Genomic DNA, 72,089 nt, shown 5'->3' with positions numbered 1-72,089 from the left:
CAGCGTCACAAGTGTGTCAGCAGTGTACAAACCTACTGTATTGCCTTGCCCATCGAGCTAATCCCGATGGGCGTGCCCCTAACACTGGGCTGGCCAGGTTGTAAATCGCTGCAGGATTCTAAAATCTAAATTTCTAATCTAATTCCTACTAACTAGTTCTAAATCTACGTCATCTCCAGTGTATTGTCGATTTCGGGTTAGTCATATTCCCCACCCCCCCCCCCCCCTAATCCCGCGCGTGGCGGATTCCAGACTAAAGGTCGGCCTATCCCCGCGCAGGCGGAATGGGAGTAGGGAGCATTGGTCATAATCGGTGCTATTTAGTCTTGTTCCCTCATGTATTCCCTTAACACCTTCTGTGATACCTCGTTGGCAAGTTTATTTATTATATGGAAGGTGTCTTCTTGTCTTATTAGGTTATAGGTGTTATGGTTAGGTAGTTGGTCCCGTAATGTAGAGGCAACATCATTGAAGAGGGGGCACTCGTAAATCACATGATCGGGAGTGCCCTCCGGTTCACCACATTCACACGCAGGTGTGGCCCTTTTCTCAAACCGGCATAGGTATGCCGGGTAGGGTCCATGTCCAGTGAGAAAATGGATTAGCCCCCTGGTGGGTTCAAAGTGCTTCATTTTTAGCCGTTCCCTAATACTTGGTATCAACTCATGTGTCCTTCGCCCTGTTTCATCCGCATCCCAAAGTTCTTGCCATAATTGTACTCCTCTTTGCCGAATTTCTCCCTTGTCCCTTGCCCCAATACCTAAGATCTCCTCTATTTTTGTTATATTTCCCTTTTTAATCCAGAACCATGCAGCTTGCTCCCTAATTTTAATGTCCAGGGGGCAAAGCCCCATTATGACTAGTAGTGCTCCCCCTGGTGTTGTTCTATAAGCACCTACCGATCTCAGAATCATGCTCCTTTGAACCCTTCTCACTGTCATGGCGGGCACCACCCTCGTGAGCCTGTGTGCCCAGATCCCCGAGCCGTAACCCACTATCGATGTTAATATACTGTTATGATAGAGTTTTATCAGATGTGATGGAAGGTGAAATCTTCTGTGTCCTATTGATATGAGGTTATTCAGTGTTTGTAGTGCTTTCTGGGTTACGGTTTCAATGTGCTTTCCAAAGTTCCACTTCTCATCAATGATGATGCCCAAATATCGTGCGTCACGTCTCCGAAGAACCGGCGAGCGGTTGATTCGTACAGTTGGGTTGCGGATTAGTTGTCCCTTCAATAGTAAGTAGGTGGACTTACTTGGTGACACCGTCATTTTGGTGTTTTGGCACCATAGTTGTAGCTTGTTTAAAGCACTCTCTATTTTAGGTTCGATGTCTTCGCGGCTACGGCCGCCGACCAGCAGGAGGAGGTCATCCGCATAGGCTATCACCTCTAGCACTTCTTCACTTTGTTGTAGTGTGTCTAATAAAGGCTCCATATGGATGTCCCAAAATAGGGGCCCTAGCACGGAACCCTGAGGACAACCCTTTGTTATAACTTTTCCAATTCTCTTGCTAGAGGATGATAGCCAGACCTCCCGTTCCTCACAATAGCTCCTCAGACAACCATATAGCGGCCCTGGACACTCCTTCTCCCGCAAGCAGGAGAAGAGCGAAGGCCACCACAAGTTGTCGAAGGCGCCACTGATGTCAACCATAATGCCCACCACGTACTTGTGTGGGGTAGAGCCACAAACCTCAGCAGCCAGGGCGATCGCATCAGATGTCGATCGCCCAGGCCTGAAGCCGAATTGCCTGTCGCTCACCCCACGCAGCATTCTATGTGCAGCCAGTCTGTCAGCAAGTAGCTTTTCTAATATTTTCCCTAGCATGTTGATTAGACAGATTGGTCTATAGGATTTTACGTTTGTAGGATCTTTATCTGGTCCTTTCCGAATGATGACTACGTTTGCGGACTTCCACACCCTTGGAATTTTTTGCTGCATCAGACACTCATTATATAAGTGAGTGAGTGGTGCAGTTAGCTGGGGAGCTAGGAACTGCACCACCTCAGCTACAATGCCGTCTGGCCCGGGAGCTTTGCCTCTTTTAAGTGATTTTATGTGGGCAGCCACCTCTTCCTCCGAGAAAGGGTAGACTGCCGTGTTGTTAATGTATTCATTTAGATTGTCTCGTCTTAGTTGTTGTTGCTGTACAGATTCTCCATCCGCGCTATCGTCAGGCAGCAGGGACCGGAGGAGGACCTCAGCAGTTTCCTGCCAGGATTCCGTCATCCTGTCCCCATGCCCGACTGTTGTTAATTCCAGTGGAGAGCGGATCTTTTCTCGTACTAATTTATACGGTGTACCCCAGGGGTCCAATGCCAATTGGCTCTGGACGAAATTTTCACAGCTTTGTATCCTAACAGCCTGGAGTTCTTTCTGAAAACGAAGTTTAGCTTCCCGATACTGCATCAGCCATCTCTGCCGTTCTGGCCAGACGACACTGCGCTGGTAATACCTTCCCAGCCTTCTAACAGACCGGCGCATATTCTCTAATTCGGGCGACCATGGTGATGGAGAGGCTGCAATGGCCTTCCTCCTGGTTGGTACGGCAGCTTTCACCGCGCTGGTTATAGCATTAGTCAGTTCTTCTGCTCGGTCGTTTACGTCAATGTCAAAGTCTGCTTCACCCTCTAGCAAGGCAGGAATGACGCACTCCCTGGCTAGTCGTTCCCAATCAGCCCTTCTGTAATGAAACTGCGTCTCCCACCCCGTGGCCCAGCAAGACCCCCTTCCACCTACAATGAACGTAATTAAATTATGATCGCTTGTAGTGGCGTTTTCTTCCACTTTCCACTCTTGTATTGTATTAATTGCATTGGGGGTGGCTAAGGTTATATCAATATTCGTACCCGGTCCTCCTCCCGCCGCATAGGTTGGAGGATTACCAGGTTTATTGGCTATCACTAGCTGTGATGCCATAATAAAGTCCTCTACTTTCTCTCCATTGGTGTCCCTTGTGCCGCTGTGCCACAGGGGGGATTTTGCATTTATGTCAGCCGTAATTATCATCCTTCGTCCCCGCAACGCCGTGGTTACTGTTGTCAGATGGTCGAGATGCGTTTCAATGTTGTCTCCGTACTGAAAGTACATGTTGATTAATACGATCGATTCACGGGGAGATAGCAGCTCCACGACGTTGCAGTGACTATTGGTGTACTGTGATAATGTGGTCACTTTCAGGGCTTTGTTTGTAATAACTATTGTCGCTTTCGGATTGTCTCCTTGGCTGATTACCTGCCACGTGGCGGCTGTAAATGTAATCTTTCCGTCCAGGGAGTACGGCTCCTGTAGACAGAGCACATCCAGCCTCCTCTCCTCCACTTCCCTTCGCAGCTCCTGCATTACAAGTCGACTGTTGTGTGTGTTAAGTTGGCCAATGGTGATTTTCGTCATCTACGGAAAGTATGTATGTATGTGATCGTCCGGCCAAGTCTTGTTCCAGTCATACGTGATACGTCCATTAGCCAGAACTGACTGTTCGTAAATGTCGTTTAAGTCAAACTTTTCTCCACGTCTCTCGAACACTTTCTTTAGTAAGTCTCGCAGGGCTCCGAAGTCAGTGGGGAGATTCACTGACTTAAGCTGTATTCTATCTACAGCCTCCATTACCGAGAAGGTGACTCTTCTTCCATATTCGTGCCCTACACGGACCACATGTCGTAAGGCAGTGGTCAAGGTAGCCGGCTGCTCCAATCTCGCCAATTGCATGGTGAACTCTAAGTTAGGATACATCCGAACCGGATCTATTGGTGGTAGTCTAACCACTGGGGTTTCTAGAGAGCTTGTTATTGAGCTCTCTTGCACAGGCTTTTCTATTTTCTGATTACTGTCATTTGCTGAGACCTCAGGCCCAGGATGCCTTTGCCGTTGCAGCCCATATCTTCGGTCCGCTGACATAGTTTTGTTACAGCGCCACATTTTCATAACGCCACTAGACGGGCGCATCCACCGTCGCGGGGGCAGTGGTCATAATGTGTTGGCTTATCGGTGTAAAACACACATTCTCCACCGAAAGGCGAGCTCCACTGTTTCGCTTTTCTCACTCTCCTCAAGTAATAGCGTACAGCGCGTACTATATTTCATGGTTGTTCACAGTTTTGTGTAAGAGATATCGATGGGCATTGTTTCTATTTATTTTACAGGAAGTGATCCACTCCTGTTTCCAACGTGCAACAGGCGCCAGGATTAAATTCCACTTGGCTAAAGCAAAAGGAGGAGAGGAAGGAAGCCAACGATAATAGGATTGTTCTGGCGTCTGAGCGCCTGGGGTTCATGAAATGTTTAGTAGTTGCCGGCCGCACGGAGCAGGGCCTCCGTTTGTCTTCCTGCGGAACGCACTGCGGCGGTTCTCGCTGCTGGCAAACACTCCTCGCTACTGCGAACTACCGCCACGTTCTCCTCGACTGAGAAACACGATTTTGTCACCTTACAGTTTGTGCTCGTCTGTAGCAACGCTTCATTTAGTTGCCAATTTGAAGGGGTACGAACTCCCGCTACGGATAAATTCCAGGTGACTGACGAACCTGTGGTTTAGTCCGTTTACGCACCAAATCAACCAATCCACCAACAAACTGCAGTCAGATACACGGTCTGAATGGAGTCTGTCCGCATTAAATCACCTTCCGACTGTACTTATAAATAGTAACAAGTTTCTCTGAAACACCACAGCATTGATGGTAAACGAAAAACAAGACACGGTATTTCACCAGCGGGGAGGCAAAATTGGCAGAGCTCTTGTGCAGGATGAGGGAAACCGGCGTTTTAAGCTACGGATGGAACGACTGAAGACGTGTATAAACTCAGTTTGCTCACACGTTGAAAGGGAGCATCACCAAGTGATCGTATTTGATACCGGCACAAATTTCATCGTATAAAGTTCGTATTGTGTTTTATAACTCTCAAACTTTATTTTCCAGAGGACTGCAAGAATACGCCTTTCGAAACTTCTCACTTACTGCCGGCTAGTTCATCGATTTTGGTGAAATTGGTCACCGAGTAAGAACGGAAGCCAAGGTAGAAAACAGTCCCACATTAATTTTAACCATATTCTGCAGCTTAAAACGTGACTGTATTCAAAACATTGGAGGTATTAATTAAACAACGCCTTCAGTCACAATTTTTTCGTGTTTTATTAACTACAAGATGCATTTAGGACCCTGTGGGTCCATCGTCAAGTGTACTTTGTATTAATACACGTCTTATTTCTTCTCCTGAATGAAGTGAAATGCATATTCCTGTCACGAAAAGGTTTAATGTTAGATTATGAATTTCGTAAGTCGAACGCGGAAAATATGTGCAAAATAGCGGAAAATGAACGGTGTAAACTCACCACATAATCCAAGGAAAGCATTTTCAACGTTTTTGTACCGGCAAACATTCTTTTCTCCGTCGTTTTATCACATGTCACTTCATTCAGGACGTACATTTGCAGACACATGTTTATAAACACTGCACAGATTTTTTGTACCTGGTGTTATCAAAGATGAATTTATTCGTAGTGCTGAAGATATATCTATAAACAATTGACATATGCCAGGAATAACTTTAGAATAGGTCTTTAAAATTACTAAATTACTAATTTTAAAGACCCATTCTAAAGTTATTCCTTGCATATGTCAATTTTTTATAGTTATATCTTTAGCACTACGAATAAATTCATCTTTGACAACACCAGGTACAGGTGAATGAAATATTTAATGTATACTTCACTGTTTAAGGTATGTAAATAACATCTGAGACGCTTACCTGCTAGTTTGTTATTTGAGGGAGCATTATTTAATGTACGAAAATAATAATAGTTGACAGTGTCAGTAAAGTTGTACGCAGTGGTCCTTTGGACATGCATGGATGCAGTCCACAGGATCATTGCATCGGACTTTACAGACACTGCAGTAATGTACAGGATGACAATTATTGAACAATATGAAATAAAATCGTCTTAACTTCCGAACGGTTTGCGTTAGGGCGTTCAAATTTCACGGTTGGCCACGGGACACGATGGCAATTAGTATGGGGATGTATGGTTTGGTTTAGCGACGAAGCCCACTTTCATTTGGATGGGCTCGTCAATAAGCAAACTTGGGGCATTTTGGAGGCCGAGAACCCGCATTTCGCGATCGAGAAGTACCCTCACCCTTAACGGGTGACTGTGTGGTATGCAATGTCCAGTCACGGAATAATCGTTGCGATATTCCTTGATGGCAAGGTGACGACCGAACGGTACGTGAAGATTTTGGAAGATTATTGCATCCCCATTATACAAAGTGACCCTGATTTCGACAAGATGTGGTTCATGCAACACGGAGCTTGACACCATCGAAGCAGGAGAATGTCTGATGTTCTGAACGAGCAGTTTGGGGACCGTATTCTGACTCTGGGGTACCCAGAGGCCACTGGCATGGGTCTCGATTGTCCGCCATATTCTCCGGAACTGAACACATTCGACTCCTTTTTGTGGGGCTATATTAAAGACTAGCTGTACAGCAATAACCCCAAAACCACTGCTGAACTGAAAACAGCCATTCAGGAAATCTCGACAGCATCGATATTCCGACACTTCAACGGGTCTGAATTTCATATTCGTCTGCACCACATCATCGCCAATGATGGCAGGCATATCGAAACATGCCATAATCTAAATCTGAATTGCTGTAGTGATGTTTACATGTTGAATGAAGTATGTGCACGCCGCAGTTTGTAACTAATTTACGTTTTTTTTCATATAGTTCAATAATTCTCACCCTGTATTTCATGCTAAAGAAAAGACAATCTGACAAGAAAACTAAAGAAGTCTCTCCCTGTGCGAGAATCACATAACTGTATGAGTTCTATGGGAAGCAGACACTGGACATTTGGAAGGATGGTTCTGTCTGTGAAGCGTACTCGTATATCCGAAGCGCATAAGGCGACCGCCAGCATAAAGCGGGGAATCCGGGTTCGAGTCTCGGTCTGGCGCAAATTTTCGCTCGTTTGCAGTAATATCATATAGCTGTGGTGGTACCGTATTCGCAACTCACGAATACATTTCATAATGTATTAAATATTATGTTATGGCTATTCATAGTGCTGATTTAGAAAATTATGTAGCGTTTACTAAATTTTCCATAAAAAAAGCACTCCGTCTTCTGGCCACAAGTGGCCTACCGGTACCATCCGGCCGCCGTGTCATCCTCAGAGGAGGATGCGGATGGGAGGGGCGTGGGGTCAGCACAACGCTCTCCCGGTCGTTATAATGGTGTTCTTGATCGAACTATTCGGTCGAGTAGCTCCTCAATTGGCATCACGAGGCTGAGTGCACTCCGAAAAATGGCAACAGCGCATGGCGGCTGGATGGTCACCCATCCAAGTGCCGGCCACGCCCAACAGCGCTTAACTGCGGTGATCTCGCGGGAACCTCTGCTACAAGGCCGTTGCCTACTAAATTTTCCATAGTTTCTAAAATATGATAAACTTCATAAAATTAATCTATCTTTAGCGTAAGTTTTCTCTGCTATACTGTAACCTAATAAAGTAATAGGAAACGTGATATTAAGGTAATTATCCGTAGGATCCTAAGGTTGTCACAATTTTGCGATGCTCAAAGATGATTACTACTTTTGGAATTTTATCGACCGATTTCGGTGGTATGGTGCCGAAATTTCTTACATATTAAAACGGTAGAATAAGTGTTTCCTTCCGGCCGGTGTGGCAGTGCGGTTCTAGGCGCTTCAGTCTGGAACCGCGTGACCGCTACGGTCGCAGGTTCGAATCCTACCCGGGGCATGGATGTGTGTGATGTCCTTAGGTTAGTTGGGATTAAGTAGTTCTACGTTCTAGGGGACTGATGACCTCAGAAATTAAGTCCCATAGTGCTCAGAGCCATTTGAACCATTTTAAGTGCTTCCTATGCCAGTCTGTCTCAGACAGCCTCACTCAGTGGTGTGTATAGTTGCTACATTAAGTATACTTGTTTCTGACTTCTGGCACAATATAAAAAAGCTTGTAGACTGTCTACGAATATTGCGGATTCTGAGGGGTTGATGTAGTGGTTGTATGACACAATGTAAACCATGCGATGTCAGCAGCTCTGCTATAGACGTTCACTGAATCGGCCCTCACCGTGCGGGATGATGCGATGATCAGAGTATGGACTCGCATCCGGAATGACGACGGTTAAAATCCCCGTCCGGCCATCCATATTTAGGTATTCTGTGATTTCTCTAAATCACTATAGGAAAAAGCCTGGATGGTTCGTTTGATAAAGCCACGGCCGATGTCTTACCCCATCCTCCTCTAATCCGAGAATGTGCTCCGTTTCTAATGACCTCGTCGTCGACGGGACGTGAAATTCTAATCTTCCTTACACTGAGTCCCGTAAATCACAAAACATTTTATATTTCATAATCATTTCAAGATACTGAAATTAGCTTTCCGTTTATTTATACACTACCTGACAAACCCTGCAATGCCCTGGTATTCGTTTTGCCGGATTTCAATTGGAAAGGAAAATTAAAAAAAAAGAACTGCATTTGTAGTGAAACATCGAAAAAATTTCATTGCCCTGTATTCGTGAAAGCTCCTTTGAAATGATGAAATAGTCGTACAAGGAAATATGCATAATGTACTACTGTAAAACTACAGCTGTTTCGCGTCTCTGCGGCAACGCCTCTTCATAACTCTATAGATGGCTATTGTGTCTGCCTACAGCCCCATTCGCTTCACAGTTGGAAGCTGTCAAAAGCGCTGCCAGGTGTCACGGACTTCGTTAAGATGACTCAACTTTAGGGGTGTCTTAGTAGTAAAGAATAAATGCATTAAAACTTCATGCGTGCTGCGGCAGTTTTTCACGCATTTCAGTGTTTATGACATCATATCTCCTGAGATATGGTAGCTAAGTGGTCCCTAGCCCCACAGAGTTTGTTGCTTGGTAGTAAGGGACATTTTTACCAAGATTGGTTGAAAAAAAATGGCTCTGAGCACTATGGGATTTAACTTCTAAGGTCATCAGTCCCCTAGAACTTAGAACTACTTAAAACTAACTAACCTAAGGACATCACACACATCCATGCCCGAGGCAGGATTCGAACCCGCGACCGTAGCGGTCGCGCGGTTCCAGACTGTAGCGCCTAGAACCGCTGGGCCACCGCGGCCGGCAGATTGTTTGAAGAGGAGGAGATTATGGATTAACGTCCCGTCGACAACGAGCTCATTAGAGACGGATCACAAGCTCGGATTAGGGAAGGATGGAGAAGGAAAGCGGCCGTGCCCTTTCGAAGGAACCATCCCGGCATTTGCCTTAAGCCATTTAGAGAAACCACGGAAATTCTAAATCAGGATGGCCGGACGCGGGTTTGAACCGTCTTCCTCCCGAATAAAGTTGGTTGAAATTGGTCCAGTAGTTCAGGAAGAGATGTGGAACATATACACGCACATACACCCATACATATAACCAGTTTCATAATGGTTTGTACGTGTTTATTTTACCTGCAAGTGACAGTACAAAAAAACTGGCTCTGAGGACTATGGGATTTAACTTCTAAGGTCATCAGTCCCCTAGAACTTAGAACTACTTACACCTAACTAACCTAAGGATATCACACACATCCATGCCCGAGGCAGGATTCGAATCAGACTGTAGCACCTAGAACCGTTCGGCCACTCCGGCCGGCAAGTGACCGTACACAAAGCGGTGATTGTTCCGCTAAATGGTCAGTGTCTTGACTTTTTTTTATCCACAGGCATCATCAGTTTGTAACTATATGGAAGGACGACGATGCGGTCCCATACTCCGAAGAGCGTAGGGGACGATGGAGGAGACCCGCACCGCCGTACTAGGCAAGGTCCTAGCGGAGGTGGTTTGCCATTGCCTTTCTCTGTATAATGGATGATGATGATGAAGAGGACACAACAACAGCCAGTCACTTCGAGGCAGGGAAAATACCTGATCCCGCCGGGAATCGGACCCAGGACCCCGTGCGCGGGAAGCGAGAACGCTACCGCAAGACCACGAGCTGCGGACCTATATTGAATAGTTTATGAAAAATACTTTGTTGCAGGAGTAGGTTTAATTATGAATAAAAAAATAGGATTGCGGGTAAGCTACTACAAGCAGCATAGTGAACGCATTGTTGTGGCCAAGATAGACACGAAGCCCAAGCCTACCACAGTAGTACAAGTTTATATGCCAACTAGCTCTGCAGATGACGAAGATATTGAAGAAATGTATGATGAGATAAAAGAAATTATTCAGGTAGTGAAGGGAGACGAAAATTTAATAGTCATGGGTGACTGGAATTCGAGAGTAGGAAAATGGAGAGAAGGAAACATAGTGGGTGAATATGGATTGGGGGAGAGAAATGAAAGAGGAAACCGTCTGGTAGAATTTTGCACAGAGCATAACTTAATCATAGCTAACACTTGGTTCAAGAATCATAAAAGAAGGTGGTATTCATGGAAGAATCCTGGAGATACTAGAAGGTATCAGATAGATTATATAATGGTAAGATAGAGATTTAGGAACCAGGTTTTAAACTGTAAAACATTTCCAGGGGCAGATGTGGACTCAGACCACAATCTATTGGTTATGAAATGTAGATTATAACTGAAGAAACTGCAAAAAGGTGGGAATTTAAGGAGATGGGACTTGGATAAACTGAAAGAACCAGGGGTTGTACAGAGTTTCAGGGAGAGCATAAGGGAACAATTGACAGGAATGGGGGAAAGAAATACAGTAGAAGAAGAATGGGTAGCTCTGAGGGATGAAGTAGTGAAGGCAGCAGAAGATTAAGTAGGTAAAAAGACAAGGGCTAGTAGAAATCCTTGGGTAACAGATGAAATATTGAATTTAATTGATGAAAGGAGAAAATATAAAAACGCAGTAAATGAAGCAGGCAAAAGGAATACAAACGTCTCAAAAATGAGATCGATAGAAAGTGCAAAATGGCTAAGCAGGGATGGCTAGAGGACAAATGTAAGGATGTAGAGGCTTATCTCACTAGGGGTAAGATAGATACTGCCCACAGGAAAATTAAAGAGACGTTTTGGAGAAAGGAGAACCACTTGTATGAATATCAAGAGCTCAGATGGAAACCCAGTTCTAAGCAAAGAAGGGAAAGCAGAAAGGTGGAAGGAGTATATAGAGGGTCTATACAAGGGCGATGTACTTGAGGACAATATTATGGAAATGGAAGAGGATGTAGATGAAGATGAAATGGGAGATATGATACTGCGTGAAGAGTTTGACAGAGCACTGAAAGACCTGAGTCGAAACAAGGCCCCGGGAGTAGACAACATTCCGTTAGAGCTACTGACGGCCTTGGGAGAGCCAGTCCTGACAAAACTCTACCATCTGGTGAGCAAGATGTATGAAACAGGTGAAATACCCTCAGACTTCAAGAAGAATATAATAATTCCAATCCCAAAGAAAGCAGGTGTTGACAGATGTGAAAATTACCGAACTATCAGTTCAATAAGTCAGCGCTGCAAAATACTAACACGAATTCTTTGCAGACGAATGGAAAAACTGGTAGAAGCCGACCTCGGGGAAGATCAGTTTGGATTCCGTAGAAATATTGGAACACGTGAGGCAATACTGACCTTACGACGTATCTTAGAAGGAAGTTTAAGGAAAGGCAAAACTACGTTTGTAGCATTTGTAGACTTAGAGAAAGCTTTTGACAATGTTGACTGGAATACTCTCTTTCAAATTCTAAAGATGGCAGGGATAAAATACAGGGAGCGAAAGGCTATTTACAATTTGTACAGAAACCAGATGGCAGTTATAAGAGTTGAGGGGCATAAAAGGGAAGAAGCGGTTGGGAAGGGAGTGAGACAGGTTTGTAGCCTGTCCCCGATGTTATTCAATCTGTATATTGAGCAAGCAGTAAAGGAAACAAAAGAAAAGTTCGGAATAGGTATTAAAATCCATGGAGAAGAAATAAAAACTTTGAGGTTCGCCGATGACATTGTAATTCTGCCAGAGACAGCAAAGGACTTGGAAGAGCAGTTGAACGGAATGGATAGTGTCTTGAAGGGAGGATGTAAGATGAACATCAACAAAAGCAAAACGAGGATAATGGAATGTAGTCGTATTAAGTCGGGTGATGTTGAGGGTATTAGATTAGGAAATGAGACACTTAAAGTAGTAAAGGAGTTTTGCTATTTGGGGAGCAAAATAACTGATGATGGTCGAAGTAGAGAGGATATAAAATGTAGACTGGCAATGGGAAGGAAAGCGTTTCTGAAGAAGAGAAATTTGTTAACATCGAGTATAGATTTAAGTGTCAGGAAGTCGTTTCTGAAAGTATTTGTGTGGAGTGTAGCCATGTATGGAATTGAAACATGGACGATAAATAGTTTGGACAAGAAGAGAATAGAAGCTTTTGAAATGTGGTGCTACAGAAGAATGCTGAAGATTAGATGGGTAGATCACACAACTAATGAGGAGGTTTTGAATAGAATTGGGGAGAAGAGGAGTTTGTGGCACAACTTGACAAGAAGAAGGGACCGGTTGGTAGGACATGTTCTGAGGCATCAAGGGATCACCAATTTAGCATTGGAGGGCAGCGTGGAGGGTAAAAATCGATGAGGGAGACCTAGAGATGAATACACTAAGCAGATTCAGAAGGATGTAGGTTGCAGTAAGTACTGGGAGATGAAGAAGCTTGCACAGGATAGAGTAGCATGGAGACCTGCATCAAACCAGTCTCAGGACTGAAGACAACAACACAACACTTTGTTGTGACCCGCACATATCAAGGTTCAGACTGAAGTTTTTCTCAGGATTGAAGTGAGCTAGCAGAGTGCAGTATCAGCCCTGGAAGACTATACTTGTGAGCTGGAGTGACCATAATCGTCATTTTCCTGGTGTTAGCAACTAGTGTCTGTGGTTTGTGCAGTGATTGGCTTTGACAAATGAATGAATAGTGAAGCAGTAGCTTTTTACATTATGAAACAATGTGCGTATAGTGTGCGTAGTGGGTGCGATGATTGACATTGGGAAGTACATGGACAGTGTAGCATTAGTTTCTTGCATTATTAAGTAACTTCTGTGCAAGAATATGTAAACAAAACCGATTGAGGTTGTGTTATTTTTACCACCACCTTGTAACCGGAAGAATGGAGACTCCAATCCCCGACTCATGATTTAAGTTTTCAGTGGTTTTTCTAAATTACTTCAGGCAACTGCTGGGAAGATAAGGTAACCGCCGATTACCTGCCCATCCGTATCAAACTATATATTCTATGCCCGTATACATGTTTTTCAGAAACAGTCTAAAATGCTTGTCATTGTGTTGCAGGGTAGGTTGAGTTGATAAGTAATTTTTAAGGTAAAAACTCGAAACGTTGCTCCGTTTCCGAGTTAATTAGCATTGAAGTTAACCAGTCAGGCCGTTGCGAGCGCAAATTCAAGCGGTCCGCCAGAGACGGTGTCGTCAAACGTGTATTTCGTTTGGTTTCCAGAAACCGAACTAGAGAGAGATACAAAAATTGAACATGGAACGGTAGTAAGAATCGAACCCGAGCCAAAGGTTGAGCAGTCTCGTGTGCTACGAGAACAACTGACACAATTGTATCTGGCGGGCTGCTTGAATCTGCTCGTGCAACGGCCTGATTTGCTAACTTCTATGATAGTTAACTCTGAAACGGCGCAACGTATCGAATTTTTTTCTTAAAAATTATATCCCAGCACAACCTACCCTGCAAACGCCCTACAAGCTCTTCAGACTGTTTCTGATCACCCTGTATATGAAGAATGTTTTTTGTTCTTAAAGCGCATAACCAAGACTTGTTCAATATCATTCTAAAAGCGATTCACGGAACGCATAAAAAAAGTACTATACTACTACAAGCACCACCGCTGCTACTACTACTGAAGAATAAAAAGTTCGAGGATATTTTTTCTCAGTGATAAAATTCTTGAATGACGTAGGGAAAAGATAAATAACATATAGTCAGATTAGAGAGTGGAGAATGTAATCGAGATTTTCGAAGGTATGCATATCGCCCTTATTGCTATGTCGTCACAGTTCTACTTCTGACAGGTGCTGATTGCGATCATTTTGGTGTCGCGAAGATGATGTCGACGGCGATGGGTCAGGCAGTGTTGGCGGCTATTTCCCAACTATTGGCAACGAGCCGCCCATCAGCGTAATGGCGTGGCGTTCCCATTACTAAATGCCTGCCTCTGCGAAAACTCATTTCCTTCCTCAATAACTTCGATTATGGGAGTACTATTTTTCAGGAAACAACAGCAGCGGAGATAGATCTACTGTGAGCACTAAAAATTGACAATGAAACCAAAGAGGTATTTTAATTTCCTTTTCCTGTGACAGTGCTATTCAATGTAGTTATGAATGGCAACAGTATTATAGTACGAAGCGTATTTAATCATTAGTTACTGGAACGAAGCGGCGCTGTCGGAGATAGATTTAAAGAAATCCCTTGCTTTCTACAATTACAGTAAAATAACGTTTATTTAAAACAACGTAAATAACAAAAGACAGGGAATGAAAAGAGACGATATTTTGGTACAGTTTAAAACCAACTATATAACTCAAACAGCTACTGTCGGAAATACAGCGATTTTTCATTTTTTCATTACAACATTTTTCTATAAAAATGTGATACTGCCTTGTATTTCAACGTATCATTAAAATCTGATAAATTTAATACTTCTGAATTCAGTAGCAGAAACCTGATTACAGCTTACATGGCCAATTAAGTACAAGACTCATCCTTCGTATTATATTGTCAAGATAAAAATGTCTGTGTTGGCTAATATTTATTTTTAAATGCCGGGATGGCATTTCCTTCCTCATCTTTCCCTAATCTGAGCACTGTTTCCTATTTTACCCTTTTTTGTGGTACAGCAAAATCTAACATCTCGATGCCAAATTAGGCAGTAAATCAATTACATTACATGCGGCACTTAAAATTCAGAATTCATCCATAGTTCATAAGTGGCTGCAATAACTAATATAAACATACTAGCTTCATCGGCATATTTGTTTACAAATATCAGTCCCTTCCAATTAAAAACATAAAAGTAAAGCTACAAGTTTGACTGGAGCACCATATTATTTTAGTAGGCTTAGTAGTATTGCCGTTAGCTTCCTCTGACGTATTAAAGTCCGCAGCTCGTGGTCGTGCGGTAGCGTTCTCGCTTCCCACGCCCGGGTTCCCGCGTTCGATTCCCGGCGGGGTCAGGGATTTTCTCTGCCTCGTGATGACTAGGTGACTGGGTGTTGTGTGATGTCCTTAGGTTAGTTAGGTTTAAGTAGTTCTAAGTTCTAGGGGACTGATGACCATAGATGTTAAGTCCCCTAGTGCTCAGAGCCATTTGAACCATTTTGACGTATTAAATTTTACTTATTATTACATAAATTTTCACTAACAATGATATTTCTTAATTTTTAATTCATACACACAGAACTCTGTATTAGTTTCTTTAATCGTGTGAAAACGACGCTGTTATTGAGGAGAAGACTACAATTTTAAGCTTGTTTCTTAGCCACAGAATTATACTGGGATTCTTCTTTGGCAAGCTCGTAACCTGTCCATCCTTAATTAGATATTTTCCAAATGTATAAAGCTATAAGGAATGTTTTACCTATTACTAAGAGAATCAGAAATTTCGGTCAAGGTACGCCTAAAACATGTTGCCGCATGTTAGGACAATATAAAAACTGCTCAGCGTGGCGGTGAACGTTATAGTTTTCAGGGCTAAGATGCACTTTTTAAATGTGTTTTCATATTCCCCACTTAGGTAAAAGCACATTGAGTCCCGTATCTGCATGTAGTAGAGTTTTTCCCTGAATATGGTTTTGGAAGAGCTGTATAACATCATACCATTGGTGCCCTAACCTCCTCAGTGGACGCGAAACTCTTACCAACAGTAATTTCTTTACGTATGGGAAAAGATCGAATTCAGCGGGTAGCCAATCTGTTGAAGAGGGCGAATGTTGAAAAATTCTTTCAGTTTTGTCATTGTGAAATATCTTTGCGCGTGATTGCATTTTCTTCACGATACATTGTTTTCTTTCTTCCGAATCTAGTTCTCGTTTCACTTTTTTCCTTTTTTGGCATAAGTTGGTTCACTATGCCTGCATAATTTTTGCGAATAATTTTTTGCAAATTGGAGGCTAATCAGAACGGGAATCCCTCTTTTATTCCAGATAACACTTTCCATATGTTTCCCAGCAGATGAAAATGACCTGGTCGTTTGTGGTGAAGAGCCGGAATGGCCACGCGGTTTAATGCGCCATGTCCGGACTGCGCGGACCCTCCCGTCGGAGGTTCGAGTCTTCCCTCGGGCATGGGTGTGTGTGTGTGTGTGTGTGTGTGTGTGTGTGTGTGTGTGTGTGTGTGTGTGTGTGTGTGTGTGTGTTGCTCTTAGCTCAAGTTAGCTTAAGTAGTGTGTAAGTCTAGGGACCGATGACCTTGGCAGTTTGGCCCTTTAGGAATTCACACACATTTGAACATTTGTGGTGACGATTCACAGCCGTGTACCAAAACCTTAGATTACTGTTTCGTTTCTGACCAAAGCAGCTAATTTGTGAAAAAAATTAAATGAACTGTTTTTACAACGGTTAAAATATTGATGAGAACCATGCTTTCGTATATATTCTTGGTCGACATTCAATAAATACAGCAAAAATTGTGCCCGAGTTTTTCCCAGCTAATTTTTCATTCATGAGGTACTGCACCATGATTGCGATATTCCTGACTCCATCAGTTCTATACATATGTTGCCCAAAATGTAAAAATTTAATGAAAACAAAATATCATTTCCATCAAAGCCATCTGTCAGCTTATAGGAGCCTCACATGCCATATGATTCTTGACGTCGACCGGACGTTCATATGTAGTTTTTCTTTCTGGTTTTCGTTGAATTCTTCTCTTCATGCACAGCTTCTTTATCTTCTTTTTTAATTTAACAGTGCCTCTGTATAGTTACAATTTTCATTATTGGGTTTTAATTTTTCTGTAGTTACCACTGTCTGAATGAACAATTAAACAACCTTGTTATCAGTGACTCTTTTTTTTTAGGAGAAATGCATCTTTGGCCAAGTTTTCAGCTTATCTATCAGTGTGTTCGTTTGAGTATTGCAGTGGCTGTGGATCCCACTTCATACGTTTTCCAAACAGACTGCGTCTGCTTCGAGCTGCAGTACCGTACAATAAATTACATGGATTGGGTTAACACGTTGGGGTGAGCACGCTGACTTCTCAATTGAGACTACAAGAATCGAATCAAAGTTAACACAGTTCTGCCCAATGCGCATAGCGTCGGGGCACGCTTTCATTGTAGTCATATCTCCGTGAACTAAGGGTAAGTACAAGAGTAATCTGCAATGGAAGCCACTGGGTCCAATACGAGTTGGACAGAGACCAAGTACAGAAAAGTGCAAACGGGATTTTTCGTTTCACACACGAAAAAGGAACCTTGTCAGAAAATCATATTCGAGGCTAAATATATCATTGATTTAGTTTATAGAATATTACAGAAGAGGATAGTCATTTGAAAGGTTTTCAAATGGTTCAAATGGCTCTGAGCACTATGGGACTCAACTGCTGAGGTCATTAGTCCCCTAGAACTTAGAACTAGTTAAACCTAACTAACCTAAGGACATCACAAACATCCATGCCCGAGGCAGGATTCGAACCTGCGACCGTAGCGGTCTTGCGGTTCCAGACTGCAGCGCCTTTAACCGCACGGCCACTTCGGCCGGCGGGAAAGGTTTTCCTCGTCGTCTTACTGAAGAGGAGAAAATAAGTTGGAGTACCACAGTATAATTGTTTATGCCCCGTTTTACAGTCATGGTGTAAGTTCATCTGCTTCCCCTGAGTGGCATCAATTCATTTTTATTTTTCCATAAAAGTAAACAAACATTTTCGTAGTAACTGATTCACATCCAGCTGACAGATTCAGCATCCGGGACATGCTTTCGAGCACCTGACAAAGAATATCTCGACTCGGGCATGACTCCTTGTGTACTGATGGAATAAACCATGGACAAGCATGGTGACTGCACTGAAAGTGTTAACTGCCACTGTCCTATTCCCTCTTATCTGAGCAACTGCTTATAGAGCGAAGTTTCTCCATGAGAGTCCTTTTCATATTATGTTCTAAACTTTCGAATGCACGCCTTACCCATTAGTGAAGATCTCACATTCCGAGAAGACTAGACTTATCGAAGTAATTCACAGTCGTTGGTTGACAGTTTAGTTGAAACCGGATCAGGAAAAAAGCACCCAGTATACAAAAAATTTGTCCTGGGGGACTGCTAATGAGAACGCATCGCTTGATCAAGTTCCTTTAACTACAAGCAGTATGCATTTCAATCAGTCATCCTGTTTGATGGCAACAGTTTTATAATGGTATGGAGAGACTGATCGTCGTAGAATACAATATAACAGAGGAAAAATTTTACGGCTGCTGATTGATGAACCCTTTTATGTTTTTCGCTGCGCATCACCAGAGACGATCCGTTATTTTGTCATCAGTGGCTATTTACTGCGGACACGCATAGTATCTTTACCCTTTTGTTGTGAATGCAGATGATTATGTGACTGACAAAGGTCACTGTGACAGATTCATGGGACATCTTGACAATAGCGTGAGAAAAATCTGCCAGTAAGCGCTATTGATTTTCTATGTTTAGGCGTATCTCTCATTTCAACAACACATATTCTGATGTACGGCCTCAGTTATTTTCCCTCTTGTGTTGTAATAAATAAAGATTTAGTGCTATCCGTTTTCATACGCATGGAAAGGCCACACACTTCACATGACCATTCCAGTTGGATAGAACAACTGGGCAGAAAGAGATCGAATTGAAGTGAACGTTAACAGAATTAAAAGCTAATGTTGCTATACTACCTATTACCCTCCCTCTCCCCCCCCCATTCCCCTCCCCACCCCTCCCCCAGGTTGCATGGAAGGGAACCAGTGACAGAGGAGGGACAGGGTTCTAGCTTACCCCCGATATTATTCAATATGTACATTGGACCAGCAGTAAAAGAGCCCAAAGAAAAATTTGGAGCAGGAATTAAAGTTTAGGGAGAAAAAATAAAAACTTTGAGGTTTGCCAGTGACATTGCAATTATGTCATATACAATAAAGGACTTGGTAGAGCAGTTGAACGGAATGGGTAATGTGTTGAGAGGAAGATATAAGATGAACATCAAAAAGCTAAACAAGTATTACGGAATGTAGTCGAATTAAATCAGCCGGCCGTTGTGCGGTTCTAGGCGCTTCAGTCTGGAACCGCGTGACCGCTATGGTCGCAGGTTCGAATCCTGCCTCGGGCATGGACGTGTGTGATGTCCTTAGGTTAGTTAGGTTTAAGTAGTTTTAAGTTCTAGGGGACTGATGACCACAGATGTTAAGTCCCATAGTGCTCAGAGCCATTTGAACCATTTTTGAATTAAATAAGGTGATGCCAAGGGAATTAAATTAGGATTAAAGTAGTATATGGGTTTCGCTATTTGGGCAGCAAAATAACTGATAATGGCTGAAGTAGAGAGGATATAAAATACATACTAGCAATGGCAAGAAAAGCATTTCTGAAGAAGAGAAATTTGTTAACATCGAATATAGATTTAAGTGTTAGGAAGTCTTTTCTGAAGGTACTTGTCTGGAGTGTATGGAAATTAAACATGGACGATTAATAGTTTAGCTAAAAAGAGTATAGAAGCTTTCGAAATGTGGTTCTACAGAAGAATGCTGAAGATCACGTAGTAATGAGGAGATACTGAATAGAATTGGGGAGAAAAGGCATTTGTGGCAAAACGTGACCAAAATTGGGGTATCGGTTGATAGGACACATTGTGAGACATCAAAGGACCAATTTAGTAATGGAGGGAAGTACGAGTGGTAACAATTGTATAGGAAGACCAAGAGGTGAATATAGCAAGCAGATTCGGAAAGATGTAGGTTGCAGTAGTTATTCGGAGATGAAGAGGCTCGTACAAGATAAAGTAGCATGGAGAGCTGCATCAAACCAGTCTTCGGACTGGGGACCACAACAACAAGAACCTATTATTCCACACCTAATTGGTGACACAGGCGTTATTTGTAGGATTGATTTTGGGTCAACAACGGTGAACCGTTTGTACATCAGTACGTTCTTTTTCTTAAGCTCTGCTAGCCCAGTTTACGCATCGGGGCACAATGCGACAAAGATCCCCATTGTTCCAGAGATTTGTTTCAGTTCTTTTTGAAAATTATAAACCATTATTCTTACGTCACACGATACGTACGCCTGCTGTCAAATTATCATAATCATAATCGTTATCACCATCATAATCCTTATCATCATCATCATTAACATTTTTATCATCATCATCAATAGTACGAGAGCCTTTTGCGAGCCTTGGCCTTACGCAGAAGATTATTCCACTATCATTTGATTGATTATTAATTCCTACTCGGAGCTTTGTTTGTTTGGGACCCTGTATGGTCGCCTACGCGCATGTTCAAAATGGTTCAAATGGCTCAGAGCACTATAGGACTTAACATCTGAGGTCACCAGTCCTCTAGACTTAGAACTACTTAAACCTAACTAACCTCAGGACATCACACACATCCATGCCCCAGGCAGGATTCGAACCTGCGACCGTAGCAGCAGCGCGGTTCCGGACTGAAGCGCCTAGAACCGCTCGGCCACCTACGCGCATATCTCGCCACGTCAAGGTCCTGGGAATTTTCGTTCTGTTACCGTCTCCCTGTCTTTCTCCATTTTTTGTGGCCACAGCTAACATATTCTATTTCACATGCGCAGTCAACATGGACAGAACAGTCGAACAGAAAGAGACCGAATCGAAGTGATCGTCAACAGCATAACAAACATCACAAATTTCGCTATCCAGCCGATGATCCCATTCCTAACTGGTGACAGGTATTACTTGTAGTGTTGATTTTGAATCAACCACAGTAAACTCTTCGCGTCTCATTTGACTTTTTATGTTTTCCTTAGCAGCCTTCACTAAGACTATCAAATTATTCGGACTGTCTAATTTTTCTCAAAAAATGCCTCTGAGCACTATGGGACTTAACATCTTAGGTCATCAGTCCCCTAGAACTTAGAACTACTTAAACCTAACTAACCTAAGGACATCACACACATCCATGCCCGAAGCAGGATTCGAAACTGCGACCGTAGCAGTCCCATGGTTCCGGACTGCAGCGCCTAGAGTCGCACGGCCACCGCGGCCGGCGGTCTAATTTTTCTGTTTCTATATACAGCTCCCTTCTATAAATACAGTCATAGGCTGATCTGAAGTCAATACAGAGAAGATGTGTATCACTCTCAAATTCTTTTTATTTTTCAAGTGTTTTCTGCATCGTGGAGACCTGGTCAACAGTAGTTTCTCCTTGATAAATCAATTTCCACTATAGTTAGAACATACCATGCTATCACCTTTCTTGTATATTGGGTATGTGATACCTATGTTCCATTCATCAGAGATACTTTCATCTGGCGAGACCTTAATTAGAAGGTTGACGAAATGTCTGACAAACTCCTATTATACATTGTTTCCCAGTTCTGCTACTATTATATTCATTCCCGGGGTTTCATTACTCTTCAACTTCTTGACGGTTGTCTTTACGTCCTCAGCACTTGGTGCTGGTTCCCCCCGTTTCTGCGTTCCTTGTGTTTCCAGCGGGTAAGATTCAGTGGTGCTCTGCTAAACCTTCATTTAGCACTACGTCAAAGTGTTGAGCTTCATCACTATTCAAAATCGAGTCATCTGTATTTCCACATAAATTTCGTCCTTGGGTGAAAATCCTTCTGATTCTTACTCAGCTATTGATAAAAATCTCTCACCTCATTTATCCATTTTATATTCTCTCTTTGTCTTTTTTGGAGCCTCTTTTCTTCTCTTCTTGCTATTTTATAATCTTCCACAGAAGTCACAGTATGGTTTACCTGTTGAATTGTCTGGTAGGCCTAATTTGACTCTCGTCAGCAGCTTTTCTAACGGTGTCTTTTAAGTTCTTCCATATTCTCTCTATCCTCTCACTGTTGGGTTTACCTTGAGTAGGTCAGAAGATCTCTGGACAATTGCGGTCTCTGTGAGCTTATCAACACGGCATTTTCCTGAATGAGATCCAAGAACCTTCCTTGCATTAGCTTTAGGCTTCGGATTGTTGCTATTACAACGCAGCTGTCAGAGTGTTGGGTTGGACAGATGTTTTGCATGCATTAGAAAATGGTCGATTTGGTCAAAAGTATTTGTCTGGAGATTTTCACGTCATTTTATGCATTTTTTGTGGTCTAAAGTTGTACTGCCCATTACCATATTCCTGAAGGAAGCAAAGGGTACAAATCTGATGCCATTGTCAAAAAAATGTTCAAATGTGTGTGAAATCTTATGGGACTTAACTGCTAAGGTCATCAGTCCCTACGCTTACATACTACTTAACCTAAATTATCCTAAGGACAAACACACACACACACCCACGTCCGAGGGAGGACTCGAAACTCCGCCGGGACCAACCGCACAGTCCATGACTGCAGCGCCTGATGCCATTGTCATTTGAATTATCGTGTAAATAATAGTTTCCAATATATGACTCATATTCGGCTCCTTTTTCTATTTTAGCATTTATATCTCCAAATATTGTCTTACCTCTCGGACACTAACTGTGTAATTCATCCAGACCATCATAAAAAGCATCCACCTCTTCATCATCCTTCCAATTTTTGAGGCATGAACACACATGAGTCTATAGTTAAAGAATTTGTCTCTTATTCTGAGCCTGCTCTGTCTGTGTGATTTTACCTGAAAGTCCATAATAACACGCTTCTTGTACTATTATTGACAATGAAACAAGTGCAAAACGTTTGACACTTCTATAGGCAGGTGTGAAATATCTTGTGATCCTTATTCTCTATCACTCCTTCACCTGCTGACCTCATCTCTTGAATAACTGTAATATCCAGTCGGTTTTCTTCCAGCTGATAGAGAGTCCAAACATTCCAAGAGTCCCGTGACAGCTCCTTTAGAAGTCTGCTACTTCGTCTTCAACAAATCTGCTCGGCTACCTCTTCATTAGATTTCGTAACATTTGATTTTTATTGACTAAGTTAACAGCCCAAAGTTAACCACAGCAATACTGTAGTGCCATCGTTCTCTTCAGTGGCTACCTTAGCTGATAGGTCCCTCTTTTAAAGAGTAGAGAACTCGCTTCTTCGCCGTTGCGGTGCTCATAAAGTATACCGTTGGTCAGGGACCATGGCGTGCTCGCGCATGCTTCGCACGTAGCAGGAATACATAATGTTTTATTAGTGTATTTCCACCAGCAGAACATCTGTTCCGAATCCAGAAACAGGTAATGTACGATGTGTCTTGCCGACAGCTGCAACACACACTTGGAATTGCCTCTATGAGATCATATGCTTAAAGCAGTTTGCTAGCTGCCTCCATGGTCGGTCATGTACCTGCTCTACCATTTTACCTGTATTACTTTGCCTAAACTAAGATGTATATATTATACATTAATCACTCGTATTATATTGTAACTGCAAGTTCCTATTCTCTGTTCAGTACCCATTAATCTAAAGAGAAAGCAATGTCTCGGGCGTCTTGTCACGGTTCGCGCGGCTCCCCCCATCGGAGGTTCGAGTCGTCCTTCAGGCATGTGTGTGTGTGTGTGTGTGTGTGTGTGTGTGTGTGTGTGTGTGTGTTGTCCTTAGCGTAAGTTAGTTTGATTGAGTTGTGTGTAAGCCTAGGGACCGATGACCTCAGCAGTTTGATGGCATAGGAACTTACCACAAAAATTTTCCACCAGCAGGAAACGCACCCAAGGGACTATCCCTATACCAAGCATACGCTCCGAGATATGTACGCTAGTATTCAAAAGCTTAAGTATAATCAACAAATGGGAGTGTATGTCCTAAGGAGGTTGTCGGCTTGTATGAATGCTCCTGAGACCTACAACGTACACCAATATCTAAGGAAGTAACAGTAAAAGTGCTCAACCGACAAAAATAAGTTTCACATTAATGTAACAAAACAGGTACATCTATTGCGGATCCTAAAACAGGTAATATACGCTGTGTCTTGCCCACAACTGCAACACACTTGGAATTGTCTCTATGAGATGATATGCTTAAAATAGTCTGCGCGCTACCTCCACGGTCGATCACGTACCTGCCCTGCCATTTTACCTATATTACTTCACCTAAACTAGAATGTATATATTACACATTAATCACCCGTATTATATCGTAATTGCAAGTTCCTATTCTCTGTCCAGTACCCATGAATCTAAAGAAAAAACAAATTAAAAATATAATCACCATTTCATCATAAGCGACAGACACGTAATGTGTCCCAAACCAAACTCAAACGAAGATTGATTTCTTAGCCGGCTAAATTTCAGTATTTGGTATTAGACAACCTTCGAGCCATGTTCTTCTATTTCGAGATATACAACACGCCGGCAATCGTTTCGTGAAACTGTTATCTTTAAGTTAATTAAAAACCGAGTGAATAAAGGAAATCTATAAGGACATTCATCTCTCGGTCTATATCTGTGCTCACTATCTATTCTGGTTAATCGTATTTATTTTTAAATTGTTCCATTCTGGCACTCAAACTGCAAACGAATTTCACCGTTTCGCTATTATCTACAACAGCTCTTCCCGCGAGGACATTCTCTCACTCGTCTATATTTCGCTGCTGGACCATCTATTGCGACACATGACACTTGCTCAGAGTGGCACCTCAACGGTCACCAGACGCAGTCGATAGAGACCGCCTAATAACATTGGCCGATAGGTTGCTCAAAAATGCGTCCGATCTTTTTCGTCAGTTCTTGGCGGGATGGAGGTGTTTACGATAGACTAGGTTAAAATTTATTCTTGTCAGGGAGGTTTGATTTTATCCTCCTTGGGTGGGATGCATTCTACAACGCCTCTGTGCTAGGAGACGGGTGGTGCACTGCAGTTTTTGCCACTATAGGTGTGAATGAGCTATATCCACCTCGAAAAGAACGTGGTGGGTATTGCGCACACTTTCCTCAGTTTTAAGAATTTATGAAATGAAGAGAGAAACGTCCTACTACATACTCGAGAGGATTCATGGTGACATTGAAAAACAAGATTACAAACATTCTGCACAGCTTCAAATAAATTCAGCAAAAACGACATCTGTCAAACTCCAATAACTGTCATTCAGCATATTAGCGCTAAGCTAGCATACAGTTGTGTTAGACAGCATTCCCTTGCTATCCCTTTGATTGCCAAGGTGGAGACTTCGCAACGTACAGATGGAAGTAAGCCGCATTTTCTGTTGGAACCAGCTTCTTGGACTCAATAACATAAATTTGCTACCTGTGTATCATCCCTTAAATGAGAATCATTCAGAATATTTGTTTTAAACTATAAGAAAATTTCTAGTGAATTTGCCAGGAGAATTCTCAAAAACTCAAAGAAGTAAATCGTTCAAATGTGTGTGAATTCCTAATGCACCAAACTGAATAGGTCGTCGGTCCCTAGACTTACACACTACTTAAACTAACTTATGCTAAGAACAACACAGACACCCATGCCCGAGGGAAGACTGGAACCTCCGGCGGGAGGGGCTGAAGTAAATCGACGGTCAGATAGTTACTTAACGTATTCTACAGTGTTGCAGTTTCCCCATTAGACTAGCGATAGTCACAGTATGTTTCCTCAGCTGATATATATCTTGAGTTCAGGAATGACTGATGCGCAATTTCTATTCCAGCTTCTTATAACGTGAAACTAAAAGCGGCTGTTATAAGAACCTGAATCAACGAATAACAAGTACTGACAGTAACATCTCGAATATGTCATTCTTAAGCAAACTTGTCATTCATTCTACAAATTCATCCTATAAAAATCAGACGAAAAGTATTGTTTGCTCATAACGATCAGAGCCAGATGAATGAGTTTTTCAGTTTACAGATAACTCAAGATAGAGGAGAACCGAAGTAACAAGAATATGTTGTCCTCAGTGGTCATGTAATGGAATTTCTATACAGTACCTTGCAGTTCGTGCTTATTTCTCGTAGTTTATTTCCCGGTTGTATCACACTAACGAAGCCCCTAGGCTGTTACAGAATTCATATGAGAGTTATCGAAGTGTAATTGGTAAAATAGTTTGATATGTTAGCTCGATACTTGTGGAAGCATCTGACTCAGTTGACGAGACTAACAGTAATTTCATTGCATATTGGAGACTGTTGGAAATGTTTAATAACGTTTTAAACATAGATGCTGCACACATCACACGAACTTCGTCTCCTGATACAATTGCTCATCAGCACTTGCGAACAAAATGGTTGAGGACCAACAGACATGGGGGCTACACGTCTCACTTTTGGAATCACTATGGAAGAACTTCAAAAACTTTAACATTTGTAAGTGAACGAATATAGATGAAGTGGATGAGGCCGGCCTCTGTGGCCGAGCGGTTCTAGGCGCTTCAGTCCGGAACCGCGCTGCTGCTACGGTCGCAGGTTCGAATCCTGCCTCGGGCATGGATGTGTGTGATATCCTTAAGTTAGTTAGGTTTAAGCAGTTCTAAGTCTAGGGGACTGATGACCTCAGGTGTTAAATCCCATAGTGCTTAGAGCCATTTGAACCATTTGTTGGAGAAATCTGTAGTCGGATCCGGAGCGATGATTTAGATAACCCTGACCAATCAAGTCCTGACCCGTGAGGTGAGGATAAATAAGTCATCAGTTCTATATGACCGTCATTTCTGTAGCTGTTCGATGAGCTTCACATTAGTTCCAAATTTGAACAACTGAATGAAAAAATGCACCTCTTCCAGTCTTCACATTTTGTTGGAAAGCGCGGCTAGCAAGGGGGCCCTGCCATAGGTCGATACACAGTCGAAACTTCGCTTGGTGGAAGAAGGGTGAAAATAAAGGGACACCTGTTTTGTCTCAGATTCTAACACTGGATAACTTCCGCGAAAATGACGGTCAATCCTTTTATGCTACTTTATCAAATCGCGCGTGCAGCATTAAACCAAGTGAGGTGATATCGTAGTGGCTAACAGCGCACTTCCGAATTTTTGCGTTCCGTGTTCAAATCCAAATCTAGGCTTTTTTCTTTTATTTTCACGGAAAAATGTAACATCAGTGACGCCAATATTTTCTGTGATTTTGAGATCCTTTCAAACCTTATTAAAATATTTTTTATCAGAGCAAATCTCATATAAATTTATGTAATTAATAATAACTGAAAGTTAAAAACAGATTTTAGTATTTCATTGTCTGCTTTGGTCTTTTACTTTTATACTTCGAGAGAACTAATGCGTTCCGCTTGGTGGTGTGTATAATAAAAACATCCAAAGCATAAAAACTGAGGGAATTGCAAGCAATTTGATATGCCATAGTCGTATAAGGAGGGATAGCCTTGCTCATCCTATGAGTCAATCATGTACAGATTGCAAAATCTGTGTTTCCTAACTGAAATCCGTTTGTTTGTTCCAAGAGCCGCACATTGACCGAGGGACGGGCGATGACGTCATCAACCTCCCCGTCCACATGAAAACAGACTTTCAGATCCTCATCAAATTCTGGGTCGTGACCAACAGGCAAATGTGGTGGGCAGTGTTAGAGCTATATTGGACAAGCCCATGAGAAACAGAGCCCACCATTGCAGCTGACGAGGCGTGTATTGTCGCTGAAGGTTTGAAGAAATGCAGTAGGGTTTTATGATGCGTCATGAGCGTGAAACGGCGACCATATATATAATCATGGAAGCTTTTGATGACGAAGATGATAGCCAAAGCCTCTTTATCTATTTGGCCGTAGTTCCTCTGTGCTGCCGTGAGGATCTTTCTGAGAGACAAATGCGATGTGCCACTCCACGCCTTTCTCAAGGTGGGACAAAACTGATCCGATCCTGTAGTCGGGAGCATCGGCCGCTAACACCAGTGGTTTCGTTGGATTATATGCCGTTAGGCAAGTAGGCCTAAGGAGGGCCTGCTTCAGGTCATGGAACGCCTTATTACATCGGGAAGACCAATTCTAGGGCACGTTCATCTGGAGCAAGTGGCTCCGCAATGGCTACGCCATGGGAATGAACCGTCAATAGCAGTTCAGCTGACCTAAGACAGACTTGAGCTGGGATGCATCTGTGGGGGCTGGCAGCTGTTGGATGGCAGATACATGCTACAGCGTAGGCCATATGCCTGATGCGCTGAAGATACGTCCTAAACAGTTGACCTGGCTGATAAAAAAGGAACATTTGTCAAGAGTACTGTGAAGGTTCGCTAACACGAAAGTCGAGGTTCTGGGCAAGATCAGCTGTACTCTTTCCAGTGAACAGAGTATTGTTGAGGTAGTTCACTGTCCCTGAGAAATCCTTTAAGAGATGCTCCAAGAACCTCTGGAAGATCACTGGGACACTAGCGAGGCCAAATGGAAGCCGCGCATATTGGAACACTCCAAAAGGAGTGTTCATGATCGCAATCTGCTGGGAGACTTCGTCCAATGGGAGCTGGGGACAAGCATCCCAGTAGTTGATTTTGGTGAATACCTTACTCCCAGCGACACGGGAAACAATGTCCTCAAGCTTGGGAATGGGATATGCGCCGACTACAGACTGGGCACTCATAGTGACCTTGAAGTCACCACAAATTCAGACAGCGCCCGACGGTTTCTCCACAGTCATCATTGGGGACAGCAAACTCTACACCGCTTGTCTTAACAAATTTTGGGACTGCAGTGGGTACAAGGAGGATATGTGTCTAGAATCCTAGAACCCCAATCGACAGCTTCTGAAACACTGGTCTCAATTTAGCAAAGAGGTCGGTGGTACAGGGGCAGATGGCCAGGTCTTGGCCCTCTTAAGAGGTGTTATGAACCTCGAGGCCCACAGTATAAAATAAATCTAGGCCAAGCCAGTTAGATTCCCCAGGAGCTGCAACCACCAGAATCCTAGCTGGGGTTACTGCAGCGCCATGGCGGAGCCTCGTCTGGAAGCACCCTGCAACTGAAATGAGGTCGCTACTAAAACTACATAACTTTGTCATGAAGGGGCACAGTAGACTAGACCCGATGGCTTGGTATGTAACCCAGTCGATTGCCATAGCTGAAGACCCCATGTCAATCTGGAAGGTGACTGTTTTGCCTTCCAACTTGACATGTATAGACAGCAGATGAGTAGACTGCAGGAGGACGGCCTCTGCCAGTGATACTTTTGGAGAATGTAGTTGGGAAGGTTCCTCCTCAGGGCTTTCTTGTGCTCAGTCCACTGACTCTGAAGTTTGTCGCTCCTGCACATCCACTTTGCGGCCACACTTACTGCAAACAGTACACTTCACCTTGTGGAAACGGCGTTGGTGACTAAACATTGTTTACCAGATGCATTTGTTTGAAACGACGTGTCCTGGGAGGGTCTTTTTCGGACTTGGGTGCCAACCGCTGTCGGAAAGCATCCAAGTCGAGACAAGAGGCAAATATCAGAACTGGATCTTGGATAGAAGCTGCTGCTCTGACAGTCTGCTCAAAAGCCCGAATGTTGGAAAGGCACGAGTCAGGCGAAGGATCTTCGAGCTTCAGGAGATCCTGCCGGAGACCTTTGTGATGGAATGAACTAAAATCATGTTGCAGACAAGAGCTGACGCGTAATGGAACTTGCATTGTTAGTTTGCACATTGAAACCAGCCTGGGAGAGGCCCTGGAGTCTATCGATCTATTCCCTGTAGGTTTCGAAATGTAGCTTCTGACAGCTAAAGAACTTGTGTCGAGCTGCAGAAATGTGTATTGAGCTTCGAAATAATCAGCTAGGTTTTTGTTCAAGGGATCATAGGGCAGTAAGTGACGTTCTAATCGCGTATGTAACAGTTGTAGCAGCTGGTAGATCGTCTCAGACGTTGTACACCGCAGAATGCTGCTCTAATTGGGCTATGTAGCAGGCCCAAAGCTAGATTTTCTTGTCAAAGAGTTGAAACGGCGGTGGTGCCGATGCGGCTGGCCCTACTAGGCGGCGGGGCTGGGCATCGATCCCCACAGTAACGGGGGGAGTGTCTCCAAAGCGACGAGTTGTACCTGAAAAGCTTCACTCGCCTGCTGAATCCTTTGGAGTAAGAGCAATACCGCATGCGTGATGTCTTTGTTCGGCGGCAAGGACGCCGCTTGTTTCTGATCTACCTGGGGCAGGGGCGGGCACATGTTGCACGCGGCTCATGAGCACACAGCGCTGCAAGTGTGCTGCTCGCGTGCAATCGTCGACAGGGGCAGTGGCGACAGATGCGGACGTTGAAGCGAAGCGACCACTACGTAGTGAACGTCGTATTTCAATAACCGGAAAATGCAAAGTGAATCAAGGAAACTGAGAATTGGAGATTTGCTATCATTTAAAAAGGAATGGGAGAATTATTTTTTTCTCTGTGCAAAAACGTGAAAATTGGAAATGTATAATATGTGGCAGTATTCTGGCTGGTCAGCGGAAGTTTAATATTGAACGCCATTATAATAAATTTCAGTATGTTGCCGTTCTTGGTGCAATAAAAGAGGAATTTCTCAAGCGATTTGGGGATGTATCTTACTTATCCCAAGGTTTTGAATAGTTCTCGAGACAATCTGCTGTTTCTATAGATGATATTCGTCCCAGTTTGCAAATTGAATTAATAGATCTACAGCGTAATTCTCGTCTGAGAGACAAGTTCCTTTTGGCAAGACGTGTAATAGATTTTTATCACGACTTTCCACAGCAAGAGTTTCCTCGTCTCCATCGTGAAGCCATGAAGATAATGTCAATGTTTGGCTCGACATACGTTTGTGAGAGATTTTTTTCTGTTATGAAAGTCTCGGTTAAGAGCAAACATCAGTAATGAAAATTTACGTAACTGTTTCCGTTTGTCTGTATGTAGAAATTTTGTTGCAGACATTAAACGTATTGTAAACTCCACCTGTGATAATTAAATAAAACGTATCGTAGGTAATAGGTACTCTTTCAAACCACGATTGCTTTCAAGCACTCCTACTAACCTTATTCCTTCATTCAATAAAGCAGGCCAGGAAACAAGACACATTACAAAGGAAGAAGCGGTGAGACGGTATGGCGGGGAGGGGAGAGAAGCCGGTGGCCAGCTTGCACCTGTGTGCGCGCAGAACACCTGTTAACTGCACACGTGCATGTGCACCACACACGTGCAGAATTCCTGCCCGCCCCTGACCTGGGGTATGGCACACGTGTTCTAAACAGTTCAAAATAATCGTCGTCCCCACTGCAAAATCTGTCTATTTTTCCTAATTGAAATAGAGTCCCAGTAGGAGCACTGTAACTTCTTTATTGTCCTTCCGAAAACAAAAAAACTGTTAGTCGCAATTTACAGTTTCAAATTAACTCCGCCTCTTCGGCGGTTTGGAACAATATATGATTCTGTAGCTATGGCTCCACCCAGTGTTGTATTTTATTACCTTGCAAAGTAATTTAAGTGAATGATTAGCTCTAGAGAGAGTTTTTTACTTTTTCAATAGTCAAAGAAACTTGGCTAGTGAAACTATACCAGTTTATGGGTCCCCATCATATTGTCCTGTTGTTAAAGAAAAATTTAACTATTACTGTTATCAAGGAAAACTGCTATTGACAGAGGAGCTTAAACAGAGTATTGCAGATGTTATTCATCTTCCTTTGTGTTACTCATTTCAGTCAAGACAGAAGCTCCTCATGACTAAAATTAGTTCTGCACTTCATGCAGTGATGTTTCAGTATTTTGATTAGGTAATGCTGTTGATTGTGGCCGTCATTAGTATGAGCTCGGTGCAATTTTACTCCCCATAATTTACTGGTGTGTGTGTGTGTGTGTGTGTGTGTGTGTGTGAGTGTGTGTGTGTGTGTGTGTGTGTGTGTGTGTGTGTGTTTTATTTTTAACTTCTGCTACACACAGTACAAGGTACACTGTGTCAGTTTGTATCCTGTTTGCCATTCAAAGAGAAATTTTAACAAAAATGACTTCAATAGTCCGCAGCTCGTGGTCGTGCGGTAGCGTTCTCGCTTCCCACGCCCGGGTTCCCGGGTTCGATTCCTAGCGGGGTCAGGGATTTTCTCTGCTTCGTGATGACTGGATGTTGTGTGATATCCTTAGGTTAGTTAGGTTTAAGTAGTTCTAGGGGACTGATGACCATAGATGTTAAGTCCCATAGTGCTCAGAGCCATTTTTTGAACCCCACCAGGGGAAGTTCGGCCGCCGAGTTACAAGTCTTTTCCGTTGATGCCACATGCGTGTCGATAATGATGAAGACAACACAGCACCCAGGCCCCGAGCGGAGGAAATCTCCAAACCGGCGGGGAATCGAATTCTGGCCCGCTGCATGGCACTGAGACGCGCTGACCGCTGAGCTAAAGTGCAAATACTACTGCTATTATAAAAAAATCTTTATTATTAGTGGCTATAGGTTCCACCTGTCATGCAATACATTGTTTTTTTCTTGTTAGCCAAACATGTTTCGGCACCTCTGTGCCATCGCCAGTGGGTTTTGTTTATTGAAAAACTGTAAAAAACGACATTATTTTGGGTTGTAACTGATCTAAGAAAATGAGACCTAAAGACAGATTTTGTTCGTTTTGTTCTTACCTTAATTTTACAATATACGGTTTTGCAGGACAATCTGTATGGCATCCTGAATTGATAGCTTGTCATCTGCAAACCAAACGATGTAAATGTGAATTTACCAGCGAGTTAAAAGATATATTAATTTTTAGAAACGTGTTTTTTATGCAGAAAAATGTTTTGCGTATATATTTGTTATTACCCACGTTTTGTTGTGACAGATCCTTGGTCTTTCGCCTTCTAAGAGCACTGCACACACACATTAAATATACAGGGTGATTATAATAACACTTTCAAAACGCTGTAGAAATAACACCACTGGTCAGAATAACGTCACAGTGATCCGTATATAGAGTAAATTTCCTTTACTTTACATCTATCGTCACAAAATTTTTTGTCAATAGATTACCGGTTTCGGTTTATAATGATCATCTTCAGATCTGTTTTACATTAGGACATTGTTTTTATAAAACAGATCTTAAGATGGTCATTATCGGCCGAAACCGGTAATCTGTTGACAAAAAATTTTGTGACACTAGACGTAAAGTAAAGGAAACTATACAGATGGTCTTGCAAAACCGTATATTATAAATTAAGGTAAGAACAAAAACGAACAAAACCTGTCTTTAGGCCTCATTTTGTTAGATCAGTTACAAACTAAATTATGTTCGCTTTTTAGTTTTCAATTAACAAATGATGATGGCACAAAGGCGCCGAAACATGTTTAAATGTTGAAATAAACAGTTCACAAGTTGAAATAAACAGTTCACATAATATGCAAAAAACTGGTGATTTCTCAAACTGGGGAACAATCAAGAATGGGGTGCCGCTAGGTTCGGTCATGGGTCCTCTGCTGTTCTTAATATATATTGATGACTTGCCATTCTATATTCACGAAGATGCAAAGCTGGTACTTTTTGCGATGATACAAGCAAGTATAGCTATCACACCCAACAGACAAGAATTAACTGGTGAAATTGTAAATGATGTTTTACAGAAAATCGTTAAGTGGTTCTCTGCAAATGGGCTATCATTAAACTTTGACAAAACACAGTATATACAGTTGAACTGGAAAAAACACGCTGAGGATCTGCTGAAACGTTTGAGTTCAGCTACTTATGCTATTAGGGTCATTGCAAATTTTGGCGATATACATCTGAGTAAATTAGCTTACAACGGCTATTTTCATTCTCTGCTTTCGTATGGCATCATATTCTGGGGTAACTCATCATTGAGTAAAAGAGTGTTCATTGCACGAAAGCGTGTAATCAGCATAATTGCTGGAGCTCATCCAAGATCATCCTGCAGACACTTATTTAAAGAGCTGTGGATCTTCACTATGGCCTCACAATACATATATTCACTTATTAAATTTGTTATCAATAATCCGAACGACTTCAAAAGTAATATCAGTGTACATGGCTACAACACTAGGGGACAGGGTGATCTTCACTATTCAAAGTTAAATCTAACTTTGGCTCAGAAGGGCGTAAATTATGCTGCCACAAAAGTCTTTGGTCACTTACCTAATAGCATCAGAAGTCTGACAGATAGCCATATAGCATTTAAAAGGAAATTAAAAGAATTTCTTAATGGCAACTCCTTCTACTCATTAGATGAATTTTTGGATATAGTAAGTGGGTAATTTCCCAAACCCCACAAAAAAATTAAAAATATTGAGTGTCATGTAATATTTTGTCTAATGTAATATCTTGTATAGACACCTTTTATTAACCTGACACGTCCCACATCATTACGAAGTGTCGTATTCATGATCTATGGAACAAGTACTAATATAATCTAATCTGTTTAGGTAACAAGAGAAAACAGTATATTGCATAAAAGACGGAACCTATATTCAATAATTTGAACTGCAAACCTGAAAAAAAATACAAGAGCTGCAAATCCAAAAAATGAATAATCTTTGTGTTACTGCTCCTATTCCATTGACGCAGTTATGACAGGAACCAAGTTTCTCACATTTACTGCTGTTAAAACTTAAAACAGTATTAGACAGTATCAAAATATAAAATAACATGAAGAAACAAATACAATTTTCTGTTTTTCCACTCACTTTCGGGCAGAAGCAAGTGTTAAGTTTTTATCGCTGCCGAATGTACATTCAGTATTTGATTACAGTCGCACGGGCTGAGGCGCAATCAGTAGGTCTTTTTGAAGGTTCCCAATGCCAAAGGACTCCTTTAGGAGATACAATAATAAGCTTTGTAACATTATCCTACCAATCAAAACCTCACAGTCCGTCGAGCTTTGTTAAAGAACTCTTTGGTGTATTAGTCTTTACGTTAAAGCGTACTGCGATGAAGACCCGGAACAAAGAGAAGAGTTAGCGCCGTTTTCTTGGTGGGACGTTTAATGGCATAATTATCAGTCTAATGGGAATCTGTGCGAGGGCTGCTTGTTAGGGAGTCCCGTCTCACCGTAATTACCGCAGGGCTCCCTAAGCACGCCATAACCCCTTACCCCTCAAAGCGCCCGCAGTGTTTCCCGGCTCGAGACGAAATCGACAAAAGGTCAGCTAGGATGTAGTAAAACCCCGAAAGTATCGTTGTGCGGATACACTAACGAAAGAACAAAGAACAAGAAATAATTAAAATCTACATCGTTTGAATTTTTGTCCTATCTTACACTCTCATATTCGCGAGTTAAGGGACGGAGTTGGGAGAATCACTATTCATTCACTAGCACAAAAATGACCAGTGAAAATCCCTTCTAGAATTATTCCCATAAGGATTGATGCGAAGGGAATGCACCATGTCAGTTCTTCAATCTCTATATTGGAAACACCCTACGGAATAAATATTACGTGAAAATGACCTTAAAAACGAAATACTCTTTTGTTTTCTTATTTTTATAGTGGGAACGAGATATAAACGGATTGAGTGCCAAATAGGAGGAATGAAGTTAGAACAGGTGGACGGTTTCAAGTACTTACGATGCATATTCTCACAGGATGGCAACATAGTGAGAGAACTGGAAGCGAGGTGTAGCAAAGCTAATGCAGTGAGCGCTCAGCTACGATCTACTCCCTTCTGCAAGTAGGAAGTCAGTACCAAGACTAAGTTATCTGTGCACCGTTCAATCTTTCGACCAACTTTGTTGTATGGGAGCGAAAGCTGGGTGGATTCAGGTTACATTATCAATAAGGTTGAGGTTACGGATATGAAAGTAGCTAGGATGATTGCAGGTACTGGTAGATGGGAACAATGCTATTTTGTCTAAAACTGACATGATGAGACCGTGGCTGTGTACAATTAATGTAGGTTAATTCTTACAAAAAAGCTGGTTGCTGTTTACCTCTTTGTAAGAATTAACCTACATTAGATGGGAACAATGGCAGGAGGGTGTCCACAATGAGGAAATCAAAGAAAAACTGGGAATGAACTCTCTAGATGTAGCAGTCAGGGCGAACAGGCTTAGATGGTGGGGTCATGTTACACGCATGGGAGAAGCAAGGTTACCCAAGAGACTCTTGGGTTCAGCAGTAGAGGGTAGGAGGAGTCGGGGTAGACCAAGGAGAAGGTACCTGTATTCGGTTAAGAATGATTTTGAAGCAATAGGCTTAACATCAGAAGAGGCACCAATGTTAGCGCTGAATAGGCGATCATGGAGGAATTGTATAAGGGGGACTATGCTCCATACTGAACGCTAAAAGGCATAATCAGTCTTAAATGATGATGATATTTATAGGAGATAATTAGTCTTCTTAAGGACTTGGATCCTCTAAACTTTACTACAGGAAACATACTCCTCGTGTATGATAACATGTAGTTCATTTCCCATTCCAGAGACCACAGCGCGTAGTTTGCTGCAGAACAAACGGCAGCCACTGTTGGTTACAAGTATGACAAAACTTGCGGTAACGTAGAAGAGGGCTGGGTTGTTTTCGGGGAGGAGACCAAACTGCGAGGTCTTCGGTCTCATCGGATTAGGGAAGGATGGCTAAGGAAGTCGGCCGTGCCCTTTTCAAAGGAACCATCCCGGCATTTGCCTGAACAGATTTAAGGAAATCACGAAAAAATAAATCAGAATGGACGGACCCGGGAGTGAACCGTCGTCCTCCCGAATGCCAGTCCAGTGTGCTAGCCACTGCGCCACCTCGCTCGGTAAATAGAAGTACAAAGGCAACAGCTTCTACTGTTGGCCCACCGATGTGGGATGACACAGTTTTCAGTCTATTTGTAGTAGTCATTTTGAGTGAAAAATAACACAACAGCAGGCCTAAAGAAATTTACACCCTACGACTTACCGTAGCAGATAAATAGAAGAAAGGCAGACTTGCGTTTATAGAACTTGTAGATTTAGAGAAAGCTTTTGACAGTGTTGACTGTAGTACACTCCTGCAAATCCTGAAGGCAGCAGGGATAAAAGTGCACAAATTATTATTTGCAACTTGTGCAGAAACCAACTCCAGCTATAAAAGTCAAAGAACATGAAAGTCGTAAGTGAGAAAGAGTTGAGACAGGGCTGTAGTCTATCCCAGATGTTATTCAGTCTGTACAATGAGCAAGTAATAAGCGAAAAAAGGGAAATACGAAAAAGGAATTAAAGCTCATGGAAAACAAATATATATTTTCAGGATTACCGACAAAATTGCAATTTTGTCAGATATTTGGAAGAGCAATTGAACTGAATGCATAGCGTCTTGCAAAGTGAGTACAAGATGAACACCAACAAAAGCAAGGCACGGGGAATGGAGTGTAATCGAATTAAATCGGGCGATGCTGAGGAAACTGTTTGGAAGTGAAAAACTAAAAGCAATAGATAAGTTTTGCTGGAGTGGAAAGGATATTAAGCGCAGAGCAGCAATAGCAAAAAAAGCATTTCTGAAAAAGAGGAATTCGTTAACATCAAACATTAATTTAATTGTTAGTAAGTCTTTTCTGAAGGTGTTTGTCTGGAGTATAGCCTCGTACGCAAGTTAATTGTGGATGATTAGCAGATCAGACAAGAAGACGCTAGAAGCTTCTGAAATGTGCTGCTGTAGAATAAAGCTGAAGATTAGATAGGTAGATAGAATAATTGAGGATATAATGAATCGAATTGGAAGGAAAAAGAAATTTTATGTCACAACTTGACTAAAAGAAGGAATCGACTGATAGGACACATCCTTAGGCGACAAGGAATAGTCAGTTTGCTAATGGAAACAGATGTGGACGTGGGGAAGAAACAGGGGGGGGGGGGGGAGGAGGTGGATTTGTACAGGAAGACCAAGGTATGAATACAGAACGCAGGGTCAAAAGGGTGAAAGGGTGTAGGCCTGGGATACAGTACTTATACAGAGGTGAAGAGGCTTGCACAGGTTAGACTAGCATGGAGAGCTGCATCAAAACAGTCTTCGGACTGAAGACCACAACAAGTGATGAATTGAAGCAATCGATGGGAACCAGAGCGGATCAGTGTGAAGTAGCGGAAATGGCTGTCCATGCTGAGTTCAGGAGGATAAAATGGTCGGAGGTAGATCGCCAACCAAATGGGCTGTTGCGAAAATACTTTTGGACTGAGCTGCTGCTGATTTTGTGTCAGAAAGTGAAATAAATTATGACTGAGATGATATTAGACATGTGTTCTACATCTACATCTACATACATACTCCGCAATCCACCATACGGTGCGTGGCGGAGGGTACCCCGTACCATAACTTGCATCTTATCTCCCTGTTCCACTCCCAAACAGAACGAGGGAAAAATGACTGCCTATATGCCTCTGTTCGAGCCCTAATCTCTCTTATCTTATCTCTGTGGTCTTTCCGCGAAATTTAAGTTGGCGGCAGTAAACTTGTACTGCAGTCAGCCTCAAATGCTGGTTCTCTAAATTTGCTCAGTAGCGATTCACGAAAAGAACGCCTCCTTTCCTCCAGAGACTCTCACCCGAGTTCCTGAAGCATTTCCGTAACACTCGCGTGATGATCAAACCCACCAGTAACAAATCTAGCAGTCCGCCTCTGAATTGTTTCTATGTCCTCCCTCAATCCGACCTGATAGGGATCCCAAACGCTCGAGCAGTACTCAAGAATAAGTCGGATTAGTGTTTTATAAGCGGTCTCCTTTACAGATGAGCCACATCTTCCCAAAATTCTACCAATGAACCGAAGACGACTATCCGCCTTCCCCACAACTGCCATTACACGCTTGTCCCACTTCATATCGCTCTGCGATGTTACGCCCAAATATTTAATTGACATGACTGTGTCAAACGCTACACTACTAATGGAGTATTCAAACATTACGGGATTCTTTTTCCTATTCATCTGCATTAATTTACGTTTATCTATATTTAGAGTTAGCTGCCATTCTTTACACCAATCACAAATCCTGTCCAAGTCATCTTGTATCCTCCTGCAGTCACTCAACGACGAAACCTTCCCGTACACCACAGCATCATCAGCAAACAGCCACACATTGCTATCCACCCTATCCAAAAGGTCATTTATGTAGATAGAAAAAACAGCAGACCTAACACACTTCCCTGGGGCACTCCAGATGATACCCTGACCTCCGATGAACACTCACCATCGAGGACAACATACTAGGTTCTATTACTTAAGAAGTTAATAAAAAGTTATAGAATGAGTAGTTTCTAAAATTGAACTTATGGGCTTAATGCTAGGCATCATTAAATAATTTGCTGCCGGTACGTACTGTTTGAGTAGTAGGTCTTCTTGTGTAGACTGCCGCCACATACATCATTGGCTGCTTTTTCAGACTGTTGGGCTTCTAATTCTGACATATATGGTATTTGATAAGATGCTGCAGTGACTGGGCAGATGATATACGAGGGTAGATGTGCTAATGATGTAAAACGAATAGTGGTCACTTCCGGTAGCAGGGATTATTAAACTAATGACCACGTTGAAAGTCAGTCTAATCATACACTGTCTGTAGACCAACTATAGCGGATATTTCTCATGCAGTGCCGCTGGAAAGTATAGGAAGGATAAACCATTCATGACTTGGGAACACAACATTGTAGTTTTCATGCCTTTGAGAATAATAATAATAATAATAATAATAATAATAATAATAAATGATGACGGAATATCTGGGAATGAAATATCGTAGGAAATTGTTTCTGAAATAACTGTCCGTTACCAGTATGAATAAATTACTCATTACACTCTTATTTTAATTTCCACTTGTAGAAAAGATGCAGAGTTTATGAACAGTTTTTGTTTTTCTGAACTAGTCAAGAAATACGGCACGGTAGAGTGTCAAATGGATGTGCTGAAGACTTTCATAAAACCAAATGTGAATGAACAGGACGTTAAACTGCTCACCCTGTACGACACAGTGATAAATCGCTCCTTAGGAGAAAGTGGAGTCACTGTTTCACAGCAAAATTTGAAACTTACGAGCAGTTTTGTGTAGAAGCGAGAAGACATCTCACTAAGGCAGGAAGTTTAGAGCTTAACATCCACGTATGCCGAGCGGGGTAGCCGCACGGTCTCAGGCGCCTTGTCACGGTCCGTGCGGCTCCCCCCGTCGGAGCTTCGAGTCCTCCCTCGGGCATGATTGTGTGTGTTGTCCGTAGCAAAAGTTGGTTTAAGTTGGATTAAGTAGTGTGTGGGTTTAGGGACCGATGACCTAAGCAGTTTGGTGCCATAAGACCTTACCATAAATTTCCAAAATTTACTTATGCCGACGTGTTTAGAGATGCTACATAGCTTCAGGCACTCAAAGACGGTGAAGCACATCTCCTGTTTTCTTCTCCAAAGAGTTTTCTCCAATGTTTGTGGAGGAACACGTAACTGAGACCAGGGCAGAGGACGATTGCACTGCGACAACTCTCTGCGTCCGCTGGTTGTTGTAAATGATGGAGCTCTCGAAATGGATTACACAGTCATCTTAAAATACACTCTAACTTGTGTGACCCAAACAGCTTGAATCGGGTATGTGCTTGTTGTAATAAGATATTTGTTATCATGCTCAGAAAATCTGTTCCACGAAGATGATTTATTTATTTATTTATTACGCTCAGAAAATATATTGAACAAATAAGTAAAACTGTACAATCGTGCGATTCGCAGAAATTAATCACATGCTCAGAATGCAAGGGAAATTCGATCAATAAACGCCAATGTCCCGTGCTAGAATATTGCCCTGTTGTGTGGGACCCGCACCAAATAGTTAACACAGGGGATATTTAACATACAGAGAGAAGGGTACGACAAATGTCACGTGTTAGTGTCACCCATGGGAGATTGTCACGGAGATGCTGAAGAAACTGAACTGACAGACGCTTCAAAATAGACCCCAGCTATCCCGAGAAAGCCTAATTACAAGGCTTAAAGAACTGATTTTGAATGATGACTTGTGGAATACATTACAATTCCATACGTATTGCTCTCGTATGGCTCACGAGGTGAAGATTAGACATTTTACAGCGCACATAGACGGGGCTACACAGTCAGTCTTCCCGCACTCCATAAAGGATTGAATGGAATGGAAAGAAAACCTAATAACTAGCACAATGGAAGACATACTTTGCCATGCACTTCACAATGTTTCAAAGAGTACGGACGTCGATGTAAATCCTTTACTCTCATCAATACTGTATAATGAAGTGAAGCTTAGCACTCACAGCTTCGCGAAACATCGTAATGGGAGGAATGGACTTAATACACAGTATTACCGTCTATGCAACAACTCATGCGGAAAAGACTGAGGCCGCTGTAACAATGTACTATTACTCTTCGTTCATTCGTTTACATTAATTCAGCTTAAATTTACAACTGAAATCGGATTGATTTTTAATTGACATATAGAAAAGACAGATTCCTCAGTTACCCTGGAAATATCCTGGCAGGCTTTTGAACTCCGTTGCGCTCCCCTCCCCTCCACCCTCACCGTAGCCCCAGCTGCCCCTCCCACCATCCCTCCCCACGAATTTCGTTATAAGCTCCGGCACAGAAAACTCTTTCTGGAAGAGAGACGTGCTCTGAATGCCCTGCTAAAATTCACAGAACAGCGAACTGCCATTGTGTTCTGAATAGCGGCATAACGAGATTGTTGTTTACATCTGGAAACAGCACTGCGTGGAGAAAAGTATTCTCGATTGAAAGTTTCTGCTTAGAGAGAGACAATTGTCCGCTACCTCTTATTGTCAAACCATCCGTAAACACCAAAAGTTGGAAAAATTCCTATAATAAGACGAACGCCAAACGGCAATATACAATGCGTATTTTCTGATGTTTTTACTACACATCTAATATGAATCCAACGTCTAAAGATGCTTGTCAGGTAGATTTATACACTTATCTAGAGGTGATTTTTGATTTTTCTTTATGAAAGCGTGTTACTTGTGTCCGTTGGGAATATTTCGCCTTGAAAAAAAAAAAAAGAAAAAAAGACGGACGCTTAATTCGTTTACAGGAAAATGGGTTTTGCTCAAAATAAAATCAAATTAAGCGTCCGTATTATTTTTCTTTTTTATTTCAAGGCAAAATATTCCTAACGTATTTATTTTTAAGGCAAACACAGGCACAAGTAACGAACTTTCATGAAGAGAAATCACTTCAATATAAGTGTATAAATCTGCCTGAAAAGCATCTTTAGACGTTTGATTCATATTAGCTGTGTAGTAATAATATCAGAAATACGCAGTGTATATTGCCGTTTAGCATTATAAATTATGACGTTTATTTCGTCCAGCAATGACAGTTCTCCTCACTTACTAAGAAAGCAACGACTGAAAGTAATTACCGCCCTTTGTACTGCCTTTAAATTTTCATCCCTGTTTGTAGTTAGTGGCATGTTAACAAATACTTAACCATAATGCAGCAGGATTTCGCGAAACCAGAGCCTGCAACTACAAAATTTCTTTTTACCTAAAAAAACCGTAGCTCTGTTCTAAGCAGATACATAGACCGTTTCTTCCTCCTTGACGATATTTTAAATTTTTCTCGATTTTATTTATAGATTCAGTCTGCCCCATTTTTGGGTCTTACTGTTGTTGGCAGTTCCTGTGTCTGAGATTTCGATTTACTTGTAATGTCATTCTACGCTATAATATAATTTCTCTCACTTTTACATCCCAATCCTTTCTCATGTTTCCATTCCCTAGTTTTACCGTTTTCTGTCATTCTCTGACTGTACTACGACTTATTATTTGCTACGACATATGTATGCTAATCACTTTCAGACTACAATGCTTTTCTCATTGCTATATGGACAACGGTAGTTATTTATTACCTGGTGACACCTTGTAAAACTAAAATCTTTGCATAATAGGATCGGCCACGGCATGCCAAACTGCAGGTGAGCGCCTTGTGCTGGTGCATGTTGTAATGTGTAATAGGCAGACATCTATCCAGACCATCACACAGGAATACCAAACTCCATCAGAATCCACTGCAAGTACTATGACAGTTAGGCGGGAGGTGAGAAAACTTGAATTTCGTGGTCGAGAGGCTGCTCATAAGCCACACATCACGCCGGTAAATACCAACCAACGCATCGCACTGTGTAAGGAGCGGAACCATTGGACGACTGAACAATGGGAAAAGGTTGTGTGGAGGGGGGCGGTGGTGTTATGGTGCATTCGTGTTTTTCATAGAAGGGGCTTTCACCCCTTGTTGTTTTGCGTGGCACTATAACAGCACAGGCCTACATCGATGTTTTAAACACCTTCTTACTTCCTACTGTTGAAGAGCAATTCGGAGATGGCGATTGCATCTTTCAACAAGATAGAGCACCGTTCATAATGCACGGTCTGTGGCGGAGTGGTTACACCACAATAACATCCCTGTAATGAACTAGCCTGCACAGAGTCATGCCCTGAATCCTGTAGAACACCGTTGGGAAGTCTTGGAACGCCAACTTCGTGGCACGCCTCACCGACCGACATCGTACCTCACCTAAGTTCAAAAATGGTTCAAATGGCTCTGAGCACTATGGCACTTAACATCTATGGTCATCAGTCCCCTAGAACTTAGGACTACTTAAACCTAACTAACCTAAGGACATCACACAACACCCAGCCATCACGAGGCAGAGAAAATCCCTGACCCCGCCGGGAATCGAACCCGGGAACCCGGGCGTAGGAAGCGAGAACGCTACCGCACGACCACGAGATGCGCCTCACCTAAGTGCAACACTCCGTGAAGAATGGGCTGCCATTCACCAAGAAACCTTCCAGCACCTCATTGAACGTATACGTGCGAGAGTGGAAGCTGTCATCAAGGCTAAGGGTGGGCCAACACCATACTGAATTCGACCATTACCGATGGAATGCTCCACGAACTAGTAAGTCATTTTCAGCCAAGTGTTCGAATACTTTCGATCACATAGTGTAACTGTATCTTCTGTTTACTGTTTTAACTTGTTCGCTAGTCAGTTCTGTTCCTGTTGAGGTTTCCTGCGACGACAGTTGCCGTATAACCCTGTAGCCTACGTCTCCTTACCGTTCTATATGAAGTAGTAAACAACAAACCTCCGCAAAACACAAATCACACAGTGTGCTATCAGGCGGTCCTGGAGGTGGAACATCTATTGCGTTGTAGGAGGTATTGTCGTGTTCTCGAAGAACATCACGTCGCACACTTGCTACTAAGTTGCACATGGTAAAACGGAGAACAACAGGTAATGATCGAGGAAGCAATGTAGCTGCAACAGTCACCCCCATCAATTTGAAGCTCTCTCTTTTTATGTTGTTTTGTCCGAGTTTGTTACTAACTTTCCAGTTCCACTGTACAGAATTTTTCTAAGTTATTTGTTTCCATAAATTCGGTATTTTCGGCAGAGGGACTGTAAATAAGCAATATCTATAGATTCTGTAATGATCTGCGATAAGCATAAAATTTTGTATAGTTGAAAAAATAAAAACCATGTAATGGATGCAGGAAATTACTGGACCACTTCACATGCATTAGATTTCATTCGCAGTTTGTTAGAACTGTCGAGGTAAAAAAGTCCGGTGAAGGTGCCCACGCTGAAAAAGGGAACGAAAACACGTTTATTGAATGACGGCTTTCGTGTGACGCGTGGCTGTTTTTGCAGTTGAGCCAGGCTTCTTCAGCCTAAACTGACAGCGCGTCACGCGGACAGCGGTTTCTCGCTGATATTTCGTGTAGCGGTGGCACCAACATGGCACACTCCTAATTTGCATAGCTATTTCGCCCGTTTATGAAATCAGGCACGAAGTAGACCTTATCTTCGTTCCTGTGCTATATAGTTACGAGGGGAGTTCAAAAATTAATTTACACGATGCTAAGGCAGGGCAAATGAATTTTATTGAATGCTGCTCTGCATTTCAAAGTGACACGGATAAATGATATTGTTTTGGAACATAGTAACAAAGTCTCTGAAAACAATGATCGGAACGTTCCGCGGTCATTCAATTCCTCAGCGACAGAAATCCACTCGTGGGAGAACCGTTGTGTCAGCGTCCTCGTGGTTGGAAAATCTCTTTTCTCGCAGAGGTTCTTTCAGCTCGTTGGAGACGGAAATCGCATGGTGCAGTATCTGGACTTCCCGATCAGCATCAACCTCGTCTGTGCGGTCTTGGTAAAATTGTTAGCGCCATTTCACTGCGGCTAGACGAGATATCCCGTTCTTTCTGTATATCGGCAGAATTGCACGGTGAACCTGTTGTAATTTAGACGATTTCCCACAAGACTCATACTGTTCCACCTACTTCAGATTTGGAGTACGTTTGCAGTTGCCACGTCATTTCAATCGTTCACTGTGGTTCACTTGTTATCAAGGAAGGGAGCTTGGGTTTAACGTCCCGGCGACATCGAGCTCATTAGAGACGGATCACAAGCTCGGATGATGTCAAGGAAGGGGAAGGAAATCGGAAATCGGCTGTGCCCTTTCAAAGGAACCATGCCGGCATTCGCCTGGAGCGAATTAGGGAAGTCACGGAAAACCTAAATCTGAACGGCTGGGTGCGGGTTCGAACCGTCGAACTTCCGAATGCGAGTCCAGTGTGCTATCCACTGCTCCACCTCCCTCGGTATTCGATAATTATCCTTACAGCAGCGGAACTCTCTCTGCAGGAAACCCGGAACATGGTCTCTCATTTAACATTGCGCCACTCTTGTTGGACAACGGTCTTGACGTGGGACAACGTGTGTTACTCTCTGAAGTTCCTACTTAGACAGTAAAATCACTGTTGGGGGGGGGGGGGTGTTGCGCTTCCGTATCTTATCTCCTGTTATTTATTTCCTGGTGGCAGTTTTATTCCTACTCGGCATCCGTTTCATAACTTGCAATAGGTCTGTGAAGGTTATCATCGTTATTCAGTGTTTGCTATCCTCGTCTCAGTTGTCAGTAAGATGGTGTAGTGCGGAAATCACTCGGCGCGAATTCCCTTTAAACTGGGGTTTAAATCTCCACGTTGCCATTCCGACATAGGCTTTCCATGGTTTCGCTAACGCATTTCCGATCAGTACGATCGTTTCTTCAAACGCCGTTATCATCCAAATGAGGCTAGGATTGTCTCCAAAGGGACTGATTTCGACGAGTTGTCAGACCCTTGGCAAAAAAAAAAAAGAAAAACAGGCCTCCAGTAGTAAGCACACATTATATTTTCATGTAATCAGAAATGAACGAAAATGCCACTTGCTCTGCTATCATGCACTACTAGTTTATTGATGATGATGTTTAGATTGTGGGGCGCGCAACTGCGCGGTTATCAGCGCCCGTACACATTCCCAACAGTTTCTCAATCCAATCTTCCACTTGCATGGAGGATAATGAAGTGATGAGAACAACACAAACACCCAGTCGTCTCGAGGCAGGTAAAAATCCCTGACCCCGCCGGGAATCGAACCCGGGACCCCGTGCTCGGGAAGCGAGAACGCAACCGCGAGACCACAAGCTGCGGGCACTATTAGTTTAAATTCTGTGACATGAGGAGTTTGATAACGTCCTCGGCGATGGCTAAAATGCAGTTTATCGCGGTACGTTTCATGGAGAACAGCTTCTGCCACATGAAGCGGATATAATTGCTTCGCATTCTAGCTCGGGCATTGATATTCATTCGTTTTAAATCTCTCGTTACTATGTGTTTTGTGTTTCCCTCTTAAATGTTGTGCCTGCACAGAAAAAAAGATTAAACCATTAATAATATCCTCATGAGAGAAAACGAATAAGATACCACTAGATCAAAGATGCATTGCAGCCCACGTAAACTTTCCTCTTAAAAGCATATCACCATTGAGCTGCAATGTGCTCAACTTCCTAATTCAATAGCAAAGTGCAATCGAAGTACAAAACATACATCTCAAATCGCTCTTTTCTAATGCTCTGAGACCGAGCGAGATGGCGCAGTGGTTAGCACACTGGACTCGTATTCGGCAGGATGACGGTTCAAATCCCCATACGGAGATACAGATCTATGTTTTCCGTGATTTCCCTAAATCGCTTAAAGCAAATGCCGGGATGGTTCCTTCGGAATGGTACGGCCGCTTTCCCTGTCCATCCTTCCATAATCCGAGCTTGTGATCCATCTCTAATGACCTCGCTGTCAAGGGTACGTTTAATATCCTACCCCTCGTCATCCCTTAAGCACCGAGAATATGCTCTGACGTCCGGTTACAAAAGTTACTCACGAAGGATGGTGGCTCATGTACTCACGACTGTGTGGTGTTTGTGAACTTTATACTGCTCGCACGTACCTATAACCCAGCAAGAAATGATGTGTGGCCTACTGCACTGTAACTCATGTGCACACAGTTAATATACAGTTTTACCAGAGGTAACCATTGAAATTCATATTTTAATGATCACGATAGTTTATGCTGACAGCGGTTGTTGTACCCTGGTACCCTGGGATCCAAACAGTGCTTCGCCACAAGTTAAATCGACGGGCAATAACCAATAGCATCCCAATTAATTTTTGTCTGTTCATCGATTCTGCAACTCGAACACCATTTTCAGTGGTTGGGCTTGTCATTACTTATTTCTTATTTAATCTTCCATGTCTACTATTCCATATGGAATTCATTTATGATCAAAGTTCCATGCTTTAGGCCTGTAGCGCGCATGTTTACTACTAGGGCGCACAACAGATATCATGTGGAAGCAAATATGAATGGAATAGGTGGCGTGACGGATAGAGGCTCATGCCTTAAGCACGAGACTTTCTTTCCATTTTCTCGCAGAAAGGGTGTTTTAACAAGTGGGCGGCTATCAACAGGAAGAGGAACGGTCTTCTTTGGCGTCGTAATTTAGAAGTAGTTTGCTAAATATTAACCTCAACTTTATTAAAACAATTAAGCACAGCCGGCCGCTGTGACCGAGCGGTAATAGGCGCTGGTTTCTGTTCTTTCGGACATGTCTGTATAAGCACATAGTTCTGGCAACACTGGCCATGACCTTCTCCTTCTGTGCGGATGCACACACATTCCCCGAACTCTTCGGCACTTGGTAAGCATGTCTTCATGTCCATTATAATTTTCCGGGCTGTTATGCCGTGGTCGGTTGATGAATTCTGTGGTGATTCCCACGCCACGAGTAATGAGTGTGTTGGGGTGGGACACTACGAATGTAGTGTGTGGACATATAAGGTGAGAATGTGGGTCTCACGGGAGGCGTGCGCGAGATAGTCCTTGCAGTCGCACTATCCTCTGTGCCCTCGGTGGCTCAGATGGATAGAGCGTCTGCCATGTGAGCAGGAGATCCCGGGTTCGAGTCCCGGTCGGGGCACACATTTTCACCTGTCCCCGTTAATATATATCAACGCCTGGTAGCAGCTGCAGGTATTAAAATATAATTCTAACAACTGTTCTACGTCTTGTCCTTGAGGGTGGTTTTTGTATCGATGAATCAGTTCTTCCTGAACACCTTGCAACCCACTTGGCGACAGCATTGCTAACCGCTTCTTATCAGGATGTCTTTCTACTGCAGAGACGACAGGTTGAAGACTTCCCCATATGTCAAACACCCCCTCCCCCACTATTTCGAATCATATAATGAACATTTCACTGACTGTGAAATGCTTAAGGATCTTGCCTCGTCTTATGATATGGTCCCAGGCCTTGGGTCAACTCAAAATCGGGTTATTCAACACCTGAATAGTACTCAAAGACAACATCTACTCACGTGTTCAACTGTATTTGGCTCTAAAGTGTCTTCCCTTCACAATAGGGAAACAGTATCATCTTACCAATCATTAAGCCAGGTGAAAACCTAACGTCTATTGACAGCTACCGACCGATTAGCTTCACCAACGTGCTCTGCAAACTGCTTGAAAGGATGATTGCATACAGATCATGTTGGATTCTCGAGTCTTGGGCCTCTTTCCCACTGTCAGTGTGGTGTCCAGAATGGACAATCCACAACAGACCATCCGGTCCACTTGGGAACAGCAATCCGACAGGCTTTTCCTAAACGCCAACACCACATTGCAGTCTTTTTTGACTCACATAAGACATACGGCACCACTTTGACGCCATCACGTTTTACTTATCTTCTCTGACTGGGGCTTTTGTGGCTCCCTACTGGCTTTTAGTCGTCGGCAGTTGTCTGGGTTCGAGTTGCTACTTCAGTCAGCTGTCCGCATGTCCAAGAGAATGGCGTCCCACAAGGTTCTGTCACGACTGTCGCACTCTTCCTCATCAGTACGCTAATGACGTCTGTTCAGGCCACTGGTCATTCATGCACTGTAATAAGTTGACGACTCTTGAATTTCGTACAGATTCCTACTAAGAGCCTCGGCAGAACGCCAGCGCCAAGCTCCCATCCCACAGTCCTCTGCGTGGACCCTTTCCGATATTTTCAGTTTCTTTCCGCAAAAATCTGGGTCGTGCATTTCTGTCGTCATACCATGGCCCAGCCTGACCTAGACCTCTTCTTGGATACCCGGCGCGTGGAAATTGTTGCACAGTTTCTTTTCTTTGGCCTCGTTTTTGATAAAATGCTGACTTGGGAGATCCACATTCGTCAACTAACGACTAGTTGCAAGCAGAAGCTTAACGCTCTCTGCTTCCTTGTCCACCTATCTTGGGATGCGAATCATGCTAGTCTTATTTGGATTTACCTAGACCTGGTCTCATCCCAATGCGAATGATGCTAGTCTTATTTGGATTTACCTAGACCTGGTCTCATCCCAACTCGACTATGTTTGCCAGGATATGGCTCGCCAGTGCTTTCTGAATATTTTACGTTGTTGGTACACAACTTTATTCCCAATTTTTCGTCACGTTTTTAAATTACACATCGAACAGAGCCTATGTTGCAGAAAGAACGGCAGCGTCAGCAGACGCTGTTGTTTCTGGTAATCTGCGCCACCATAGTAAGACAACACAAATAGCCATCAGCTAATTCAGGTCTGTAACGTCTCCTCTCTCCTCCCATTCCTCTAGCCATTACGTTTACTTAGACTAGCGGACGGCCTCACAGTTCGGCCCCGGCGAGCCCATATGTACACTTGTGTGGCAGAAGAAATCAGAATTCAGTGTATTTAAATATTTCATTTCAAACTCCCTACAGGTGCCCATGTCCTCGTCCATTGGACTTCTACGTCTGTACGTTACAGTGAGATGGCAAAAGTAATGGGATAGAAATATGCACATATACAGATGGTGGCAGTATCGCGTACACAAGGTATAAAAGGGCAGTCCGTTGGATGAGCTGTCACTTGCACTCAGGTGATTCGTGTGAAAAGTTCTCCTACGTCATTATGGCCGCACGATGGGAGTTTACAGACTCAGAACTCACTATAGTAGTTGGAGCTAGACGCATAGGATATTCCTTTTCGGAAATCGTTAGGGAATTCAATAATCCGTGATCCACAGCGACAATAGTGTGCCGAGAATACGACATTTCACGCATTATCCCTCATCACGGACAACGCAGAGCCCGACTGCCTTTACTTGGACCGAGAGCAGCGACGTTTGCGTAGAGTTGTCAGTGCTAACTGACAAGCAATACTGCGTGAAATAACCGCAGAAATCAATGTGGGACGCAAGACGAACACATCCGTTAGCACATGGGATTGGTTTCCAAATACGTGAGTGGCTCGAAGACTTCTTAATTAATTGAACCCATTACGTTGTCCTCGATGGTGAGTGTTCATCGGAGGTGAGGGTATCACCTGGAGTGCCCCAGGGAAGTGTGGTAGGTCCGCTGTTGTTTTCTATCTACATAAATGATCTTTTGGATAGGGTGGATAGCAATGGGCGGCTTTTTGCTGTGGTGTACGGGAAGGTGTCGTCGTTGAGCGACTGTAGGAGGGTACAAGATGACTTGGACAGGATTTGTGATTGGTGTAAAGAGTGGTAGCTAACTCTAAATATAGATAAATGTAAAGTAATGCAGATGAATAGAAAAAAGAATCCCGTAATGTTTGAATACTTCATTAGTAGTGTAGCGCTTGACACAGTCACGTCGATTAAATATTTGGGCGTAACATCGCAGAGCGATATGAAGTGGGACAAGCATGTAACGGCAGTTGTGGGGAAGGCGGATAGTCGTCTTCGGTTCATTGGTAGAATTTTAGGAAGATGTGGATCATCTGTAGAGGAGACCGCTTATAAAACACTAATCCGACTTATTCTTGAGTACTGCTCGAGCGTTTGGGATCCCTACCAGGTCGGATTGAGGGAGGACATAGAAGCAATTCAGAGGCGGGCTGCTATATTTGTTACTGGTAGGTTTGATCATCAAGCGAGTGTTACGGAAATGCTTCAGAACTCCGGTGGGAGTCTCTAGAGGAAACGAGGCGTTCTTTTCGTGAATCGCTACCGAGGAAATTTGGAGAACCAGCATTTGAGGCTGACTACAGTACAATTATACTGCCGCCAACTTATATTTCGCGGAAAGACCACAAAGACAAGATAAGAAAGATTAGGGCTCGAACAGAGGCATATAGGCAGTCATTTTTCCCTCGTTCTGTTGGGGAGTGGAGCAGGGAGAGAAGATGCTAGTTGTGGTACGAGGTACCCTTTGCCATGCACCGTATGGTGGATTGCGGAGTATGGATGTAGATGTAGATGTAGATAGTGCGGCGAATTGGCTATGGCAGCAGACGACCGACGCGAGTGCCTTTCCTAACATCACGACATCGCCTGCAGCGCCTCTCCTAGGCTGCTGATCATATCGGTTGGCCGCTAGACAACTGCAAAACCGTGGCCTTGTCAGATGAGTCCTGATTTCAGTTGGTAAGAGCTGACTGTAGGGTTCGAGTGCGGCGCAGACCCCGTGAAGCCATGGACCCAAATTGTCAACGAGACACTGTACAAACTGGTGGGGGCTCCATAAAGATGTGGGCTGTATTTACGTGGGGGCTGGGTCCTCTGGTCTAATTGAACCGATCATTTACTGTAAATGTTACGTTTGGCTGCTTGGAGATAATTTGCAGCCATTCATGATCTTCATGCTTCCAAACAAGAATGAAATTTTGTGGATGACAATGTGCCATGTCACTGGGCCACAGTTAACCGCGTTTGGATTGAAGAACATTCTGGACAGTTCGAGCGAATTGTTTGGCTCCCCAGATCACCCGCCATGGGACGTAATCGAGAGGTCAGTTCGTGCAAAAAATACTGCACCGGCAATACTTTCGCAACTGTGGATGACTGTAGAGGCAATATGGCTCAACATTTCTGAAGGGAACTTCCAACGACTTACTGAGTCCATGACACGCAGGGTTGCTGCAATACGCCGGGCAAAAGCATGACCGACATAAAATTAGGAGATATTCCACGACTTTTGTCACCTAAATGTAAATAGACATAAAACCTACGCTCTCTTCCAAAAGCGTTACCTTCACGTACAAGCGACTTGTAGCGTCAGCTACAGATAATGTCCATAAAAAAAGCTACTCCGCAATGAAATTGCTCTAAAGGTCCTGTTTCATGATGTAATCTTACACTGATCAGCCATAACATTATGATTACCGACCTACTATCACTATAAACCAGTCCAGACGATAGTTGCCCCACCTCACGAGGAATGACTGCTAGTCAGACACACGCACGGTGCATCTAGTATGAGTAAGAGTGCTGTCAGTGTATAGAATGGGGAAGTTGTGCGATCTATCTGAGCTTGACAAAGGGCGGATTTAGATGGCCTAGAGGCTCGGCACGAGCATTTCGGAAACTGCACGACTTGTTGGGTATTCGAAGTGTGCTGTGGCGAGTGTCTTCAAGACGTGGCGAAACGAAGGTGAAACCATGTCCATACTTCGTGGGATTGGGGGGCCACCCATCATTTCAGATGTCGGACGTCGTAGGGTGGGCAGGCTGGTAAAATGGACAGGCGGCGAACTGCGGAGGAACTAACATCAGACTGTAATGCTGGGCAGAGTACAATTGTGTCTGAACGCACAGAGCACCGAACACTCCTAACGATGGGCCTTCGCAGCCGACGACCCATGCATGTGCCAATGTTAACAGCACGACATAGGCAACTGCGAGTGAAATCGGCACGTGACCATGGGCACTGGACATTGGCGCAAGACACCTGTAACGCGACGCCGCTGTTATTCATGCCACAGGTGGACATACCGGCTACTAGGTAGGGTGCCATAATGTTCTGGCTGATCAGTGTGTTTCTTGGCGGTCTTCTTTTGTTGTTTATGTACTTGTTTTCTGTCGATGATAACTTACACTGTTCAGCATGTCCTGCTTGCTGATCTTAAGGGCTTCTATAGATTTGATGTCCAAGGGTCCGTATAAGATCGCCACGCTTATGCATCAAAATTCTCCTGGCGTTCATGAAGCGGTTTACATACGAGGTGCATTCAAGTTCTAAGGCCTCCGATTTTTTTTCTCCGGACTGGAAAGAGATAGAAACATGCGCATTGTTTTAAAATGAGGTCGCGTTCATTGTCAATACATCCCAGAGATGGCAGCACCGTACGGCAGATGGAATTTTACCGCCAGCGGCGAGAATGAGAACTGTTTTAAATACTTAAAATGGCGACGTTTTCCTTACTTGAACAGCGTGCAATCATTCGTTTTCTGAATTTGCGTGGTTTGAAACCAATTGAAATTCATCGACAGTTGAAGGAGACATGTGGTGGCGGAGTTATGGATGTGTCGAAAGTGCGTTCGTGGGTTCGACAGTTTAATGAAGGCAGAACATCATGTGACAACAAACCGAAACAACCTCGGGCTCGCACAAGCCGGTCTGACGACATGATCGAGAAAGTGGAGAGAATTGTTTTGGGGGATCGCCGAATGACTGTTGAACAGATCGCCTCCGGAGTTGGCATTTCTGTGGGTTCTGTGCACACAATCCTGCATGACGACCTGAAAATGCGAGAAGTGTCATCCAGGTGGGTGCCACGAATGCTGACGGACGACCACACGGCTGCCCGTGTGGCATGTTGCCAAGCAATGTTGACGCGCAACAACAGCACGAATGGGACTTTCTTTTCGTCGGTTGTGACAATGGATGAGACGTGGATGCCATTTTTCAATCCAGAAACAAAGCGCCAGTCAGCTCAATGGAAGCACACAGATTCATCGCCACCAAAAAAATTTCGGGTAACCGCCAGTGCTGAAAAGATGATGGTGTCCATGTTCTGGGACAACGAGGGCGTAATCCTTACCCATTGCGTTCCAAAGGCACTACGGTAACAGGTGCATCCTACGAATATGTTTTGAAGAACAAAATTCCTTCCTGCACTGCAACAAAAACGTCCGGGAAGGGCTGCGCGTGTGCTGTTTCACCTAGAAAACGCACCCGCACATCGAGCTAACGTTACGCAACAGTTTCTTCGTGATAACAACTTTGAAGTGATTCCTCATGCTCCCTACTCACCTGACCTGGCTCCTAGTGACTTTTGACTTTTTCCAACAATGAAAGACACTCTCCGTGGCCGCACATTCACCAGCCGTGCTGCTATTGCCTCAGCGATTTTCCAGTGGTCAAAACAGACTCCTAAAGAAGCCTTCGCCGCTGCCATGGAATCATGGCGTCAGCGTTGTGAAAAATGTGTACGTCTGCAGGGCGATTACGTCGAGAAGTAACGCCAGTTTCATCGATTTCGGGTGAGTAGTTAATTAGAAAAAAAATCGGAGGCCTTAGAACTTGAATGCAACAGAGGTGTTGTGAGGTTTTCTTGGGAATTGAGAAAATTTCAAGGTCTTTTCTCGCTCGCTTTGAACCCACGGCAACATCTTTCCATAGCAAAGTGACATACTGTAATTCACGGCGAATCGAAGCCTTACACCTACAGACGGATCCCAATGTAAGCACGACCCCCGAGGTGTTTGTAAAGTGTGCCGTGTGTACCTATGGTTGTCTAATGTTGTCTCCGCATTGGAATTCTCACGCTTGCAAATGATTGAGATGACCCTGCCATTGAAACTGAAACTTTCTGACAGATTAAAACTGTGTGCCAGACCGCGACTGTAACTCAGGACTTGTGCCTGCCAGGAAGTTTCATTTCAGCGCACACTCCTCTGCGGAGTGAAAATTTCATTCTGAACCCTGCCATTGTCAGCCTACACCTATCGGTTTTCATGAAACCAAGTATCGTGTTGTGGTTTTGCTTCACGTCTGTTTAGAACATCAGACCCATGATACCCATCGGGATGCTATTAGAATTAATCACAACGTGGACACCGTAAATTATTTATTTAAAAAAAAAGTACAGTACAAAAAATTGTACAAATATGAAATACACAATATCGGATTCCTCCATACATGCAGCTGATGTACGTGGCTTACTTGCAATTCCCTGCCTACACAGTGGACCCGGTATGCCGCCGGCAAACTCACAGTTCAACAAACAGTACAAGATTGTACTGTTTGTTTACTAACCAGGAACAGAAATTCGACTTATGTATTCTACCGTAAAGAAGCACTTCAGTGTGTCTCAGACTCACAGAGAGCTAAAGAATCGTCACTCAAGTAAACAGCGAAGTCTCTAGCTCGATTCCCGGAGGGAAGTGTCACCGATTGATCCTGGCAGGGATGTGCTCTCGACCGATTCCCGGAGGGAAGTGCTTGCTCACGTCGTACTGCGCTCCTCCTGGATACGCAACATCTCCGTTTGCACTCAGGTGACGAATTCTACCGGCCGTTACAAAACCATTACCTTCCATCATATTAGTCATGAATCTGCCAACCAATCACATGAACCTCAAATTCCTTTCAGAAGATTTTCTGTAAGGTTCCATTTCCCTTCTTACATGTTTAGCGGTAGGGATGGGAAAACCGGTACCGGTATTTTAGCACTGAATAATCGGTATTTTTTTATATTTGATGGTCTCAGTTGCAACAGTTTTTTTAATTTTTTGCTCATGATCTAGTGCAAAGCTGGCGTATCAATCTACCATAGCAGCAGTGCTAAAATTTTTGGTTTTCAAATAAATATTTTTTAAAAGAAAACGAGTAATGTTTGTTCATAAAAATTTTGATATTAGATTAGTATGGATGTTGGGAAAACCAATCAACACTATTTTAATAACAACGCCTAGAGTTAGAAACTAGCAACAAACACGACATAAGAATCGGTACAGCATTGGAGACAGTAATGTACCTGTTGTCGTCTCATGTGGCCTATTAGACGGTACGAGAGTACATGCAGTGTGCAGGACCTGCCCCTGCCTGGTCTAAATGGCGGTTTCTCGCTGTCGACCAAGGACTCTACTGCAGAGTTGTACCATCCCTAGTTTGGAAGGACAATGCTCCAGTTGCTTTAAACGATTAGAAACGGGAGGAGGCACACCAAATTTGTGACAACATATAAATAGGAAACATTCACAACGTTTCTTGAAAGAGGAGGTAAATTTGATCGATATACCCATAATTTTATTGACATGGTGTAAACTAGGGTTAAAAACTGAACACTTAATTTTGTGGTTGCTTCAGGGTGAAAAACTGACCCCATCAGAAAGTGACTACGCAGGATAATGGTCTATTTGTGACTTCGATCTCGCTGTTGCCACAACCGTCTCCTTAACTTTTGCAATCTTTGCTGCAGACAATGAGACCGATTTCTGCTGCAGCCTCAACCCCATTCCGATCGTGCACCCAATCTATTTCACATCCATTAGAATTTTTCAATCTATGTTCAAAGTCTACGTTTTTTACAGGACATAGTAACAATTAAAAACCGAAAATCGGTTATTTCAGAAACCGGTTATTTTGAGAGGTTTTAACAGTAAGGTTAAACTGGAGACGAAAAGAACCGGTGTAACCAAAAACTGGTTGTTTAAGCTATAACTGCTATCCCTACTTAGCACTCCCCACCAGAAATGTGTCTCTGTTTTTTGGTGGGAAGCGGGACCCAGCGCTTCCTGTGAGAAGATTCCTCAGACGTCAGCTCGCGACCGTCGTTTGTGACCCCGTGCATTCCTTCACACTAAAAGGATGACGTTTCGCCGTCTTCCACCCCAACGCTCTTTCCCCAGGTACACTGTTCTGAAATATTTTTTCCCTCCCACTAGAGAGCAATATCCCACCCATTCTGTCCACGCTACGGGGGTTTCCCGCCTCAAGCATCGTAAACCGCGGCTGCCACGTACTGCTCTCTCTCAGGGCAGTAAATGCCTTCCTCTGAGGAACACGACAAAACTTTTCCCAGCCTCTATTTAGACGACAACGGCTTCTCAGGGACGCCTGGCCCTCTTCGCCCTTACTGTCAGTATGCAGTCCTAATTAACTCTCAGATATTCAGTACTACAGAAATTGTCAGTACTAGTTGCCAGCCAGTAACAACAAATGAATTGATTAATAATCCGATTTTTCATCGTGAACAGTAATCTAACATAAATCTACCAGAACATTAAATGTATGGTGGCAAAATTTTGCTGCCTTGCAAGGGTTCTCTGGCTACACTTTTCTGATGTGCTGGGAACATATATGAAGTCTCCTGCATTTACACCAAGATAATGTACCGCCTCGTTCCATTTGCTTGGACTTCTGGCGATTCTGACTGGCGACAGTGTGGAAGGGTTGCACCTGGGGCTGACGATACCCTGGATTTTTCAGTATGACAAGGCGCGTTCAATAATTAATGCAACACATTTTTTTTTTTTTGGATATCATGTTGGTTTTGTTCATACACTACTGGCCATTAAAATTGCTACACTAACAAGAAACGCAGATGATAAACGGATATTCATTGGACAAGTATATTATACTAGAACTGACATGTGATTACATTTTCACGCACTTTGGGTGCATAGATCCTGAGAAATCAGTACCCAGAATTACCACCTCTCGCCGTAATAACGGCCTTGATAAGCCTGGGCATTGAGTCAAACAGAGCTTGGATGGCGTGTAAGGTACAGCTGCCCATGCAGCTTCAACACGATACCATAGTTCATCAAGAGTAGTGACTGGCGTATTGTGACGAGCCAGTTGCTCGGCCAGCATTGACCAGACGTTTTCAATTGGTGAGGGGTCTGGAGAATGTGCTGGTCAGGGCAGCAGTCGAACATTTTCTGTATCAGAAAGGCCTGTACAGGACCTGCAACGTGCGGTCGTGCATTATCCTGCTGAAATGTAGGGTTTCGCAGGGATCGAATGAAGGGTAGAGCCACGGGTCGTAACACATCTGAAATGTAACGTCCACTGTTCAAAGCGCTGTCAATGCGAACAAGAGGTGACCGAAACGTGTAACCAATGGCACCTCATAACCTCATACCATCACGCCGGGTGATACGCCAGTATGGCGATGACGAATACACGCTTCCAATGTGCGTTCACCTCCATGTCGCCAAACACGGATGCGACCATCATTATGCTGTAAACAGAACCTGGATTCATCCGAAAAAATGACGTTTTTCCATTCGTGCACCCAGGTTCGTCGTTGAGTACACCATCGCAAGCGCTTCTGCATGTGATGCAGCGTCAAGGGTAACCGCAGCCATGGTCTTCGAGTTGACAATCCATGCTGCTGGACACGTCGTTGAATTGTTCGTGCAGCTGGTTGTTGTCTTGCAAACGTCCCTATCTGTTGACTCAGGGATCGAGACGTGGCTGCACGATCCGTTACATCCATGCGGATAAGATGCCTGTCATCTCGACTGCTAGTGATACGTGGCCGTTGGGATCCAGCACGGCGTTCCGTATTACCCTCCTGAACCCACCGATTCCATATTCTGCTAACAGTCATTGGATCTCGACCAACGCGAGCAGCAATGTCGCGATACGATAAACCGCAATCGGGATAGGCTACAATCCGACCTTTATCAAAGTCGGAAACGTGATGTTACGCATTTCTCCTCCTTACACGAGGCATCACAACGATGTTTCACCAGGCAACGCCGGTCAACTGCTGCTTGTGTATGAGAAATCGGTTGGAAACTTTCCTCATGTCAGCATGTTGTATGTGTCGCCACCGGCGCCAACCTTGTGTGAATGCTCTGAAAAGCTGATCATTTGCATATCACAGCATCTTCTTCCTGTCGGTTAAATTTCGCGTCTGTAGCACGTCATCTTTGTGGTGTAGCAATTTTAATGGCCAGTAGTGTATTATTCCCCACTCTTTTTGCTAAAAAATCTTGTTTTTAGCATAATATCCATTCAGTAAGATGGCCTTATGCCATCTTACTGGGAAAGTCTGTATGGCTGCGTAGTACAAACCTACTGCTCAACGTCAGAGCCCATGTTTTGCTGCATCAGTTTTTTTTTTTTTTCACTGTGGGACTCAACATCTGAGGTCATCAGTCCCCTCGAACTTAGAGCTACTTAAACCTAACTAACCTAAGGACATCACACACATCCATGCCCAAGGCAGGATTCGAACCTGTGACCGTAGCGGTCACGCGGTTCCAGACTGAAGTGCCTAGAACCGCACGGCCACACCGGCCGGCGCTGCATCAGTAACCTCCCCATCACCCACGTACAGTTTCCTGTGGAGTGCATACTTCATTAAGCCAACCAGATGTAAGGTGGAAGGTCCGAGGTCGGGGCTGTAGGGCGGATGAGGAAGAACAATCCAATGAGGTTCTGTGAGCTCTTCTCGGATGCGAAGACTTGTGTGACGCGTTGCGTTGCCACGGATTAGGAGAAGTTTATTTGCATTTTTGTGGTGACGAACACGCTGGAGTCGTATCTTCAGTATCCTGAGGCTAGCACTATTAGTCTTCAGAGTTGATCGTTGCACCATGAGGGAGGTCATTAAACAGAATAACCTTTTCAGAGTTCCAGAAGATCCTCATCATGACTTTACCGGCTGGGGGTGCGGCTTTCAACATTTTCTTCGGATTAGAGGTAGTGTGGCGTCACCCAATGGATTTCCCTTTTGTTTCCGCTTCGAAGTGATGAATCCATGTGTCACACTTGTGACGATTTCTGACAGAAAACTGTCACGTGCAGCCTCGTAACGCGCAAGCACTTCTGTGCAGATGGTCCTTTGTTGCTCGTCATGGTTTTCCGCTAGGCGGCGAGAATCCCAGGTAGCACACACCTTTGCATACCCCAACTGGTGGAACAGTGTGTCAGCACTACCAACAGAGACATCCGGTTGTGCAGCGAGGTGTGTGACTGTGAGTCGTCCAGCACGTCGAATGAGAGGTCCACAGCTCGTGGTCTAGTGGCTAGCGTTACTGCCTCTGGATCACCGGTTCCCGGGTTCGATGCCCGGCCGGGTTGGAAATTTTCTCTGCCTGGGAACTGGATGTTTGTGTTGTCCTCATCGGTTCTTTACCATCATCATCATTTGTGACACTGGCTAATTGACCTGTGTCAACAGTGGGACTTCGTACGGGAGCTGATGACTGCGCAGTTGAGCGCCCCAGAAACAATCATCATCGAAAGAGGGCTTTCACACGTTTCAGTATTGCGGCCGGCCCGATCGCGCGAGATCGGACGGATTTGAGCGAATTTGTTGCGATTATGATAGACACCTTACCCATCGAATCACCGTACTTCTGTTCACTGACACGTCTTCGTAGACATTCTGCAAGTGCCTTTGAATATCTGCAATGCACTGGTTTTGCCGGCCGGTGTGGCCGAGCGGTTCTAGGCTCTACAGTCTGGAACCGCGCCACCGCTACGGTCGCAGGTTCGAATCCTGCCTCGGGCATGGATGTGTGTGATGTCCTTGCGTTAGTTAGGTTTAAGTAGGTCTAAGTTATAGGGGACTGATGTCCTCAGAAGTTAAGTACCATAGTGCTCGGAGCCTTTTCAACCATTTTTGAATGTTCTGGTTTGACGCTAAAAGAAACTCAATGGCAGCCCTCTTCTTGAAACGCAGCTCTGTTACAGACGCCATTTTGAAGTTTGTGTATAGTGCCGCCATATGTCGGAACTTGGTGAAACTATAGGGGCTGAAGCAGGAATATTTCACGATGTCCGGCAACAAATACCGCATTTTTAACCGAACTTCGCCGGAAAAAATGTTGCGTTACTTATTAGACGCCTCTCGTGATAATAAGGCAGTGTGCTGCCAGTGACGGCACCGGGTGGTCTGCATTCTCAGAGACACGTTTGTCGCATATGCACGTAAGAGTATCTTTGCCTGTATGGCTTCAGCCCCCCCTCCAGTGCACCTCTTGCAATATGCTGATGACACCGCATTCCTCGCCCTCGCTCCTACCCTCCAACGGTCCCAACGCCTTCTCCAGAATCACCTTGACCTTTTTGCTGCATGGTGTAACCAATGGCTCCTGAAACTCAATCCTTCCAAGACCCAGGCAATCATCGTAGGTCGTACCACTCGCTCCTTCCGGCTCCTGGATTTCTCCCTTACTGTCTGCGCACGTCCTGTCCGTCTCACCCCCACCCTCACCTACCTTGGCCTCACCATTGACCGTCACCTCACCTGGATCCCTCATCTCCGATCCATCCAATCCAAAGCCCACAACCGCCTCCGCCTCCTCAAACTCCTCTCTGGCCGGACATGGGGGTTGCACCCCTCTACCATCCTCCACACCTACAAATCCTTAATCCGTCCCATCCTCTGTTATGCCAGTCCTGCCTGGATATCTGCCCCCCCCAAATTCTATCAGTCCCTCCAGATCCTTGAGCGTCATGCACTCCGCCTCGCCTTCCGTATCCGCCTCCCGTCCCCCACGCGGCTCCTCTATGATCTCATTCCTTTCCCCCATCTGCTCCTCTTCCTCGAACATATCCGCATCCTCTACACCTCCCGCCGTCTTGAACCCCCTCACCCCCTGGTTGCTCCTCTCCTCTCCCATCCTCGCCCCCTGCCCCGTCTTCACCGTTGTGTCCCCCCTACCCTCCATCTCTACACCCTCCATCTCCTTTCCCAAGGTGGCTTCCGTCAACTCCCCCTCCCGGATGATGCCCTCTCTCCCTCCATTTATCCTTCCTATCAACTCTGATCCTCCCTCCCCCTCCTTTCCTCTGTCCTTTCCCTGGGCTCCCTCTTCCCCCCCCTTCCGTCCTGTTTCCTCCCCACTACGCCTCTCCCTACCTCCCTTCTCCCCCCCAGTCCTTTTGTATTCCCCTCCTCTGCCTACCCCCCTCCCTGTCGCGTCTGCCCCCCACCCCTCTTATGGGTCCTCATCCTCCATCAGCTCCTTTCCCGGTTCCCCCCCCCCTTCGCTTTTACTCTCCTTTCCACCCCTTTTTGTTTTCCCATCTCCTGTTCAGTTTCCCCCCACCTGCTCTCGACTGTGGTGTCACCTTTGCCGACTTTTTCGTGCGGTGTTCTAGTGACTATTCAGTGTTGTGTTGCGAACAGAAACCATGCTGTCGCTGGGTGTGCGTTTTATATACTTTGCGAACAGAATCCAGACTGTCGCCGTGTTTTTTTTTCTTTTTTTTTTTTTTTTTTTTAATTGTCTATTGTTTCCCCTGTCTGCTCCATATGTATTTTTATTCGCTTCATCATCCCTCTGTTGTTTGTTTTCATTTCCCCATTTTCTTTTCACCTTGTTACTCAATGTGTCCCCGATTTTATCGCCTGTTTTTTATTATTATTTATTCTCCTGCTCTTTGTCAGAAAACCTGTAGGCTGCAGAGCGGCGTCCTAAGCTGCTGCCAGCCCGCCCCCTTCGGGGGGAATTGAAATTCAATAAAGGAAAAAAAAAAAAAAGAAAAAATATGGCTTCAGAGACAGAGTCCCTTATGTGCATGACTGCAGCGATGTGACAACGGTGAAATAGTGTTTTAGATCCCGTGCATTGCACGTTAGATGTGAGACTGTCAGCAGTGCTTTCAGTACGAGACCTGATGATGTAATGATAATGCACTGGCAAACTATTGTATCAAAATGCGACGGACGCTATTTCAAATATGCTAGCTTTCTGTAAATCAGCTGACTGACAATGTGAGAAGCGACAATGTATTTGCAGTTACTGGGAATTATAATGATACTCCAATGAAAATATACTTCCAGTTCCGAGTTCTTATCAGTGATTTTCGTCATGTACACTCTGGACCTCCTTTACGAGAATAACACTTATTGGTCATTATATTACGGATACACTGTATGGTATACTTTCTTTTGTGATTTCCGAAAATTTTTGGATGATGTTTATAATGAATTCATCAGTCAGAAAATAAATGAATGTTATAGTTGCGCACAGCTTTCACCCTGCCACGCAAAAAGCCGAAAACGAGCATATTCTTCGAAAAGTGGGTATTGCCATGTAATAATTTACACCCAAAATGCGAGTTCCATCTGGGTTAGTGAAACGTCGTGTGTTCTGGCTGGTGGCTTTAGTGGTGAGCGTTTCATCGGATGTGGTTAACCGACGAGTAAATGGGACTTTCGGACTAGTAATCCCCCTCCCCCTTTGGGATCCCATCGGTAACATTGTAGATTGGTACAAATACACGAGAGAACTCCCGAATGAAACAGAGTGCGTTTTACACAGATATGTCATTAGACCAGAAATAGTAAAGCACAATACAGTCTGGTATACATGCCTCATAAGAAACAGCGAATTGCAATTTTGCAAAGGCTCCGCCTTTCTTTCTGTAACGGAAAGATACTTTCTGAAATAATTACGTTAGTTACATGTATCACACATAACTTGAACAATTTTTTCTTTGCAATGATGTGTAGGGAGGCAATTTACAGGATACATCGTTAGTTAAACATTAATTAATCATTTTCAGTCATAATCACGCAGCTGTACTTAAAATAGGTTTTTTGTTTGTTTTTTTTTCTGGAAGAAAACCAATTTTTAGATAAAAATTTGTGTCTTAAGTAGAAAGTAGTCTCCAGAAGATAGATATAAAACTTTACTATCTGTCAGACATTTTATGTTCTTGGAGAAACAACTAAAATTTTTTGTTGGTGCGTATTTTTTCTTCCAGTGTTGTAGGTATGGACATCACAAGTCCTCTCAAATAGTGATGTACTATTTATGACGAATTTGATTAGCGAATGTACAATATATTGTGAAGGTGCACTTGAAATGCATCACTCTGTAAAGCGGTACCTACAACACACAATATGTGATCAACAGTATCCGGACACCCCCAAAACATACGTTTTTCGTATTAGGTGCATTTTCCTGTCAACTACTGCCAGTTACTCCATATTAGCGACCTCAGTAGTCATTAGACATCGTGAGGGAGCAGAATGGGGCGCTCCGCGGAACTCACGGACTTCGAACGTGGTCAGGCGACTGGGTATCACTTGTGTCGTACGTCTGTAAGCGAGATTTCCACACTCATAAACGTGAAGGGACACGTACAACACAAAAGCGTGCAGGCCGACCTAGTCCATTGATTGACGGAGGACAGCCGACAGCTGAAGAGGGTCGTGATGTGTAATAGATAGACATCTATCCAGACCATCACACAGGAATTCCGAACTCAATCAGGATCCACCGCAAATACTATGATAGTTAGGCGGGAGGTGGGAAAATTTGGATTTCATGGTCGAGCGGTTGCTCATAAGCCGCATATCACGCCGGTAAATGCCAAACGACGCCTCGCTTGGTGTAAGGAGCGTAAACATTGGACGATTGAACAATGGAAAAACGTTGTGTGGAGTGACAAATCACGGTACACAATGTCGCAATCCGATGGGAGGATGTGGCGAATGCCTGGTGAACGTCATCTGCCAGTGTGTGTAGTGCCAACAGTACAATTCGTAGGCGGTGGTGTTATGGTGTGTACGTGTTTTTCATGGAGGGAGCTTGCACCCCTTGTTGTTTTGCATGGCACTATCACAGCACAGGCCTACATTCATGTTTTAAGCACCTTCTTGCTTCCTACTGTTGAAGAGGAATTCGGGGATGGTGATTACAGCTTTCAACACGATCGAGCACCTGTTAATAATGCACGGCCTATGTCCGAATGTTTACACGACAATAACATCCCTGTAATGGACTGGCCTGCACAGAGTCCTGCCCTGAATCCTATAGAACACCGTTGTAATGCTGTGGAACGCTGATTACGTGCCAGACCTCACCGACCGACATCGATACTTCCGTGAAGAATGGGCTGCCATTCCCCAAGAAACCTTCCAGCACCTGATTGAACGTATACCTGCGAGAGTGGAAGCTGTCATCAAGGCAAAGGGTGGGCCAACACCATATTGAATTCCAGCATTACTAGTGGAGGGCGCCACGAACTTGTAAGTTATTTTCAGCCAGGTGTCCGGATACTTTTGATTACCTTGTGTAACTGCGGGTGAACCCCACTAATAATTCCTACTGCTCTGTTTTGTAAGCTGAGTACTTTCTAAGCGATGAGTTACCTTAGAAAATTATTCCATAAGACTCCATAAGACACTTTTGAGTGTAAACTTGCATTATATTTTAGGAGGCTGCTCGAAGACAAGCAATTATACGGAGAGTAAAAGAAGGTGAACTTAATTGTTCGGGGAGGTCAGTAATATTCTTCTTCCAGATCAAGTTTTCATCAGTACGTATACCAAAACATTTGGAGCATTTTACCGTGATAGTTAATTCCTGTTCATATGCTACATCAGTTGTTGGTATGGCCCTATTTCTTGTACAGAATTAAATAGCGTGTTTTCTCAAAATTAACGGAAAGTCAATTTTAAGGAAACCACTTAAAGGTTATTTGAAGAACGTAATTAATTGTTTCTTCAGTTGATTTCTGTCTCTCTTCATTCCTTCTTTCTCCTGGCGTTATCCCTTGCCTTCACGTGGTCGGCATGTCAGTCTGGATTTGGCGAGTGTTAATGGTGGAGGGCGGCCGGATGCTGTTACAGCAGCCTCCCAGTCTGACCGCGTTTAATGTTATTCCACGTGAAAGAGTGAGAACGTGTTCGGAATGTTTGCGATTCGTATAACTGAGGTGGAATGTGGATACCGGCCCTGTGTTCACCAAGTCGGGTATAGGAAATCGCCTAAAATCCACATACAATCCGGTCTTTTCTCTAATGCGGTTTGGCTGGTCCCGGCGGAGGTTCGAGTCCTCCCTCGGGCATCGGTGTGTGTGTTTGTCCTTAGGATAATTTAGGTTAAGTAGTGTGTAAGCTTAGGGACTGATGACCTTAGCAGTTAAGTCCCATAAGATTTCACACACATTTGAACGTTTATAATGTGATTTACTGTAACATCTGTATCTTCTGCTTGATGAATGTTACGTGGAAGGTCATTTACATACATAGGCAATAAGAATGAATCCAAATTTTAACCTTGTGGAACTGCCTTCATCATCTCTCCCTGATCACTAAAATTTTCTCTGCTTCCAACATTGTTTGAATTACTCAGGACGTTTTTTGCATTTTTGTTGTTAAACTAATTGTTTGTAAAGCCATCATCTCCACAAATTACTCTGAGATGTATTACTTTTTACAACATCCTGAAAAAGCCATCATTCAGGAAGATAGATAATTATTATTTAAGTCTCTCTTGTCACTTTTCTTATAAAGAAGTTTAGCAATGTAATATTTTAATCTGTCTGGTTAGGTTTCCTTTGCAAGTGGTACACAGTCTGACAAAAAACGTAAAGCTCAGGGAAGATATGGTCGAATGTCAGTGTAACCTCGTATGCATGCACACCATTGACAGATACGTAAATGATTACAGTTGGAATTCTCCGTGGCAGGTAGAAAGATAGGTTCAAATGGTTCAAATGGCTCTGAGCACTATGGGACTTAACATCTATGGTCATCAGTCCCCTAGAACTTAGAACTACTTAAACGTAACTAACTTAAGGACATCACACAACACCCAGTCATCACGAGGCAGAGAAAATCCCTGATCCCGCCAGGAATCGAACCCGGGAACCCGGGCGCGGGAAGCGAGAACGCTACCGCACGACCACGATAGAAAGATAGGCATAGCGCACTAGTGTTGATTGTGTTATTTTGTTGCAGACCTGCTGAGATACTTAAGGGAAATGAACGGCGTCGGATGTTGAGTATTCACTGCTAAAGACACGATGGTGCGTGCTCGTGTTAGACTGTGTTATCAGAACCTGACATAGTTTGATGGCTCAATGTCGGACTGCCTAGGAACGTGACGGCTGGCTAAATCGTCCTCAAGTTCCCGATCTCCCACGTCTGACTGCCACAAGGAAGGACCGCCATGTTGTGCACCAAACACATCACAAACCCTTCACATCGGCGACAGCCATCCAAGAATAAGTAATGGTCTCTCTGAAAACATTTTGTGTCATTACACCATTGGTCAGAGACTAGAGTCAGCTGGACTAGTAATTACCGTCCCATGCGTAGGCTGCAGCAGTTCTCAGCCTTCTAGATTGCGTAGTTCCCAAGATATGACTGCTCAACTGTGGCAGTGTATGTGTAGCCGCAAAACTGACAGTCACGTGTCAACACTCAAAATATTATTTGAAGGTCTCACAATCGCCTGATTTAAATGTATTATATACCACAATGTTCAAGAAAGTCCAAAGTACATTATGGAGTAGAAAAAAGAAAATGTCAAATTTCAACGAATTTCACGTACAATGTCACCTTAACACAACAACACAAACCTCAGTGTTTGGAGTAGTGTCGTCACGGAGAAGCATGGATTGCTGATGAATGCCATCGCATTGTGTTCAGCGATAAATCCGTTTCTACACTACCCAAGATGACCGTTCTTTGGATGTTTTGGAGCGGCAGATCATTCTGGTAGTGAGTGGAGGAACTCAGCGGGCACATCGGTAAATCACGGACGTCCTGTGTCCTCATGTGTTACCTCTCATGCGACAGTATCGTGGTGTCATTTTTCAACAGGACAATGCAAGTCCACAAATGTCTCGTGCCTGTATGAACTATCTACGTGATTTTGAATTACTCCCGTGACCAGCAAGAACTCTAGTGGACCAGCTCGGACATCAACTCCCTCTCAGTGCCAGTACCTTAAATATCGAGGACTAGTTGCAATAGCTGTGGGCCAGTTTGTCTCAGGAGAGGATACAAAGGCCTTACGGCATCCGTTTTCAACCGCATTAGCACATGCATTCAGCCAGAGGAGGTAAAACCTCACATCAAAAGTGGACCAATACTGCCTCGTTATCTGTAAATTTGATTCTATTTTGTAATCACTGAAATAACATCCCATGCCCTCACAATTCGTGAAGTTTCATTTCGTTCCTCCTTACTTCTGGGTACTTCACTTATTTTAAATATATCCCTAAGGACATTGGCCCGCATCTCGTGGTCGTGCGGTAGCGTTCTCGCTTCCCACGCCCGGGTTCCCGGGTTCGATTCCCGGCGGAGTCAGGGATTTTCTCTGCCTCGTGATGGCTGGGTGTTGTGTGATGTCCTTAGGTTAGTTAGGTTTAAGTAGTTCTAAGTTCTAGGGGACTGATGACCTAAGATGCTAAGTCCCATAGTGCTCAGAGCCATTTGAACCTAAGGACATTAGCTGTTAACACTCTGCCGTCCGGCGACAAAACAGTGATGTCGTACGCGAAATAGCGGTCAACAGCCGGCGATAGCACAGTGGTGTCGTGAGCATAGTATCGCGCAGTGGCCGGTGACAGCACTTTAGTATCTTTGCATTCTGTTGGTGTTTTGTTTAGGTAACAAGACGTTACACACTTCAACAAGCTTTTTTTGTTTTTGTACGTACTTGTGCCCTTTCATCATGGCAGACGAAAGAGATAGTAGGATTATTTACGATGAATGCGCGGACGTTGTTGTCTGACGTTCTTGACGACTTGGCCGATTGGGAAGAAGACATTGGACATCAAAATAATTAAAGTGAAGCAGAATCGTCGGAAAATGGTGAAATACGTCCAAGAAGAAATAGGCGAACGCTACGGTTGCCAACTGATCCGGCTGAATCAGACGAAGAAGACAGTGCACAGTGGTCAGACGTTGATTTACAGAGAACCAATAATAAATTTGACGGATCTCCGGGTCCAAACATATTTCCCAAAGCTACACAGAGTGTCGAAGATATCGCAGAATTATATATTGGGAACGATCTATTTGAATATATTAGTAACGAAACCAACAAATACTACAGTCAAAATTGCAATAGAAGGGAACTGGATTAAAAAAACGCCAAATTTATCGACGTTACGAGACCCGAATTTAGAAAATGGTTTGGCCTTGCTATCCTTATGGGAATTGTAGAAGAAGCAATGATCGATGGTTATTGCTCAACGAATCTGTTGATAGACACACCAATATTTCGCAAAACGATGTCCCGCAACCGACTCAGACAAATATTACGTTTTTCCGACAGCCGACCGGCTTTGAAAAGCAATTTGTAATTGATTATTTTTCCAAAAAGTTTAAAGAAATGTTTAATCTAAGTTAAAACATCACAACTGATGATGGAATGATACCGTGGCGTGGACGGTTAAACTTAAGAGTTTACAATCCGCAGAAAATTACAAAATTGAATAATGACCAAAAGTAAACACGAAAACTAATTTATGAGAAGTACTTGGACCATTTCAAAATAAATTCAACAGAATATGGGAGCCAATTTGTTATTATACATTAAACCTGTTCCCATCATTTACCCTGAACAATGATCTAAAGAGAGAATAGAGACCCAGGACCAAAACAAGTAAAGTCCATTTAATTTGCCCGAAAAAAAAATGGTTCAAATGTCTCTGAGCACTATTATGCGACTTAACTTCTGAGGTCATCAGTCACCTAGAACTTAGAACTAATTAAACCTAACTAACCTAAGGACATCACACACATCCATGCCCGAGGCAAGATTCGAACCCGCGACCGTAGCGGTCGCTCGGCTCCAGACTGTAGCGCCTAGAACCGCACGGCCACTTCGGCCGGCTTTCCAGAAAAGATAGCCACTTTACTCTAGGATAAAAAAGGAGTTTTCATGATTGATTACCTTTTAAACAGTGAAACAACTGGTGAATGATACAAAAGTATTCAGAATCAAATGCAAAAACGTACATGAAAAGACGGTTGGATCAAAAGAAACACGTCACGTATTTCCCTTAAAAATACGTGTTTTTTCCGCATCTAAAGAATTCTGTGGCTGTGAAACTTTTTGACTGCAGTGAAGACACTACTACAGCAATTGAAGAGAATTTTGTAGACGCTCCAAAATCTTGCTTAAGAGACAGACCATTTCGTAAATCCTGGAAATGAAGGCGTTAAATCCTTATAAACTTCTACGGTCGCAGGTTCGAATCCTGCCACGGGCATGGATGTGTGTGATGTCCTTAGGTTAGTTAGGTTTAAGTAGTTCTAGGTTCTAGGGGACTGACGACCTCAGATGTTGAGTCCCATAGTGCTCAGAGCCATTTGAACCTTATAAGCTTTCATTAACTTTGGCTGAATCTCTGTCGGAAATAAACTGTACTAAACAGAAGATGGTAGTTACTCATCTGCATAACGAGCAATAGCATTTTAGTGATTTTAATCTCGTCATTTAGTATGTTATTTAATTGCGGATATTGTCAGTGAACTCACGCAAGGAAATCATTGCATTATTAACATTAGATACGAATTAAGTCATACGGGTTTGCCGTGCATGAGTACTCAGCATTCGTTACGTTTAGTGCGACAAAGGGATCCCCAGCACGAATCTTCTACTCCAGTCTGACCACATTCACATAGCTTTATACAGCCGCAGCATCACATGATGCAGCAGATGAACAGTAGCGTAAGAAACACTTTCTGGTGGCTGTTCACAAGACAGCGATGGTGGCAGTGAAAATTTGCCTAACTGAAACTAAGTGCACAAGTTCATATAACGGGAATGTAAACTTTGACGGAAGCTGTCTCGTGGTTCGCGAAGAAGAACAAATGGATTGACGATATTAACAAAACTGAAGTTCCTGGAAGAGTGCGCGAGAAGAGATGTTAGTGATACACCATCATCAACAGACGAGTGCGACTTCTTAGACCCATAGTGAGGCATGAAAGACTGCTGAAAACAATAATAGACAAATATGTGAATGAGAAGGGCGAAAGAGGAATTGAACAATGTTTTAATCAATTACAGATGCAGGGTTTCAAAGTTTTGAAGTGATGAAGAGGAAATAAAAGTAACGAAGAGGCTGAAGAATTTCTCTTGATTAGTCTTTAGACTGATCGATAATGGCTCTTTTGACCCATTTACGTTCATGATAAAACATAACGCCTCTCGCAATCCATCTGCTTAGTGCACAGAGAGATGTATTGTTCCGTTCTTTCGCCACTATTTCGTTATAAGTGAAGACACCTGTCGTTGAATATATGAGTCGTTCGAAATATGAACCAAAACAAGGGAGCGTTCCTAGTATGGCCAGAAGACAGCCTCCGAAGTTATACAAAGTATTTAATCAAGTTTATCCGAAAGCCTTGTCGGAAAACATCCCCCAACTTGTTAGCAAAGTGCTTCCCTTCCCTTCCCTTCCCTCCCCCTGCAGGACCACACCCCTGAGGGGACGTACCTTGTGAGAGGGCCGCCCCCCTGCTTTCACTTCCTGCATACTTAACAACCGGCAGCACTTCCTTCGCCGATAACTGCAGCCAATTCAGCCGCCTACTCAAAGCACGAACGACTCCTGCTTCACGGCCATCCCTCTCGTGCAATCATTCTCCTCACCTACTTTCCCTATATTTTCAGTTGAGAAGGAGCTATTGCTAATATTAAATCGAGACATTTGTCATGTGGTGTAATCGAAATTTCCGAAACGGATTTAGGTAGTCCAAGGATTTAAAAAGAAAGACACTATAAAGTAGCCTTTAGGGTACTTAGAACATGCTACAGACCCTTGCGTATCGCTCCCATAATGACTGCGAAGACAAACTGAAACTAATTACAGCCTACACAGAGGCCTTTAAGCAATTATTCTTCCTGCGCTATGCGAAAGAACGCAAGGAACACAATACCCTGCCTGACAAGGAGAGTTAAAATCACAGGAAGGGCGGAGGAAATAAAACGAAATTTCACGGGTTGAGAGGATATATGCTGCAACTTCAGTGATTACAATATCGAGACAAGTTTACACAGTACTTGGCACCCTGAGCTCACCATTATGACGTTGGACTCCGTGTGGTCTGGATTCCTACATTGATTGTGTTGGGAAAGGGGCTTATAAAGCCGTTGTGCCCTCACTTAAGGTAAACAGGCCTCCAGCTGTTACATCTGCCTCTTGATATCCGTGAATGTTGAGAACGTGTACGAAGTGACATTGACATCCGATCATGTCTTCACTTTTTGACCAAGCAGTGTACTTTTCGAAAACACTGCAGTATTTACTGACACACGCCTGCGAATCTCACTGAATGTTCATTGGAGCGCAAAGATTTTACGTTACTACTAGCGGACCCGACAGTCGTTGTTCTGCATGA

The 72,089-nt window shown here is 43.5% G+C and overlaps 1 non-coding gene across 1 annotated transcript; it reads left to right on the top strand.

The window, feature by feature from the left end:
• Positions 1 to 48,130: 48,130 nt before the first annotated feature.
• On the top strand, positions 48,131 to 48,205 carry Trnat-ugu. The gene has a single exon. It is a non-coding gene; the product is annotated as a tRNA-Thr (tRNA).
• The last annotated feature ends 23,884 nt before the right edge of the window (positions 48,206 to 72,089 follow it).

This window comes from Schistocerca piceifrons, chromosome X (assembly GCF_021461385.2).
Source record: "Schistocerca piceifrons isolate TAMUIC-IGC-003096 chromosome X, iqSchPice1.1, whole genome shotgun sequence".
NCBI lineage: Eukaryota > Metazoa > Arthropoda > Insecta > Orthoptera > Acrididae > Schistocerca > Schistocerca piceifrons.
The sequence above is the reverse complement of the archived record's forward strand: the minus strand, read 5'-3'. Positions and strand labels throughout refer to the sequence as shown.